The 72089-nt window shown below is 38.6% G+C and overlaps 2 protein-coding genes across 4 annotated transcripts; both read right to left on the bottom strand.

Annotated features, from left to right (window-relative positions):
* Positions 1–22987: 22987 nt before the first annotated feature.
* On the bottom strand, positions 22988–23962 carry LOC113426283 (olfactory receptor 5P76-like). The gene has a single exon (XM_026688645.1). The coding sequence runs from the start codon at positions 23960–23962 to the stop codon at positions 22988–22990; it is 975 nt and encodes a 324-aa protein (XP_026544430.1).
* Positions 23963–37534: 13572 nt separating this feature from the next.
* Positions 37535–59821, bottom strand: LOC113426287 (cytosolic phospholipase A2 gamma-like). Of its 3 annotated transcripts, XM_026688650.2 has the most exons (14): positions 59554–59821; positions 56719–56835; positions 51253–51395; positions 48804–49002; positions 47534–47642; positions 46755–46895; positions 46366–46419; positions 45501–45560; positions 45000–45125; positions 42281–42406; positions 41306–41413; positions 40529–40683; positions 39900–40068; positions 37535–38659 (listed from the first exon to the last, which is right to left on the bottom strand). In XM_026688650.2, the coding sequence occupies exons 1-14, from the start codon at positions 59575–59577 to the stop codon at positions 38502–38504; spliced, it is 1689 nt and encodes a 562-aa protein (XP_026544435.1). In that variant the 5' UTR covers positions 59578–59821; the 3' UTR covers positions 37535–38501. The 3 variants fall into 3 exon arrangements, with proteins under 3 accessions (XP_026544435.1, XP_087802940.1, XP_087802942.1); XM_087946814.1 differs by lacking the exon at positions 46366–46419; XM_087946816.1 differs by lacking the exon at positions 56719–56835.
* Between the last annotated feature and the right edge of the window lie 12268 nt (positions 59822–72089).

The raw sequence follows: 72089 nt of genomic DNA, 5'->3' as shown, positions 1-72089 counted from the left end.
TAGTCCATATGTTTTTGCAGTGTAAGAGTTGCAGATTACAGGATAGTTTTTTTCTGAAACCAAATTGTTTATTGGAGAGTAGGTTGTTTGTTTCTAAGTGGAGGATAATGGATTGGTTAATAATTGATTCCATGACTTTACAGATGACGCAGCATAAGGAGATTGGTCTGTAATTTTCAACTAGGCTGGGGTCTCCCTTTTTGAAGATGGGGATGACCGTAGCTTGTGACCATAGGTTAGGCAAGGAGCTGGTCCTGAAAGATTTTTCAAAGATTATGCTTAGAGGTTCTGCTATGGCAGTGGATAGCTTTTTTAATAAGTAGGCACATATTCCGTCCGGTCCAATGGATAGAGATGGTTTTAGATTGTGTAGTGTTTTTTCAAAATTGTCTTCTGTAAAATTGATATGTATTAGATCATTGTAGTTTTCTGTGGTTCAGCTAGGAAATACTGGGCATGATCCATTGCTGTTTACAAATACTGAGCCAAAGAATTTGTTAAAGAGGTTGGCTTTAATGGTGTCATTGTTGCAGTCTTTACCATTAGGTCCTATCAGGGGTGGGATGGACCTTGAGTCTTTTAGTTTGTTGTTTACAAAATTGTAGAAAGCGTGGGTGGAATTGGTGCGTAGAAGGTTTTCCTCTTGTTTAATGTGATAATTGGTGCATTCGGTCTTTATCTGGTGGCATAAATTTTTGTATCGGCTTTTGAAATTGGCAACGTGACCAGATTTGTTTTTCCACCAGAGTGATCTCTTTTTGGATTGAAGTTTCCTTATTGTTATGGGTAATCTCTTTTGTTGTTGTTGTTGTTGTTTTGGGAGTTGTTGTTGGTACATATAGTTTGATGACTCTTTTGACTTCAAGTAAAAATATGTTGTAATGGTCTTCAACAGTATTGCATCCAGTAATTCACACAATTATAGATTGCACACACCAAAAAAGTAAAGGTAAACACTTTTATGTTTTAAAACTACATGTTGCACATAAGCCACCAAGAGTTGCCCAGAGATGGGTGGCATAGAATTGTATTAATAAATAAAATAAAGAAAACATACAAGTATAAATGAACTTATCAAACACTGAGGGAAAGGAAAGGGAAGGGAAAGGAAAGGGAAAGGAAAGGGAAAGGAAAGAGAAAGGAAAGGGAAAGGAAAGGGAAAGGAAAGGGAAAGGAAAGGGAAAGGAAAATGAGTTTTGACAGAGTTATTATGGAAGAAATATACTTTACTGCTATGCCATTTCTACTTTTTATACAAATCATATTTTGATGCAAATGGCAATGAAGCCAAAAATAACACCGACACTATATAAGACTCTACGTGTTACAAAACAAAAAATGTCATTATAAATTATGGAAGCTTGATAAATAGATAATCAAGGTCCTATTTATCATGGACTGTTATAAGTATGGTGGCATCTAGAAATATTACCTTCAGATAAAGGATTTTAAGAATATAGAAGATAAATTAATTCATCCTGGATTGTTCAAAATAAAAAAGGAATTGTTGGATGAGGCTGAGTCATGTTATACTAGTCATGTTGTGCTAGATACACGTTTATTCACTTTTTTTTTTTTTTTGGTGCGGGGATGGGACTTCCTACCCATTCAAGCATCATCAGCATAAAACCATTGAAAAATTGATGTACCAGTTATCTCTCTGTATTAACCCACCTGAGATTATTGGTACTTTCCAGAACCAGGTAAGATATGATCCATCATTTTTTGACCCTGAAATTGAAAATATATCTATTCTGAAAGTTTGCTGGGACAAATGGTACCCACTTGAATAATTCATTTATGCTTTCCTAGAAGTCTTTATTATGAACAGAAAGATTGCTTGTGTGCCTGGAATCCTCCTTCCGCATGCTCATTGCAGTACTGAGTAAAAATGTGGAAGATATTGGGCTTTGCAATGCTACAATTCTAGGGATATAACATATATTGCAAATCCAACTTCCCATTCTTGTTTTCCATATGTAGGTGGTGATGCTTCTTATATTTGTCAGTTTCTTATTAACAGAAAGACTAAACAACATTTATGACATATATGGTTCAACTTTTCACAATATGAATGTCTCACAATCCTTGTTTGATAGAATTCTAGCAGAGCATATATAAAATACCACATCAAACATCCTGCAGTATATAATAATAAGGGCTGGAATGATTGGGTCTATTCCCACCTCTTTTACATATGACTATGCCAATTGGAAACTGTAAGAGTATTAGCTGGTTACACCAAGTTGATGCCTTCTTGATAAAGGAAAATTTAAATTTGGAGGCAACCAGAAAATTTAAATTTGGAGCAAGCCAGAACACTATAATAAACTTTCCCATTCTCCTTTTTAAGATATACCTCTGATTCAAAGCATTCCTTTATGTTTTCAGCTTTACAGCAATGAATCTGGAGCTCAGAGTAACTTAGGATTGCATAGGCAGACTCCACGTTTGAGATGTCGGGCATGATTTTTTTCAAGTTGTTTAAGAAACTTCAAGACAAACAATAATTGTTAAATTCTTTGTTGAAGTCAAGGAATCCCATAATTTCATCTTCTTGTAGATCCCAAGAACTGAGGAATACCTAATTTAATGCATATACAGAATTATTTTTTTATCTGAACTTCATATAAACTCCTAGTGGTGCAATTAGAAAGTTTTGTGGAAGAAAAGGTGAAAAGAAGATGGAAAGAAATACCTTAGGATAAATTACCATAAACATCTTAAGTTGCGTATCTGACTTTATCCTCCAAAATAATAATAATAATAGCTGGACGGAAGATAGAAGCATATATCCCAGGGAAATAAAAAATGGAAAGACAAGTTAAATGTCTTATGAAAGAAGCTGATATGGGAGGTAACTAAAAGAAACCATATACAGAAAATCATAGAATGTACTGATGAACTCCAGAGGTGTGCTGTGTTGTGTCATTTTTGATATAAAACCTTTAACAAAATATTGAATGTATTCTTACCGTTGCCTATATTTCAGCTTAGTCTTTTCATCAGCTGAACAAATGTTTTCAGGGAATCCCAGTGTATTATGTCCAAATTTATCATTTCTGAAGGGGAAAATAAGAATCTAAGCCCTTCTCGTTCTATTAAAAATGTAGATATATCAACAAAACACTGAATGATAAAGTGATTATTCTTCTAAGGGAAGTAGGAGAGCCATTTTATGGTGGTTTAAACAATTCTTTATTACAAACCATCATTATATTATAATTCTGAATCATTGTATATGTTATCTTTTATTATTTAGTATTAAATAATAAACCATATAGAATAATTTTCTGAAATACTTGCACGGCATCAAAATTGTTAGTTGATACTTGAGAGGCAAGACTAATGGTCCAATGATGGTCTTCTGTAAAGGAAGCAGTGAACAAATGTTACTCACTATTCTAGAAAGAATGATTACACTTTGTACTTTTGGTAAATTTGAAATCTAAAAATAATATAAATAAAATACTTACAAAATAACTGTGTTTTAAAATTTGATTCCTTTTTTTAATTAAATAAAAGAGAATAATAGAGGTAGTGCAATTACCAGGAACTACTTGAAGAGACCTTATGTGGTTGTCTTAGGATAAAGCAAAATGGTTTTATCATTTCCTTGTTTTCACAGGTTGATTAGATGCCTAATCGACTGTTCTGTAGCATATTTCTTAATAATCCATTATATTACCATTAATTATATATGACCCTGCTTAGGATTTCAAAATAAACAAATGTCAACAAATTCTTAAGTAGCTTTCTAGTAATTTCTTATGAGCATGTAATAAAATTTATACTATTATACCTGATTGAAGAGATGTCAGAGTCTGGGACAGAAAATGTTATGATTTGGGGCATAGAAAATATCTAGACATTCAATATCATTAGGCACATAAGTACCATTCTGGATTTATTGTCGGGAATCTCTTACCTTCTGAATATTGCTAACTGCAACGAGCAAATCCTATTTAAAAAATACAATCCTAATCATCAATCAAATTTAATTCCCTGGAAAATTCTTGGATTAAAAATCCAATTGAAAATTTAAAAGATTTATGTAAATTGAAAAGACTAGGGTATATTCTGGAAAATTCCATTGAAGGAACACACAATTTTCTGGGGGCTAAGATTTACACTGTGCTTCCAAAGTATCACTATGAATTCAGTACAAATCTGCAACATTAAATAAAGATCTGGAAAAAAAAACCACCTGCTTTTTTAAAAGAGAAAGTGAGAAACAAAAACATCATACCAGTATTCTGATATCTTCTGGGTAGGTTTTTCAATTCAGTGGCTACCACACAAAGCAAAGAAATGAAAGTTACCCACTTCATGTTTCCAAATTGTTTTGAGACTAGAATGGACAAGGTAGGTGGAGCTTTTATACTATCTCATCCTGGATCTCAGAATAATTACCACCTACTTCATGACATTACCAATGGTAGGACTAAAGAATGACTCTTGTTAATAATTACTGTAATAAAATTGTGTCCATTTCATTTTTAAAGAAATTCTTGCCTGAAGATTTTTTTTTTAAAATATGGGTAAATAGACTTTAAACTTATTGAACTTCAAAAAAAATGTTTTTCATTTCATTGAAATTTAAGGACCATTCTGATCCAAAGTCATCCAGTTGGCTTCTATGTATAACGGAGGAATAGAACCTGTATCTCCCTGCTCCCAGTACAGAACTCACTCTGTGTGTGTGTGTGTGTGTGCGTGTGTGTGCATGTGTGTGTGTGCATGTGTGTGAACTTATTATTTTTATCATTATCATCATCTTCATCATCATCATCATCTATCCCTTAAGGTAGGTAGATCAATGATTTTTAAGTTCTTAACTTAAAAAGACAGTATAATAGAGTACATATTTAATTAAATGCTTTAATCACTTGGACTGAAAGCCACTGAAAGAAAGAGGTTGGTCCAAAGTCACCCAGGTGGCTTCCATTGTGTAAAGCATTAATTTCAGTCTGACTCCACTTCCATTGCTTTCCTTCCTTTGGAAGGTTTGCAATAACATGTTGTTTCTTCCAGTCATTTGGCCTATTCTCTTCAATTTATCAGAAAAATTACACAAGGTTCAATCAAACTTTCAGAAAGTTCCTCTGGGTTCATTTGATCAAGTTCTGGATATCTAAGCACATTCAAAGTTACTAGATATGACTATCTTTCTATTGGTGTCTAAGCTTCAATCATTTTGTTCTTCATAACTGCTTGGTAGAACTAATGCTATTCATTTGAAAATGTTAAACCAAATAGGTTAAACTTAAGTACTTCTGTCTTAGGTGTATAACATGTTAGTGCAACCCATGTGCTATTTGAAATACACATAGGTTCAGACTATTTTTTACAGTGCAATCATGTATTCAATTATGATGGATGATTGGACTTGTGGCTGCCACAATCACCACTTTCTTCATTTCTCAATTAACTTTCTATGATGCCAACAACATTGATTATTTCTTTTTTGAGTGTGGAACATTACATGTTTTCATGTAATCCAATTAGGCAGACTGAAATGGCAATATTATTCTTGGGTTCTGCATGCAAATTATCACACCTATCACCCCTATATACTTTCAATGTGACCTATCACCCATCTACTCCATAAAAATAGATCATTGACAGGTAAATCAATAGCAAAGTTAAACTTCAAAACCCTCTGTTGCCAACCTATTATTGTATTTAACTTGTAGAAAGTGTGCAACAGCTTCTTATCTACTACAAAGTCATCAGCATCAGCACAAAGAGCTGAACCTGCCACCTTAGTATCCCTATTAAATTCAGCAAAGGCACTTGTCTATCATATTTGATACATCAAAAACTTCATGTTTACGGCCCACAACTCTCACTCTGCCAGATCTAACAGTTGTCCACACTGCCTTCTCCTGCTGGGCCTTTCTGATAGAGGGGGCTGATAGCAGACAGCTTGAGAAATATGGTGGTGAAGAAGATGTTATGTAGAACTTGCAATAAAGTAGTCCTTTCAGTAAAATCTCTCTCCCATCCTTCCTATTAAATTTATCATAGAAAACCATAAGTTAGAATCACCTGTCATGACTGAATTAATAGATAATCAAATATAGGATTTTAATTATTTTGTGGTTAACAGCTGGCTAAATAAAAGACTTTTTAAAAAAATTCTTGTCAGGTCAAGTCAATGTTTATTACAATCAAAGACCAGCAAGTTAAAAACATTCAAGGAACATCCAGTTAAAAATTCTAGAATAAAATAAGAACCAATAAACAGTTGACCATGAACAAAACAAGGTTAAGATTGATATTATATTATAATTAAGCCATGTTATGTTTTTTTATGTACAACTGACAGACTGGATGTCAAATTAAGATTTTAATATAGATTTTATTTCTTATTTTATTCTGGAATTTTTAACTGGACATTCCTTGAGTATTTTTAAATTGCTCTGGTATTTGACTGTAATAAACATTGACTTGGCTTGACAAAAAAAAATTAAACTTTTCTAATCACTTTAACGTGTTAGACTCTGAGGACACATACAAATACCACACTCCTGCAAAGCAGTAGAAGTGCATAAAGATAAGTCAGTTAGGGAAAACTCCTCTCTCTTTTTTAAACCTAAACTAGCAGCTTTCAAAGAAGGAAAGTATCATTTCAGATCTTTGGCTGTAGGCAGGATGACTTGAAAGAAAATGTTAATTCATTGGCCAAACTGTTTAACAAAGGATGATTACATTGTGTCCAGTTCTAATCTTTTGTGCTCACAACTTAGGACAAAAAATTCTTTCAGTCCCCCTCAATCCGTAAACATCAATCATCTTTCTTCGTTACTCTTTACTTACTTTTATGCCCTGTACAGAGTGTTAAGACAGACACAATGTACCAAGCCGTAAAAATATGATAGGAACATGATGAATACTTTTTCTTAACTATGCTTAACTATGATTTAGGCAATAATCTGATTATTTTTGCTTGTCCAAAGTAAAAGAAACATATGTTTTAGCCTAGTGCACACTATCATGTCTCTTCGGGCTTATCCTAAAACTAACTCAAGGTAACAGAGTTTTGTGAGTATCAATACCTTCATTGTATTTTATTTTCAGTAATCCAACATAAATCGGTCTCTTATAAGAATTCCTTTTAAAACTCAAAGGATTATTTTTTAAAATAGAAGGGCAAGAACAACTATGAGTATTTTTGTAAAAAGCAGGTGGCACTTTTTCTATGCACTTGGGGATGGGAAACAACAAAAAGTGAAGCAAAAGACTTGTTATTTTTTTTTTAAATCTCCATATATTATCCCAAATGCAATGATGTTTTGTCTAAGAGTGTAAGATAAAAAGTCAAATACTTTTTGATATGTGATACTTAGAACTGTTCTACCTTTCACTCTGAGAACTAGTAGCAGCCCATTTCACTATTTTATACATCACAGATCTCATTCCAGAGAAGCCCTTTTATCTGTAATCTCTCCATAACAGAGAATGGTTCCGTTTCCCTTTGTTGCAATTGAACATTAGCTAGAGCTGCTAAAATGGGATACAAATTTTGCTAAGGTATTTGCATTATTAACCATTTTACTCCTTTGTTTTTTATATAGCTATATTGTATTTCATTATACTGCACTATTTCACATCTTCATATATTATAGTGTAGATGTCCATCATTCATTTTGGAAATGTAATGGTTTTCTAAAACTGTATTAATAATTTTAAGATTTAATTTATTTATTCATACTTTATTGGCTAGATTGGTCATATTATAACCAAAAACATTCACAAAGTTTGGTGGCTTCATAAAAATGACAAAATATAAATCAGCATGTCACGTACAAGCTCTATGCTTTCTTTTTTTGAAACATTTCACACATGCACCACATGTAGTAAAGTGTTCTTTCTGTATCATAACATTTCAAACATTTATGACATCTATTTAGGCAATTACCAATGAAGATGCATACGATTTGTAAAACAATATGTACCAGCTTTTTAAAATGATAATTTGAGGTGTATTTTACTTAAGGACTATTTCCATGGTCCTCCCTACCATACAGGTAACCCCAAATCACAACTTATCTATTGAGACAATTTCCAATAAAGATGCATATGGTTTGTAAAATAGTATGTACCAGCTTCCTTTAAACTGTAACTAGGGGTGAATTTTATTAACTACTTCCCTGGTTCTTCCAACTAGATTGCAATCATTTCTTTGAAGTTTTGCATTCATTTCATTGATGCTCAAGGTTGCCTTATACAAAATTTTATTAGAAATGTATGTTTACATAAGACAGGAATATTCCCACATGTAATAAAAACTGAGCTAATGTTTTAGTCTCCAGAAATCTTTATTGTCCCTTTGGCATTTAATTATATTTTCAGCTTAATTACCTATTGGTGCCAAAGCAGATTTTTCCGATTTCTTATTCAGCTCTCTTCGTTGTCAATGTGAGGAAGGAGAGTGAAGAAAAAAAAAAACTTTCCCTTTTCACTTTCTTTTGCTGCTTCCGACTCTTCTTTGGGAGCGATGTTATCTTTTATAAAATTTACCTTAGGGTACCTTAGTTGTTGCTTTTCATCCCGGTCAGCCAAAACTTTCACTTCTTATCTTCCTCCTGCACTTTCTTTTCCGGTTGAGTGCTTCTTTGAGGTGGCCATTTCTGACCACCGCTCCTACCGCCTTCAGGAAAGGGAGTTTGACCAGCTGAGGAGGAGAGATGCAGCTCTCCTCGACCCTGCTGGTGGTCTCCCCCCTCTTCACCACCTCTACAGGGTGGCTTAGCCCCGAAGCCAGCTGGCTGGGGGCACTCCAGCGGCGAGCCCAGGCAGAAACCACGCACAATTGCGGATTCCTACTTGCCGCCGAAGCCCTGCAAACCGGAACTCCCAGAATTTTCCAGTTAATAACATTTGTTTGATGACTAAGATTGTATATTTTAAGAAAATTGTTAAGATTTGCTGGTTAGGATGTTACTTATTCTTAAGAATTTATTGACCTTGATTTATTTCAAAATTCTAAGCAGGATCATGTATAATTAATGGTAATATAATGCATTATTAAGAAATAGGCTTCAGAATGGTAGTTACATTGAGGCATCTAAAGAACCTGTGAAAAGAAGGAAAGGGTAAAACCACTTTGCTTTGTCACTAATAAGACCACGTAAGAAGTCTTCAAGTAGTTCCTGAAAACTGCATTACCTGAAACATGATTATTTTGTAATTATTTTATTTAACTCTTGTAGATTTCAAATTTACCAATGGTACTGTTAGAATAAATATCCATCTGGTTCAGTTCCAAGCTGGGAGAAAAACACTGGAAACAACATGGAGGCTGTATGGAAAGATGGTTTATTGAACAGAACCACAAAGACAGTTCTGGGTCAACTTAACAACTGGTTGAATGAGTGGGTGGATCTTTATAGATTTCTGTGACTTTGAAGTTTGACTTGTTCTGGGAATGGTGCAATGAAGGGGCTTGTGTTCTGAAAGGGTGCTGAGCAATTCCTACTGTGGCTAATGGATTTGTGTTGGATCTTGGGTGCTTTCTAATCCTCCCAAGGAGTTTAAAAATATTTTGTCTTGAATGGATTTCTGCCTGCAGTATTTGCTTTGCTTTTGAATAGAGCTATATAGATACTTTTCTTCCACTTTCAATAAGCTCTTTATATAAGTACTGGCCTCTGTTTGGCCTATTAAGAAAGACTTGGGGGCTGCTTTCTGTCTTTAAGAGCATGTTTCTCCAATTCACCTTTGGGGAAATATAATATTCTGCCTTTTTAATATTTGCCAAAGTATTTCACTCTTCTAGAAGTGGGGGCTTTCCAGAGTACAAACTGTAATCATTCTTTCTGGAATAATGAGTAATATTTGTTCACTGCTTCCTTTACAGAAAACCATCATTGGACCACTGGTCTTGCCTCTCAAGTATCAACTAACAATTTTGGTTTCATGCAAGTATTTCAGAAAATTGTTCTATATGGTTTATTATTTAAAGCTAAATAACAAAAGTATATATGGGTAATGAGTATATATGGGTAATATACAGAGAATTGTATAAAACCAATATAAATGCCCAATCTTCTTCCCTAAGAAGAATAATCACTTCATCAGTCAGCATTTTGTTAATATATCTATAATTTTAACAGATTGAGAAGCCTTTATATTCATATTTTCCCCTTCAGAAATGATAATTTCAGACTGCATATTCCTGAAAAGATTTGTTCATCTACTCAAGCAACACAATGGGGATATAAGCAACGGTAAGAAATATTCAATATTTATTGCATTCAATATTTACTGCATTCAGTTTTGGATACCACGATGTAAAAACGATGTTGAGTCTCTAGGAAGAGTGCAGAGAAGAGTAACAAAGGGACTGGAAGCTAAAACATATGAAGAACAGTTGCAGAAACTGGGTATGTCTAGTCTAATGAAAAGAAGGACTAGGGCAGACACGTAGCAATGTTCCAATATCTCAGGGGCTGCCACAAAGAAGAGGAAGTCAAGCTATTTTCCAAAACACCTGAGGCCAGGACAAGAAGCAATTGGTGAAAACTAATCAAGGAAAGAAGCAACTTAGAACTAAGGACAGTTAGAATATGATCCCATGACCCTGGGACAAATGTCAGAATTCTAATCACGTGAGCATGGAGATACTGCAACCGTCACGTGAAAAATGGTCATAAGTCACTTTTTTCCAGTGCCATTGTAACTTCAAACAGTCACTAAATGAATTGTTGTAAGCCAAGGACTAGCTGTAGTGATTTTCTGAATACAAGGAGGCAAAGAAGAAGTACTTCTAGCCAGTACTATCTGGTTCTATGCTAAGAAGATGATTTTGAGTAGAATGATTCTTTGCTGAAAAAAATTACTTTCTACAATAAGGATGTTCCGGCACATCTCTTGCTTGTAAACATGTTACTTGAGAACCCTGGAACATTTTAGAGATATGAATCTAGAATGCCCAATGCAGGCTATCACTTTCTGCCTTGCTCCTTGAGGACAGTTTTATGAAGAAGGACCAGATGACCAGAGCATTTCCAGTTATTGATGTTGGGCCCATTTACTCTTGTTCTCAACATCTACTGGTCATTTGGGAACCCAAGGCTGCAGCTCCCTTGATTTTTGTTTAAAGTTCAGCCATAGCTCCTTCACTGATAACTGTAAGAAGCCCTTATACTGCTTTACTCTTGTTTTAAAGAAATCCAAATCACACTCTGTTTAACCTTCTGGATTGGCATGTCTGAAAAAAGCATGGAGATTCTTGGAAGTTCACTTAAAACTAAAAGAGCCCTTCAGTAAAATGCAAATAAGAGCTCTTCAGTAAAATGCAAATAAGTAACAGAAGGGAATGATATGCTAAGTATGCTGAGAGGGAATGAAAATATTGAAAGATAATTTCTTGACTAGCAGGGGTGGGGATTGGAGCCAGTATGTCTCAACAAGGACTTAGATCTCTGCGTGAAATTCACCCAAGGTCATTTGTTGCCAACCAGTCTCTATGCTAGTAATATCTGATGTAGTCACATACTGAATTGTGGTCTGTATTCAACATCTCTGTGACATCTTGATTTATATCCAGAATGATAGAGAAGAATGAATCACAGATGAGAGAGAGAGGTGTGGGAGAGAGGGAGGGAGGGAAAGAGAGACAGAGAGCCTGAGAGAGACAGAGAGTGCACTCAGATGCTGGCTGTCCATAAGAATGGATCAATCTTAACTCTTGTCAGACTGAAGAAAACAAATATGGGGAACTAAAGCAGTTGTATAATCAGGAAAAGAATGCAGATCGTGCAAATAAGAAAAAAGTGATTTACCTTCCTGAAATGTAGATGTAATTTTATAGACGCTATAATTTTCCCCACTGGAGCATGTAGTTGAATGTCCGTAACAAAAGCATGGAGAAGAGCCCTCTGGATTTAAGTTATAATTATATTATAATATAATATAATATTATAACTTGCATTTAAGTTATAATAGCCCTGCTTGCATCTGTGTGAGAAGAAAAATCAAGACACCAAATTGCAGGATCTCTTAAACATTTTTGACACATTTCTGTTTTGGATTTCTCTGCTTAACTGTTGCGATATGAACATATTTCAGTATCTAGCCTGAAGAAACCTCTAACTAGCTGGAAAAAAAACCTATCTGGACTTTGAGATTGACTATCATTATCTAAGCTATCACTGGGAAGAGGCAATGTGTTTCTAGTCAAATGATCCTTTTATGGTAGAATGGCTATCATTACGTTCAAACAGAGCATATGAAAGCCACTCTCTATATTGTTCGCAATAAAATTCGGGTATGGAGCCATCTGGATTAGCAGGCAAATTATGGTCTATACTTAATTTGTATATTAATAACATAACTTTTGATATTGGATCAAGATCAAGTGCATGAGTGCTGGATTATACAAGTAGCAGAGCCCCACATTGCAGATATCAACCCATTTTCATACTCCATCAGAATTGAAATAGCCAAATAAATTACTTTGCCCCCTGTTCCAAATGGGTGGAAACTAATCAAGGACAGAAGCATCCTTGATTTTCTCCTAAAACTAAGGAGAAATTTCCTGACAGTTAGAACAATTAATCAGTGGAACAACTTGCCTCCAGAAGTTGTAAATTCTCTAACACTGGAAGTTTTTAAGAAGAGAATGGATAACTTCTTCTTCTTCTTCTTCTTTTTCTTCAGCGTTTGTCTCGCGCTCTGGCGAGGTCCGCTAATGTCCTTGAGTACTGCTTCCACGCCTCTCTGTCTGCCACGTATGTCGGGTCTGCCTTCGCGATCTCTAGATCGGCCTTGATCGTGTCCATCCAGCGTTGCTTAGGTCTACCACGCTAAGTTAATGGATATAAATAATATAAAAATAGTTAATGGATAACTATTTGTCTGAAGTGGTGTAGGGCAGGAGTGTCAAACTCAAGGCCCAGGGGCCAGATCCAGCCCACAGAGTGCTTAGATCCGGCCCATGCGGGAGCCCTGGAAATAGTGAAGGATCAGCTCATGGTGCCTCTCAAGCTCCTTTTTTGCTGGCAGAGGGTTGCAGGGGGCTGTCCCAGCCAAAAACAGAGCTTGAGAGCCCATTTTCTCTGGCAGAGTACCTGGGCCATAGGTGCCCCTGACACAAGTGGTGTCAAGCTGGCTATGCCCACCCTGACCATGACCACTTGGGCCCTTGAGGTCAAACATGTGGCCCTCAATGAAATTAAGTTTGACACTCCTGGTGTAGGAGGTTGGACTAGAAGACCTCCAAGGTCCCTTCCAACTCTGTTATTCTATCCTATCCTATCCTATCCTATCCTATCCTATCCTATCCTATCCTATCCTATCCTATCCTATCCTATTCTATTCTATTCTATTCTATTCTATTCTATTCTATTCTACTCTACTCAAAATCTATGTTTAGATTTTGTATATTTGCAGACCATAATATAAGCAGGGGTTCACACTGGTGAACTGCTATTGGTTTACACTGGTTCAGGTGAACTGGTTATTAATTTTATGGCCAGTTCAGTGAACCAGCAAATCTCACCCTTGGCTGGCCCCACCCACCCCACCCCTCCCCTCCCAGGAATCCCCACATGGCCCATTTTGGATTGTGGGTAAGTGCAGGGTCCATGCAGAGGCTCAGGGACAGCAAAAAATGGGCCTCCCAGAAGTTGCCTAGCCTGGATGTGAGTAAAGAAACGCAGAAATTCCCATGACATCACGTCACGTTGTCGAATAAAGACTATTTTTTATGATTTGATTATTTAAAAACAGTTAAAAAAACAAAAAACAATATATCCTCCTGTTATATTGCATAAAAAAAATTGGGCTGGAAAATTTGGCCGTCAGAGAAAAGAATTTGGTCGAATTTGGCCGTATTTTGACTTGAGTTTGGCCGCAGAGCCAAGCTGTGATCTGGCAACCCTGTTGGATAAAGCTGTAGTGGAAACAGTAAACTCCATAAGCTTCTTGAGAAAAAAATATCATAAATTTCTTTTCCCTATCAAAATATCATTGTATGTTTATTCAGTATATTTTAATTCAAATTTCTTAAAGCTATAGTTGAAAATGCACACATTGCAATTTCATACATGCTGCCTCTTGTTTCTGGTTGTCTTAGAATTTTAGAAAAAACTGACTATAGCACTATGAAGTGAATGAATTTCTTCAGAGCAACAAAAAATAAACAATAAAATAACTTCATGACCAGAAAGATAGTGCTGAAATTTCACTTCCATCACACAGAAATTTTGTTAATTCATAAATATACTTTTTAAAACTAATTTTCAAGTATTGTAAAATAATCCTAGGTGGAAAACCACTTTCCAGGAAATTTATTCATTCACAAAAGTAGTGTGCTTTTCAGATTCAATCTAGAATTTTTGCAAAAGCATATGCACGGTACTGCTGTATGGATGGAGAATGTGATTTTGTTAGTAAAATTGTAATTATCAATTAAAAAACTGTCTTTGTAGTTAAAGATCAAAAACACTTTCCCATTGAACTGAACAAATTCAAAACCAAACATTTGTTGAATAAAATTAAAAGATAAGTTTGGGGGAGATTCTAGTGAGGGTTCCTAAAATTCCCTCAAAACTGATCTAGATTTTACATCTGAGATTATTGAGATGGCCAAGAGTGACATAGTTTGTTTTCCATTCTTTCTAGGCCTCTCCATTATTCTGCAGTTTTTGCAGCTGTTTAAGTTTTTTCAACATTTTAAAACATTCAACTAGTAATATCTGTAAGGCACAATTGGGGGTGGGTGGGGGTAAGTTGATTTGCTTCAACAAAAGACACTGCTTATTTCATCTGAACAAAGGAAATCTGGTGCTTCAGAGAATTCTGAGGAAGAAGATTCCATAAACACACACACAGAAGCCTTTACCACTGCATTTGTGAAAGTATTTCCATGTTGGAAGACTTTGGAATTCCTAGGAAGACTTTCAGAGCTTGTTAAGAAAGCTCCATATTGCAGGCCATTGGCCAAAGGTAAGCTTTTAGTGAGAACTGTAGGAGAAGGACCTTACAGAGCTCCCACTTGCAGCTCAGCTCTATCTCAGAGGCTTCCCACAGTTCATGCTCAAGGTCGCCGCCAAAGCAAACTAGGGCTAATTTCTCCATTTCTTTGTTAAGAAACACTATATGTTAAAAAAAAAAAATAAGTTCATGACACTTCTTCAGTTTCCTTCCAAGATTGATCTTCTTCTTCTTCTTCAGGAACAAACAAGGTATGAAGCTAAGGAGTTACACTCATCATGAATGTCCAGGGCTGTCAAACTCCCAGCCTGTGGGCTGAATGCATCATGCGATGGCCATGCCCACACCCAGTTTAACAAAGGGAGGAAAAGGCCTGGTACATCACATGACACTGCCGTGACAATGTAACTTTGACACCTAGAAGGTTCTGTAAGCCCAATTGTCTAGAGCAGAGTTCCCCAATATTTCTGGCTTTGTCGATTGGTGGGGGGGGGGAGAGGAGATGGTTCCATGCACACAGCTCCATTTGCACAAGCAGCATGTATACATGCCTTCTGCTCACTTAAATGAAGTATGTGCATGTCTGCACACTGCTCATAGAAGTGAAGATGCGCACACATATGCACATGCACTTGCTGGCCATTTCTGCAGCCTGGTGGCAAACCCTTCATGGATCACTAGTGGGCAGTGGCACACAGGTTGGGAGCCCCTGGTTTAGGGACTTCTTAGTAAACTTTAGAGTTTCAAATGATTTGATTTCTGATTTGAAAGGATCCAGTTATTCCTGAAGTGGATTTCTTAAATATCTCTGCTAATCCCAATTATTTGGACATCTGAGTGATTTCCAATAAGCTCAATGGAGGTATTAAAATTATAATTAAGAAACAATATATTTTGAAATTATAATGTAGGTCTTATTTTATCATAAACCTAGCTGTTCCTTATTTGTTTCCATGACATGAAAAGTATGATAAGGTGGAATGTGGGGGAGAAAAATATTATAATGGAATATAATTATTTTCTTCTATTTAGAACTGAATATGAGCAGGGCCTAAAGAGTGATGGTAGAAATAATCAGCAATGCTAAGATTGATTTGAAATACCAGAAAAAAAATTAATGTTAGAAAATTTATGGTCACATGTAACAAATTTAGAAATATGATGTCCTTGCATATACTGTAAAAGTCTTCATATTTTAAAATCTGGGAATCTGAACTATCTATGAAAAATAATGCATATCTGCTAGTTGTTACTTGTTAATTTTTGTTTTCTTTCTTTCTTTTAGGAAACATAGCCTTAGGGATTTATTTTTTAAAATTATTGTTAAGAGACCAGCCAAAAACAGCCATTCCAAATTCTACAATTTTCTCTTGAAATCACTAAAGAATCTCCAAAAATCTTACTTAAAAAAAGAAACTTTCCATATTATCAAAATCCATTTTGTTTTCAACACAATAATTACAGAAAATCTTTTATTTGATTTTCTTATTCATCATCCAAAATTCAATGGAAGGGGAAAATGAGAAATTTAAAATAGCTTGCTAAGATGTTCCTAATTAGAACAATAATATCCATTTGTGTATTTTGTTTTGAATAAAGAATACAGCTGAAATTCTATATGCATATTTATTTTGCTTAAGGAGTTGCTTTATATAAGGGCTCTTTTAAAAGGCAGGCTATGTATATGGAACAATCAGTGTGAGCAATTCCATCATCAAAATTTTAAAGGCTGAGAATCACTTCTTTGATTTAAGGAAAATATATGGCTAAAGTATAAAGAGACAAATCTGTTATGATTTTTCTAGTAAAGACATTTTGCCAATTATTGAGATCATTCTGCCAATTATTGATATAAATAAACGCCATCTTATTTGGTCTAGAGGTCACCAATAACAATGATGACATCACAACTGTCCGAAACATCATCAAGGATTATCAAGCATCAACCATCTCCGCTGATGAAATACTTGACATTTCACGCATTGGCGAGAGCTCAATAACAGTGACGGCTCTGTGGCCCCACGCCTGTGCAGAGTCATTTGCAAAAATGAATCAAGCAAATGTAAATTCATTTATACTATAAACTCACTCGCCAAAACCAACACCAACCATAAGAACCTCCGTTGTCGCCCTGACCTAACCATACGTGCCCGCTCCTGTGTACTCCGCATTGAACTCAAAAACCGTCTAGACAATGGAGAGAAGGACCTGTACATTGACTACCATGCTGACTGTATCAAAAGTAAGTCACGCAACCCAATACTCAGCTTTTACCCTCAACCACAACCCTACCTCAACCGATCCACCATCACCCAAGACTAAACACGCACGCCCCCAACTACCTCAATTTCAACTACTGCCGGCCTTAAATGCAAACTACTCAATGCAAGAAGCCTCGTGAATAAAATACCTGAATTTCTCATCCTACTAAATATGGCTAACTTCGACATTATATTTGTCTGTGAAACATGGCTCAATGCATCTCTCCTGACTCCATTACCACAGTAAGAGACTATCATGTTTACCGATCAGATCGTGAAAATCGTCGAGGAGGTGGTGTTGCTATCTTCTATAAAAAATCCTTACATCTAAAAAATATCCAAGTTACCCAGGAGCTTGCTCTTCCTGAGACCATCATCTGTGAACTATCCTTAAATATCACAATTCGATTCTTACTATGTTACAGAGCACCTGATTATGACATCGAACATGTAAACAAGCTAAATACATTACTAACATGGGCTGCATCCTGCCCATACCCTTTATCTTTCTTGGTGATTTCAATCTACCTCATATTGACTGGACCCTAAATGATTGTACAACTTGAATCATACACACAACCTTCTACAATGCTATTACAAATCTGGGACTGGAACAACTAGTAACCAACAACACTAGACTAAACAACTGCCTCGATCTCATCTTCTGCAATAGTTTGAATTTAATTTATGGAATACAAACTAAAGAACCCTTTTCCAGTAGTGACCACAATATGATTGACTTTTGTCTCAACATACGTCCACACAAAAATCACCACAATGATGTAATCCCTAATTGTAACTTCAAAAAAGGCAACTATGATCTTATAGACAACGATCTCTCATCCCTCGATTGGCAATCTCTATTCACTGGATGCCATACTGTTGACGACCATTACAACATATTTTTACTTGAAGTCAAAAGAGTCATCAAACTATATGTACCAACAACAACTCCCAAAACAAAACAAAAAAGCAGATTACCCATAACAATAAGGAAACTTCAATCCAAAAAGAGATCACTCTGTGGAAAAACAAATCTGGTCACGTTGCCAATTTCAAAAACCGATACAAAAATTTATGCCACCAGATAAAGACCGAATGCACCAATTATCACATTAAACAAGAGGAAAACCTTCTAAGCACCAATTCCACCCGTGCTTTTTACAATTTTGTAAACAACAAACTAAAAGACTCAAGGTCCATCCCTCCCATGATAGGACCTGATGGTAAAGACTACAGCAACGACACCATTAAAGCCAACATCTTTAACACATTCTTCGGCTCAGTATTTGTAAACAGCAATGGATCATGCCCAGTATTTCCTAGCCGTACCACAGATAACAACAATGATCTAATACATATCGATTTCACAGAAGACAATCTTGAAAAAGCACTACGCAATCTAAAACCATCCCTATCTATTGGACCGGATGGAATATGTGCCTACTTCTTAAAAAAGCTATCCACTGCCATAGCCAAACCTCTAAGCATAATCTTTGAAAAATCTTTCAGGACCAGCTTCTTGCCTAACCTAGGGTCACAAGCCACAGTCATCCCCATCTTCAAAAAGGGAGACCCAAGCCTAGTTGAAAATTACAGGCCAATCTCCTTATGCTGCGTCACCTGTAAAGTCATGGAATCAATTATTAACCAATCCATCATCCTCCACTTAGAGACAAATAACCTACTCTCCAATAAACAATTTGGTTTCAGAAAAAAACTATCCTGTAATCTGCAACTCTTACACTGCAAAAACATATGGACGACACAACTCGACCAGGGCAAAGCAATAGACGCAATCTACATAGACTTCTGTAAAGCCTTTGATTCAGTGGTACACGACAAACTACTCCTAAAAATAAAATCCTATGGTATCTCTGGACAACTGAATAACTGGATAGAAGCATTCCTGTCAAACAGACAACAAATGGTCAAAATTGGGAGTGTCCTATCAAATTCTGTACCTGTCAATAGTGGTGTCCCCTGAGGCAGTGTTCTAGGACCAATTCTCTTCATACTCTACATAAATGACCTCTGTGATCATATTAAGAGCAACTGCGTTCTCTTCGCTGATGATGTAAAGCTGTTCAATACCACAGACAATACTGCTACTCTTCAAAAAGATCGTGACTATGTATCAGAATGGTCAAACAAATGGCAACTTCAAATCTCAACAAATAAATGCTCTGTCTTACATATTGGCAAAAAAAATCAGAAAATAAAATACAAGCTGAATAGTCAAGATCTTGTTGATGACCCAAGCTCTGTAAAGGACCTTGGAATACTCACCTCTAATGATCTAAGTGCTAGAGCCCACTGCAACTACATAGCCAAAAAGGCATTAAGAGTTGTTAACCTAATCCTACGTAGCTTTTTCTCTGGTAATATCACACTACTAACCAGAGCATACAAAACATTTGCTAGACCAATACTCGAATACAGTTCATCAGTCTGGAACCCACATTACGTATCTGATATTAGCACAATTGAGAAAGTCCAGAAATATTTCACAAAAAGAGTTCTCCACTCCTCTACTCGTAGAATACCTTATGCCACCAGACTTGAAATTCTAGAACTAGAAAACCTTGAATTACGCCGTCTTCGGTCTGACTTAAGCATGGTATATAAAATCATACATTGCAATGTCCTACCTGTCAATGAATACTTCAGCTTCAACCATAACAACACAAGAGCACACAATAGATACAAACTCAAAGTTAACCGCACCAAACTTGATTGCAGGAAATACGACTTCAGCAATAGAGTGGTCAATGTCTGGAATACTCTACCCGACTCTGTAGTTTCTTCCCCAAACCCCAAAAACTTTAACCTTAGACTGTCTACTATTGACCTCACCCCTTTCCTAAGAGGTCTGTAGGGGGCGTGCATAAAGCGCACCAACGTGCCTACCGTCCCTGTCCTATTGTTTCTCTTATTCTTTTATTTTTCTTATATGTACCCATTTCATGTATTCACAACTATGTATACACTTATACTTATTATCTTGTAAACAATTGGCAAATCAAATAAATAAAATAAATAAAAAATAAATAAATATTATTTTTGTACAGGACTTCAGGAGAAGTTGAGAACCACTTGAGGATATTACTTTAGCCATTAATCAGGTCTAGATATTTTGAATGTGTATGTTTAAAACTCTAAGTCAATGTTTCTCAACCTCAGCAATTTTGAGATATATGGATACCATGTCCCTGAATGCTAGCTAAAGTTTACAAACACTGCTGCAAGTTTTACTTACACATAAAATCATTCTCCTTTCATCATTACTCCCTTATTTTGTGTCTTACTTCTCAAAAATCCATTTGCTGCAGAACCACATTGATGTAGTTATATATTGTTTTATCCAAGAATAGAGGAAACATTTAATTCCTCGTTTTTGTCTATCTCAACTGGTTGTCTCCTGTAGAGTTGTAATTGCAGGAATGTTCCAATCTGATGGCAAACCTCAGAAAAGAATGTTTCCAAGAAAATACAACTCAGGCAAACAAAGTTACTCATCTAAAGGAGGATTAGAGAGAGGAAGTAAACATATGTTGGACTTTGACTAGAGATCATTAATTGTGTTAGTTACTATGCTGAACAATGACGAAAGTCAAGCAGAAACCAAAGTTAACCAATGTTGGAGGATAACTAAAAATGTGTATAAATGCAAGACTAGATTCCAATAAAGATCATCATGAATCATTTGATCATGATCAAACACCTCGACTGCCTCGTCATTACAACAGTCTCTTTATAAATTGGGATTCTGACAATATGTTTTCATACAGAATAGTATGATCAAGTGCTTCCCTAATTTAAATTCTCAATATTATTTTTGGAGAATAATATGTGGTTTATAATCAGTATAATGGTTGTAGAATTTAGAAGATTAAAATGGGCAAATGCAAAAGTTTTCAATGTGTTTTCAAATTTTATTCTGCAGGTATTGAAATGAAAGATCCTCATCTGCTCTCACAGACTTATTTCAGAATAAATATCCTCTTAATGAAGATTATCATCCTTTAGTAAAATTCATTGATAAAATAATTTTAGAAATGCAACAATTTGGACATTTCTCCAAAGGAAATTTAAACTGGAAAATTTAAGAGTCGTGAAATTAGCATTTTTAATAATAATAATTGTTTTTATATTCTATTTTATAGTTTTGTTCTATGCATCTCAGAGTTACATTTTTTAAGATGCAAAGCCATATAAATTTAATAAATACATTTATCATCAAATGTATTCTGTGTTTCCAACATCACCCACAGTTTTCATCATTACTTCCTCACTTTTTGTCTTACTTCTCAAAAATCAGTTGGCTGCATTTCACTACAGTGAAGTTCCACTGGATCAGAGCATCAAAATATTTAGAACTTTACTTTTGTACTCAATAGTATAACTAATTGCATGCCAGTAGCAAAAAAAGTGCTATGTACAAACAATGTGAGAGATAATTATTATTCTGCTAGGGGAGGTAACTGCAGAGATATTTATGAGAATGAATATTTGCTAGGCTAAATATCATATTAATTAGAATATGTGATGACTTTCTGGATACTTTCTATCTAACTGTATTTTGAGTCCTTCCTCACAATCAAATCAATTGTTTGAGGAGGAGGAGGAATAACATGGTATTATGGGATCTTTGCTGGCATGCCATCCTTAAACATAAAGCTTTAACACAGAATTTGATAAATTATGTTCCTCTTTTCATTATATACTATTCTGTCTTTTTGGGATGTTAAACTTGAAGATGGAAAATTGTTTAGTTTTTATTATTGTGTGACTATTTTGGGAGTTTTCTAAGTTGAACTTAATAAGTGAGTATGAACAATATGAACAGAAGAATGTGTATCTCTTTCAGATCTCCAAAGCCATGAATAAATAAGCTTAATAAATAAATAATAATAATATATTAGACAACCCCATGATCATTGCTTGAGAGAAACTTAATGAAATCTGATATAATTATGAATTAAATTTATGAATTAAGTCAATATTTATTTATCTAAATATATAAACAAAACAACCACTGATGAACAAAGAAAAATTGGGAACATAAGTGACTTCCAACTTCATACTGGATTCTCAGTTGATGTTGCTTGAGAGAAGCTGGCAGGAAGCATCAGAAATCATGACAATGTAACCATGGCTACAACATTATGAATTAAATTGTTCAAACATAGTGGAATTTTCAATGCCGTGGGTAATTGGTCTCAAATACTTTTTTACATTCCTTAAATTAATGTATCTTAGGCACCTTGATTCAAATATTGTTGCAGTATAATCCACTATTTGGGATAAATTGACAGCACAAATAGACAAATACCAGTTTTTAATTTCTTTATCTCGAGATATCAGAATAAATAATACATAAAAATAATTTAACAAATCTTCTAAAAAGAAGAAAGTTATAACATAAAAGATATAAATTATGACCTGCTAATAAATGTACTATAGTGTCAGTGCTTATTTTACCTCACTTACAACTCATTCCAAATTTAAGACAGAATGTCAATACTCATAAATGACAATTATAGATGAATCTCCACTGACTATTATAAAACAGGTTGATGCAAAGAGAGGTGATTTGCAGTATCCTATTCTCCCCAAAAAACCTTATACTTATCAATAGTTTATCTACATTATTTCTTATTCAACAAGTATAACAACTTACAAATGCATGTCTACAGAACCAAAATCACATCAAATATCCTGCTAAATTAATAAAATAACAGGATTTTTATGATATAATTAGAACAATCTCCATCCCTTTAAGGGAAAACAAGAGCTCTGGGAACTTGTATGCAGGTTGTATATTTACTGACTACCCTTCCCAGAGCTCCCCTCACCTCTTTGTTCCTCAGGCTATATATGAGGGGGTTGACTAGAGGTGTTACGATTGTGTAAAAAACAGAAAAGACTTTGTTCAATTCTTTCAGTTCATTACTATCTTGCAAAAGATAGACAACTGTGAGACTGCCATAGAAGATAGTCACTACAATGAGGTGAGAAGAGCAGGTAGAAAAAGCCTTTTGTCTCCCAATGATGGAAGGAATTCCAAGAATGGCAGCAATGATATAAGCATATGATACTATCGTTAAAAAAAATGGTGGTAGGGTGGAGATAGATGTTAGGATAGCTGACACAAGTTTAACCTGACTTGCATCACTACAAGCTAGATTTATCATTGGAATGAAATCACAGAAGAAGTGTTCTATCAAATTGTGACCACAGAATCTTAACTTCAAGAAAAATGTTATCAATATTGTGTCTATCACAAAGCTACCAATCCAGGATCCAACAACTAATTGGAGGCATATCTTGAAATTCATAAGTGTGGAATAATGCAGGGGTCTACATATTGCTAAGTAACAATCATAAGACATTGCAGCCAGTAGATAGCATTCTGTACAAGCTAAAAAAACAAAAGCCCATAACTGCAGAATGCAACCATTCACAGATACAGTGTAGTTTTCATTCAATAGGCTGGTTAATATTCTGGGAAGAATAGTTGAGCTGTAGCATGTCTCTAAGCAAGACAAGTTCCCTAGGAAAAAGTACATTGGAGTATGGAGGTGCTGGTCAGTCACAATTAAGGCTATAATGAGAAGATTCCCAGCCATTGTCATGATATAGATTATTAGAAACAGTATGAACAGAAGAATGTGTATCTCTTTCAAATCTCCAAAGCCATGAAGGATGAATCCCGTAATAATAGTTTCATTTCTCCATTCTAATTTCTTCATTATCACATTCTATAATTCTAATAGGAAGGATAATATCAATCAATACTCATTTCTCTGTTTAGGTATTTCACATCTGGAAAGAAATCTGAACAGAAATGCTCAATTAATTCTGAAAATCTTAAAACAAAGGTTAGATATCTAATCATCCCTAAATATTTTAATAAATTAAATTAACTTTTTCTTCAAAAGTCTTATCATACATAACAATTATGTTATGGCTGCCAACTATTATTAAGATAAATATTATTGTCTCTACTTGATGGTATGGTTAATAAAGCCTGTATAGTTAATCTCAGGATATGTTTTTTATTGTATGTAAAATGATGCGCGAGGAAATGGATGCATTATTGCAAACATTGTATTCTCAGATCACTGATATTTTTATTTATTTATTACATTTATATGCTACCCATTTCACTATCAAGCAGCCCTTTTAGAAGACCCTTGCCTCTAAGAAAATGCTCACTGAATCACTGTTATGCAATCACCTTTATGCAAAAGTAGTAAAAATAATAAATAAAATTGTGTGATTTAGCTGAGATTGCTCTAGTTGTAGAACTTCATTTTTCCTTATGGAGTAAAGGAAAGACTCAGTCTGTAACTTGTGATCATATATTGTCCTTGTGCAGAAGTCTTTGTATCTAAGCGGGGCAACTTTTCCTTTCTAGTTTTAGAAGAAGAGTATTCATCTTTTCTGAAAGGATACTTTCATCAAAGACTCTGATAAAGAGAAGTACCCCTACAACTCTTCACATCCTGAATAGTCTTGTTTCCAACATAGGCAGGTAATTCTTACCAGAAATCCAAAGGAGTGGAAAACTTAAAAATACCTACCTTTGATTTATTGTTTCAATTCTGGACTTTCTAAAATGAAAAATTATGAAGCCTATTTTCAATGACTCTTCAATTTGACTATTCAGTTATTTTTCTTAGACACCAAGTTGTTGAATCTTACATGTTGTTACATGTTGTTATCCATAATGTTGATAATGGATATATGTCTGGTTTAAGCCTGGAGCTTCTTAAGTATAGCGACTGGGGAATATTTTAAAAGCATTTATATCTTAATTGACCATAGGGGAAATGTTGAAGTTTTTAAAAATGGTATTGTAAACATCTTTTGATATTCTGTTTCCAGAAATTTGTTTTGTACTATTATAAACACAGGATTGGAAAGATCAGTTTACATTCCAATTCTAAAGAAAGGCAATGCCAAAGAATACTCAAACTATCACACCATTGCACTCATTTCATATGCTAGTAAAGTTATGCTTAAAATCCTATAAGCTAAGTTCCAGCAGTATAGCAATAGCACTTAGACTTATATACCACTTTATAGTGCTTTCCAGCCCTCTCAAAGTGGTTTACAGAGTCAGCATATTGCTCCCAACAATCTGGGTCCTCATTTTACCACCCTGGAAGGATGGAAGGCTGAGTCAACCTTGAGCCTGGTGGGATTCGATCTGTCAAATTGCAGTAGGAGTAGCTTACAGTACTGCACTCTAACCACTGCACCACCGATTATGTGGATTGAGAACTACCAGAAGTACAGACAGGATTTCAAACGAGCAGAGGAACTAGAAATCTAATTGCCAACATATGCTGGATCATGGAGAAAGCTATGGAGTTCCAAAAAAACATCTACTTCTGCTTCATTGACTATGCTAAATATCACAACAAATTGTGACAAGTTCTTAAAGATCTGGGAGTACCACACCACCTTATTTGTTTCTTGAAAAACCTATACATGGGTCAAGAAGCAACAGTGAGAACTGGACAGGGAACCACTGACTGGTTCAAAATTGGGAAAGGAATCCAGCAACACTGTATACTTTATATTGTTACTGTTAGTTGCAAAGTCATGTCCAACCCATTGTGACCCCATGGATAATGTTCCTCCAGGCCTTCCTGTCCTTCTAGCATCTTCCGTCCTCACTGTGAGTTGTGTTGGGGGGGGGCATGAAGTGAGGGTCATCCAATCTCATTGTACACATGTTGTACTCTGACAATAAAGGTAATACTAAACAACAAGGGGAAGGGGGAGTCTGCATCAACCCAGTAGCCACCTCTAGTATGACACTCCCCTATCTGGAACTCAGACTAACTGGCAGAACCAGGTCTTTAGGCTTTTGTGGAAAGATAGGAGGGTGGGGCAGATTTTACCTTAGGGGTTGAGATGAACAACAAAACATTTCAATAGATGATTCATTTGGATAGAACACATACAAAGGCAGATAAAGGAAAACATTTTTAAAAAGCTCCATATTATTTAGATTTATATGAGTTAAGATGACTTCTCAATGAAGAAGCAGACCTATTAATTAAAATAAGTCTTTAAAGATCATTAATTTTTCATTTGTGTTTTATTTTTCATTTTTGGAATGGGACCAATTGAAGTAACTGTCCTGAGATAATCAAGATAACAAAGCCTATTAGATTAATTGTCTCTCAGGTTAAATATATCCCAAAAGTTTCATTAGGAGGGAGACTTGAGGTTTTTTTAAAAAAAATTTCCTTCTTTAAATGTGAATTAGAGTTACAGAAGGAAATTTCATCTTCAATAGAATCACTCTCACTTTGAAATAAAGTAAAGTGGTCATTTCCCAATGACTTTAGAAGCAGACTAACAAGGAGATGCTTTAACAATAAATTAAAACAAAATATCCCTATAGGTATGTGCTTAAAGACCACCCCCTTTAAGGGGGGGGGGAAGAGAAAATTAAAGATGTACAGTACAGTATAACATGTCATTATAGTAATAAAACAATTTATGCTTATAATAATATTTATAGTTATATATAACTTATAGAAATAATTATACCAATAATGACATATATATGCCCCATATTTAATTATACTTATGCATATAAAGTCTATTCTTATATGCAATCCATACATAAGTTACAAGTGTAATCAGGTTTTCAATCCATTGATTAAAAATAATTGTATATTAATCTTTCTGATGTTGCATTATCAGTTTAATAGCTATAGTAAAAGTATAGAGAATCCATTGATGTTGGCCAGTTAATAATATGCCATAATTTTCTAGTTCTTGGATGCCAGCTAATGATTTTGAGGTCTGAAGTTAATAATTATGGGACATGGAATTGCTAGAAAATATTTATTTATTTTAGGTAGCTGTTAATATATGAGTGTATAATCATGAATAGTTCCACTAATACACTGGAATTTTACATTATTAGAAATCTGTTTCAGCTATAAGAAGTTAATGTAACAGTATATAACTTAAGTAAATGAGCTGCTGAAAGGATGATCGTCCCACTCCATAAAATATTATTTTTCTGCCAACAAAAAACACATAGATTTTCCCTGTCTCATTCACACTCTGCTTTCATTATTTTCTGTACACATTTATTTATGTTTATTAAAATGATATAGTAATGTTTAATTTTTAAACATTTTTTCTGGATATTATATAGTCACTTTTTTCTCCCAGCCATCTCTTTCAAGTCCTATTTATTGAGAAATACATAGTAATTCCAATCTTGCTGCATTGATCTAAAGGACAATGTAATCAGTGGAAATAATGGTCATTGAGAGCTCCAGGGCTTGAATGGAAATACATACAGTCTGATATTCAGCTGTTGACCATTGAAATCTTTTTAATATAGAAAAGTTCTAGGCATTTTGGTTGAATCTCCAATTTATTGTTTATCCCTTTCAAATCCTACCTGACAAGATTTAAGCTTTTCCTATTGAAAAGTGCACTGGAAAACATTGATGCTGGCATTAAAGAAAACAGTGTTCAGATCAATAATTTGGATATACTGATGACACGGTTCTGCTTGCATGAAGACCTTCAGTTACTCATTAAGAGAGTCACATAAATATCTGAAAAATACAGCTTGAAGTTTAACACCTCAAAAACCAAGATCATGGTCATCAGCAAACAACCCATTAATTTACCATCGATAACTTCGGAAGAAATAACACTAGAAAAAGTTGAAAGGATCATGCACCTCAGTTCTAATTTACATGAAAGATGGAACATGACCACTGAAGTAAAACCAAGGATAAAGCTTGAGCAGCATTCTTCAAAATGAAAAAAGGTCTTCTGCAGTCACAACATAAGCCTAAGATTAAAAATCAGGTTTGTCAGATGTTATATCTTTTCTATCCTGCTCTATGGAGTGGAGAGTTGGTCTCTGACAGAAAGTCACTTGAACAGACCTTGAAATGTGGATTTATAGGCAGCTGTTATGTATAAGCTGGGTTGAAAAAATCAGAAATGAGGAGGTGATCAGCTGCCTGGGAAAGCCAAGGGAAATCATCAAAACCACTAAAAAGCAAAAGTTAGAATATTTCAGACATGTGATGTGACACCCAGAAAGATACAGCATACTTCATTTAATCCTCAAGAAAAAGATTGAAGGCAAATGAGGTTCAGGCAGAAGAATAACATCATGGCTTCAAAATATAAGGGACTGGTTTGGAAAAAACTCAGCAGCACTTTTCGTATGGCTGTTGATAAAAATAGTATAGCGAACATTATCACCAATGTCCAATGACAGATATTGCACAAAAAGAAGAATGAAAAGTGCTGGTCATGTCTCTAAAGAATACCCAGCAATTTCATAATTACATTTATATGCATCTCATCTTTTCATTAATGAGCTTTAATTTAAATATATGAGGTTACCAATGCAATCTCAACTTTCTTGGAAAAAAGTAGCACTCTGTGGATGATTTTTCTGGATCTCAGAAAAGATATAATGCAATTTTAGTCTTGTTGCCCATCAAGCAATCTAGAACTCAACTGCTCAAGATTTGAAGTCAAGTATTACAAAGCACTTTTATAAAGCCTACACATGTTCTAATTGTTCAAAGCTTTCTTCTTTTCTTTGTTCTTCAGACTATAAGAGGGTTAATCAAGGGTGTCAGGATAGTATAAAAGACAAAAAACTTTGACAATTTCTCACAGTTCATTGGTATCCAGAAAAATGTACACAATGATGAGAGTGCTATAGAAGATGGCCAACACAATGAAAATGAAAAAAAAAAGAAGCAAAGATCTTTTTTTGTCCCATTATTCATTGTAATTCTGAGAAAAATTCTAATAATGCAGCTGTAAAATGATATTAATGAAAGTATTGGTGGCAAAGTACAGACAGAGGCAATCCTAACTGATGAAAGCATTATCTGAGCTCCATTACTACAAGCTAATTCCATTATTGAAATGAATTCACAGTATAAATAGAATACTATCATGGTCTTCAAATTGCCAAATAGCTATCATAGGACATTGCTATCAGGAGATAGCATTCCATTACTAAAAATAATCTAAGAACATTGAACTGAAAAATGCAGCTATGAAAGGAAACATATTTCTTCTCCATTAAAAAGATTGAGAGCATCTGAGAGATGATTAAATAGTTGTAGCAGATGTCTAGGAATGATAAATTTCATAAGAATACATTGGGGTGTGCAAATTCTGATCAGTTACAACTAATCAAATAATTAGGAGATTTCCAGTCATAATCATCATATAAACAATCAGGAAAACAACAAAAGGAAGGCATTGGAACTCCTTGAGGTCTACCAGAATAAAGAGACAGAGACAGAGGAGCCACAATACAAGTTTACTGGTAAGTAGTCAAACTCCAACAGCAAACAACCATTAATGGCTGGCGGGCTCCCTTATATAGAGTTGCCTGCTATGCCATTAGCCAATTATATTATTGTATTTTCCCACACTACTCACAGCGGGTTATTGCGTGTCTGCAGCTGCACGAACACAACACCCCAAAACCACAACACCATCCAGCTGGTACTTTAATACCTATTAGCTTTAATTATTAACTAGTATTACTGTTATTACTTAACTATTATAACTTTAAGTATTATACTATAATAATTAATTATTATTTAATTAACTACAGACATAATCCTTTAAGTAGGCTGGTCATTTCCAGGATAGATTCAACCTTCAATCCTCCAGGCTTCTGGGTTGTTTGTTACACTCATCACTGTCTCTTTGTCTAATTTCAGGGTAACTGGATGTATCCCTCAGGACTTCAGCTGGTGGGAGGTTCATGACAGGTATCACCTCGGGCACTGTGATTTCCTCCTCTATCCTCATCCTCCAGTGGTTCAGTGTCCTCTGATTCACCATTGGTCAGTCATTCCAAGTGTTTACGTAGCTGGTCGAAGTATCTGCACCACACCTCACCATTGCTGAGTTCCACACAGTATGACTGGGACCCTGTAACTTCAGGTATGTGACCAGGTATCCAAATAGATTTTCCAGCATAGTTCTTTGTGTACACCCTTTCACCTTGCTGGAAACTTCTGATTTTTCCTTTCTCTCTTTGTTGAGTGTCTGTCCCATAGTTGGGGTGTATTGTATCCAGTTGTGTTCCCAGTCTCCTTCCCATTAACAGGTCCATTGAGCTCCTACCCATAGCCATGCATGGGGTGATGTGCTGGGGTAATAAGAATGTCTCTAGCTTTTCTTGTATATTTCCTAGCCCCATTCTATTTAGGGTTTCTTTTGCTGTGTGCACCCTCCTCTCTGCTTGTCCATTTCCTGTTAGGTAAAATGGAGTGGTGAGTGCATGGTGGATACCCCTGTTCACCAAGCATAGTTCAAATAGCCTGGCCATGAACTGTGGCTCATTGGAGACCAACATGTCTGGCAGGCCATGGGTTGTGAACAATCTGTGGTGGAGTCTGTAGTAGTCGTGCTCATATCAGCCACTTCTAACCACTTGGAGTAGGTGGAGTAGGTGATGATGATTAAGAAGAATTTACAATATACAGGTCCGGCAAAGTCGACGTATAGTCTGGACCATGGGCTCCTAGGCATCTCCCATTCTCATGGCGGTGTGATGGGGACTGTTGGTCGCATCTCTTCGCAGGGTTTGCAGCAGGCCACCCACTGTTCGATGTCTTTCCATGGATGGCTACCACAGGTAACGGTGAGCCAATGCTTTCATGCAGACGATTCCGGGATGGCCTTTATGTAACATCTGCAGTAACGATTCTCATAGTTGGTGGGGTATCATTACATAGCTCCCACATAGTAGGCAACCCTTCTGTACAGATAGTTCATGTTTTCTCACTTTGAATGGGCTAAATGCTGTGTCTGTTGGATCTTTAGGCCACCCCCTCCACACCCAGTTCAATACCTATGCTATGGTAGGTCTTCTTTGGATTTTTTGCCACCTTGGTGGCAGTGATCAGACCTGTTTGAAGTGTCTCAACAAGTAGTACTGTTGCTATTGGTGCAGGGTCTTCCACTTGTTTTGCTAATGGGCATCTACTAAGTGCGTCTGCATTGCTTATGTTTGAGCCCAGGTGATGTATGAACTTATAGTGATAGACTGCTAGGAATTCAGTCCACCTAATCATGCATGGGAACAGGACTTGAGGTGTCTGCTGGTCACTTGCAAGGAGGCCTAATAACAGTTTGTGGTCTGTTGTATGCTCCAATGTCCACCTGTATTCATACTCGTGGAATCTTTTAATCCCTGCAACAGCAGTCAGCACCTCTTTATCAAGCTGGCAGTAATTTATCAAGCTGGCAGTAATCTGCCCCAGAGAACATTCTCAGAAAAAAAATGTGATGGGTGCCTTCTTTCCATCTGGGAACTTGTGGCTCAGGATGGCTCCAACTCTGTACAGTTTTCTTGTTGTGCAATCTGTGTAATGGCTCTGCAATGGATGCTTTCTCTTTAAGGAAGACACTGTAGAAGTTAAGGAGCCCTAGGAAGGCTTGGAGCTCCATTCTGTTTGTGGGCATTGGGGCTTCCTTAATGGCCTGGGTCTTTTCCTTGGTGGGGTGTAGGCTGGCCGCATCGATGAAGTATCCAAGGAATTCTACCTAGTCCATGGCTACCAGGCACTTTTCCTTTTTTTACCTTGAGCTCCACCTGTTGGAACTTTGTAAGTACAGCTCATAAATGATACATGAGTTCAGGTTTGTTTGTCTCTGAAATTAGGACGTCATCGAAATATGGGATGACTCCAAGTATTCAGTGCAGCATCCCCTCCATCAGACTCTGGAAGAATCCAGGGGCAACACTCACCCCAAACTGCAGTCGTTTGCACTGGAATGATCATCTGGGCCTCAGCTGTCACATCATCTACAGGGAGTTGCTGGTGGGCCTGGACAAGGTCAAGTTTCACAAAAATTTTGCCACCTTCCAGTGAATGTAGCAGATGTTGTGCCACTGGGATGGGATATGTGCTCTGTTGCAGCACCTTGTTTATTGTGCACTTGTAATAAGCACAAATGCATATTGACCTATTGAGCTTCATGGATGTGATGATTGGGGTCTCCCACCATGTGTAGTCTACTGGTTCTAGAACTCCTTGCTGGATCAGCTTGTCCAGCTGTTTGTCAATCTTTAGTTTCAATGCAAATGGCACCTGTCTCAATTTCAGTGGGTCTAGGCTGAAGGATATTGGCTTGCCTCTGTATTCTCCCAGTCAGTGAATTCTTTGCTCAAGTCCTTAGCCATCGTTGTAATCATTGCATGGATACCTGTAATTCCTAGCCCCAAGAATGCAAACCAGTCCAGTCCTAAAAGGCTAGGCAAGGATCCCTTGGTGATGACTACCAGTAGGTATCCAGAAAATTGGCTATACTTGATGAAATTGCCACTACCTGTGGTGGGAATATGGCTTCCTTGATAGTCCTGGAGCCTTACAGAGCTGGGCTTGAGTTTCTGCTGTTTCTTCTTGTCTATGATGTCATTGAGTGAAATGAAGGTCATAGCTGACCCTGTGTCCACCTCCATTTTGCATGGAGCCCCCTCAATATTAACAGCCACATGTATTTTCTTGTGTGGTAGGCTCCCAGATTGGTGGCTTACTGTTTCCACGGGTGGTGGGTTTGTGCGGAAGATGAAACAGTCCTCTTTCCTGTTAATTCCCTTTTACTTAGCTCTGCTTCCCACTGTGTGGACAGCTCGAGCTGCCTTTTTCTGTGTTTGTAGGCATAGCTTCTGGGAAAGCTGCACGGCAGAGGTGTTCCTTTTTCCTGCACCACCTGCAGATTGTGTTCTTATGTTGGCATGCTGCCCTCAGGTGATTTCCCCCTCAACCCATGCACTGTGCTGTCTTATGCTCCCCGTCGTGCCTTGGGGGGGCTTCCACTCTCATTTTGTTTACGCCTTCCTCACTGTCACCAGTGTCCTTATTTCCTTCTATGCATTTGGTTTCCTTGTGATGGACCATGGCAGCTCACCTGGCAGTTCTTAGGCTGTTTGTCTTCCTCATTTGGATTTCTTCTGTGATTCTGCCAGACTGCTCTGCAGAGATGGCCTCATCTAGAGCTTCCTTCAGCATTAGGATGGTCCTGGCAAGTAGGTATCTTTGTAGTCATATGTCTCTCACATTGCTCACAAACTGGTCTTGGAGGGCCTCATCCAGGATGCAGAATTCACAATACAAGGCAGAGTTGTATAGTGCAAACATATAAGGACTTATGGACTCACCCTCCACTTGGTCCCTCTGGTAAAACGAATGCCACCTTGCAATGCAGGAAGCATAGTACTGGATCAGCTTTTGAATTAGTGAGGCCCACGGAACTGTCTGCAGGGGATCTGGAGAGATGATGGTGCAAGCCATTTCGAAGACTTCCCTGCCACAGTTGCTAAGGAAGATTGCTCTCTCTTGGTTGTCTGTGATGTTGGTGAGATCATTAGCCTCTAAGTTGCAGTCAAATTGGACTAGATAAGAGTCCCAAGTTTCTAATTCAGGGTCAAAAGGGGTGAACTTCTGAGTATTTGCCATCTTTTCTGTCAGGGGCCCCCTAGGTGCTGTCCTGACTCTTTTTCCACTGGTAAGACAAGAGCACCCTTCCCTACCCTGGGCTGACCTGGGTGGACTGCTCTACTCTGCAGCGAAAGGCTGTAGGCCTGCTCTGACTCTCATGGCTTAGCCTGGCCTCCAAAGCCTCTGTGGTGATTTGATGAGCTTCTGGGTCAGCGGGCCCTTCTGTGGCACTGCGCTTCTGCTGTCTGATAGCTCTTCCAATCAGTGGCAGCAATGGGTCTGTCAGCTGGCCCTCCTGCAGCAAGGCAGCTTCTGTGACTTATCAGCCCTTCCAATCAGTGGCAGCTCTTCCTATCAATGGCAGCGAGGGGCCTGTCAGCTGGTCCTCATGTGGTGAGGTAGCTTCTGAGCTTCTGTGGCTTATCGGTTCTTCTGATCAACAGTGCTCCACTTCTCTCTCTCTCTGCAGGCTCTCCATGTGGATTGGCGTTCTGGCACAGCCCCAATCAGCTGTTTTTTGGATGATGCAGCCTGCGGAGATCCATGCTGTCTTGATCCAGGTGATCCCACCTTTGTTAGATTGCTGGAATCAAGAGGCAGAGACAGAGGATCCACAATACTAGTCTACTGGTAAATAATCAAATGCCAACTGCAAACAACAGCCACTAACAGCTGGCGGGTTCCCTTATATAGGGTTGCCTGCCATGCTGTTAGCCAATTATATTATCATATTTTCCTGCACTACTCACAGCGGGTTATTGCATATCTGTAGCTGCGTGGACACAACAGAAACGTTCAAATCTGCATTAAAACTTAGGCTCGCCAAAGAGCTTTTAATGTTTGGAGGACCAAGACGGAGGGCCACCTGATACTCTTAACTTCTCCATCCATTCATAGAAGACAACAGAGTAGAAGTTTTGAAGTCACCACAAATCAACACATAAAAGTTTCTTGTGGTACAATACATTGTCTGAGATATGTGAAAATCCCATTGGTTTCATTTAAAGTATTTTTTTTTTAAAAAAAACATACTAATAGGTCCCTTCTAGATCTCAAAAAGTCTTATGATGAATCCTTGTTTTCAACAAAGTTTGTAGCATTATTCATCTTTCTTTTGGATGGTTCCTGCTCTTTAACAGATACAAAGAAGTAATTGCTTTGTGAATGGTCATTCACATTATGTAACTGACTCTTATATCTCTTTTCACCATTTAATCTATCCCTTTTTCTTATGTATATCTCATGTATCTGTTGAAGTGAACAGAGATTTCTGAAAATGTATATGATAATAGTGTCCATTTTGAGATTCTAGGATTTATTTCTTTACAAAATACTAATATCAATATTTATATCCAACTATATGAAAAATCAAAGAAATCAAATTGCTATTATAAGAGGGGTAAGATGCACTCTTTTTTTGAGTTATACATTTATTTTCATTGCAGTGAATGTGAGGGGTTTTTTTTCCATTCCCAAAGATCCTAATCAGGATTGTGGAATTGCTTAAGAAAGCAGGGAGCTACAGACACTAATCCTAATTGATCTCTTGAGAAATATTTGAGTCAAAACAATGCAATGTATTATATATGTAGTTATAGTTTATTAGGCAAGATTTATAAAATAAAATACAAAACAATCAGTTTCTGTAATATCTTTACCAAGAATACACAGTTTATTTATGGAATACTCCACTGTCAGTAGTTGCCATGGCATTCAGATAATTGGCCTATAACCTAGTCTGTCATGCAAAAGTAATTATTATTTGAGAAATTCTGGGCTATCCAAACAGTCCAGCATGTGTTCATTTATATTGATAGGTATAGGAACATTTGTAACATCCATATTTTACCCCTACCTCATCACTAGCCTGGAAGTATATGCAATCATTGTATGTTACTTTGTTCACGTTTCAAACACTTCGTTTTATTGTTCGGATAGAACTTAGAAAAAAGAATAAATCTGAGCCAAAGTGATTAATTTTGGAAAGACTGATTCATCAAATACGGTCAAATATTTAATGTCTTACTAATTTAAGAATACAAGCAATAGTTTGTTATCAATAAATCAGTACAATGTGATTACAATTGAAAAGAAAACAAAGTCTTCCTTATCCCCTTTTCCTTTCCTTTTATTGTTAAAAATCTTCTAATCTGATTGAATAGCAGATAGCAACAGCTACAAAATTCAGCATTTCTTGAAATTGCAGGTTCCTTCTGTGATTATTAAAAATGCAACTTCCTCTTGAAAAAAAGTAGCTCAAAATGTAACATTTTTAACTTGATGAAGAGAACTGAATTTCTGTGTAGACAATTTTTAATGAGCATCTTCAGGGCTCATTGCCATTTCAAATACAAAGAAGTTTTGTTTTGCACAGTTGAACACAAACTGGGTTTTGGCAAATCATCAGCTCTATATAGCAAAGCGAGTTATACAAAAACAATCCTTGCTGCTATTCTGTTTGTGAAGAAAGTTTTATTTAGACAATAAGGCATTTCTTGATTGTTCATTAATTCCTTCCATGTGTTGTTAAGTATAACTCACTTCCTTTTCAAATTTTAAAATAAATGTTTTCCCTCTTTTCAGTACTACACTTTCTTTAGCAGTTTGAAATTCCACCAGTACAAGGGATCTTTGTCTAAGTCAATCATGTTTGCAATAAACCGTATATACAGTAATGGTAAAGTAATGTAATACATCATCTTTTAAAAAATTGGCTTCATTTTATGGATAATGCACCCCTTCTATTAGTTTCCTTGGATATTTTTATTTGTACCAGTCTGAGATCTTTATGTCCACAACATTGTTTTTCTTTGGCTACTGAACTAATTTATTTTCAGCTCAATTACAGATTGAATTGAATAATCAAGAAGACAGTTTTCTAATAGTCCTGCCAGGTCATCAATTTCTCATGATGAGAATTCTTGCTTTTTCCTCTCCCCCCACCCCATCCCCACATGTTCTTTAGTTTTCTTTGTTCCTATTGTCTCCTTGGCAGCACCTTGTTACAATTTCACTAAGTGGGACGACTGATTTATAGTTTCCTTTCAATGAGTCCAGTTGCTATGAAAACAATTTCTGAATAAGCTAAAGACAAAAAAGAAATAGTGTGAGGAAGCACTAGCCTATTGCCTCTTTTGGCATTCTCATATTTGTTAGGTCGATGGACTGTGGGTAATTCATCCTGTGATCTTTTTGTTTTGAAACAGTGATAGAAAGAACAATGGAAATTGTTTCTTCTGGAAATTGTTCAGATTAGTATCTGAAAGTTTATGGAATGGAAATTATAGCTATGAAGAAGTCACATTTATTGTTTTCCATAGTGTCCAAATTCAGACAATTGGATGTTGTTTATACCCATGCATGCATGTATGTGTGAATATATGTAAATATGGGATGACCTTGGGCTGAAAAATACACACTTTATCTCTGTACATGGAAGTAGCTCTCCAGTCCCTAGAAGCAAGAGTATACACTGGAAGTAGACTCCTCTGTACATATAAAATGTACATGTTTATTATGAATATATGAGTTTAATTAATTTAAAGTTGACAGTGGTAGATGGTGATTCCGTTTCCTTTTCTTATGTGTATTATATCAGTTTTAAATTGGATTAACATATTAGGATAAATATAATCTCTGCTTCCAGTTTATTTTCCATTTATATCCACTGCTCATGATGATAAGGTTTGTAGCACAGAAAAAGTGCATCCAATAAAACTTTACTCAATAAGTCATGATCAAACAAACCATGGTTAGGAGAATGTGTGAATCATGTTAATAAAGCAGTCTGTAGAGAAACATGAGATTATACTGTACCTTTAAGGTAAGTAATCAAATATATGTTTGGCTTTATTTTTCTGCTCCCCTTATTCTGCACTCTTAACAACAAATTTCTTGATCACATACATCTTACATATTAATATGAACATAATTCTTATTGTAAGAAAGATTAGGTGCACAGATATTTAAACAACATCCAACAATTATTTATGACAATTGGAAATACACAAAAACTGAAAGAATTATGGTGCTGGAACATATTGTAATTCTATAAACAACTGAACTAAATTAAATAAATTCCCCATCATTTTCAGGGATATAGAAATTAGAAAAATAAGTTCTTCAAATCAATGTTGCCTCTAAGTTGCTATGTTTAGAAAAAAAAAATTGTGCATCTTTCCCAAACCAAGGACAAGTTTGGACATCTAAATATGACTAAATTGTAAATGCATCTAACATGTTAAAATGGATATATATATATTATGTGTATATTTATATATATTATGTGTATATCTATATGTGTGTTTGCGCGTGTGTGTATGTGTATGTGTATGTATAAAAACTAGAATATTTAGCAGTACATAAAGAGTCATAAAACTTGTATCTCCAAGTCATTTTTAAATTCCTAATCACTACTTCTTGCAGTTGTCTAAATGGCTCACTAGATTTATATCTAAGGCAAGACTAGAATGTACAGTCACCTAGTTTTTAGTCTGATGTCTTCATTGCTATCCCAAAATAATAGCCCTCTCTCTTTAATTTTTCCTATTCTTTACTTTTCTGGATATTCTGAAGTCCGAACTTAACTATTATTAATGTAAAATTTTACTTTTTTATAATGTTAGTAGCAATCACAAATCTTGCATGATCCCAAATAGATATTAATTAAACTTCTTTCAGAGGAAGAAGAAAAACTGTATAACACTTCCTGGGTATTAATAATGTTTTCTGTTGGAGAACAAGCTTTTCATCAATCAATCAATATATTATTATAATAGGAAACATTTGCTTCAGTAGTTTATGAAGAAGAGCCTACAATGTGCTTGATTTCCTCCAGAACCTTTTGCTGAACATTTGCTACATTCTTCTTTGCTGCCATAAACAACTTTTCAATCTCTTCAGCAGAATAGTTCAACTTGAAAGTAGAGAATTGTTCTCTATATTCAGCAATTTCACCTAAAAATGAGACAGAATTTAAATTAAAAATAATCAATTAGGAGGCACAGAGTATACAGATTTTTTAAATTCTAGAAGAAAATGATATTTTACAATGAGGAATTAGTACAGACTAGCAAAATAAAAAATGCTGGTCATCACCAGATTTCAATCACCTTTAATCTTCCTTGGATAAAATAAATGTTGTTTGGAAAGTATAAAATTAAATAAAAATAATTAATGATAACAGTAGCAATTAGGGCAAAGGGGCATTACATTTCAGCAGTGGCCTTAAAAATAATCCCTTTTAAGCTGCTTCTTGTAGAATATGGTTCTTTCATATTTAAGAATAAGAAAGCATGCTCATTTGTTTTGCTTTTTAAACTTCCAGATAGTTTTAGTATGTAGAAAAAGTCTTTCAATTAGGTACTAAAAATTGCTAAAATATTTTTATATAGGGATGTTGAGATGCTTCTTCAGTCCTGTCAGGTCTCCCAGGTAAACCAGACAGGAAACATGGCAAATGAACTAATTCTATCTTATTGCAAGGCTACATTTATAGAATATTGCCAGTCTGAAGGCACAAGCTTCCTGCCTCCACTGTTAACATGTCCATTAAGGCAAGTCTTTTCTAAGTTTCTTTCTCTGATTAGGTTCCTGCTTCTCTTCCCTGTCTGCTTCCTTGTTTATAGATTAAATTGCAAGAATGTTGAATTACTAGTCATGACTTTCAGGTGAGCTGCAGTTTGTTTTAAAAAAAAACAAACATAGTATCTCTTTATCTCAAGGAGAACAATCATGTGTCAAAGCATTGCCAAACCTACTCACAGAGACCTAGCAAACTCTACAACTAATCAGATTTAAATTGGACTATTTTATAAAGTTAGGCAGATTTTGGAGCCAGGAACATTCATATTTCAAAAGATCTTTATCCAGATTTTGCCTGACCACCAATAGAACAAAAATATCTGACATTATAAAATCATGTTTTGACTTACTAAAGAGGGTTTAATTCTGTGAAACTTTTTAATAGAAAAAGTTTCTTTAACCACTCTTTAACCAAAGTTTCTTTAATCACTTGATTAAAGAAAGTTCTGTGTTTGAGATGAAAATAATTCAAAATGATAGATATAAGAATTAGAGAGAAATTGTTTTAGTTTAAGCATTAAAGGGATTCAGCAAATGTAACAAATTCTAATCCTGTTTGCCCCCAATATTTTTTTCCACATTTTTCCTCAAGTGATTCTCATTTCCAGGTTACCTGGGCAGTTGATTTTGTTGAATAATGGACAATGTATAATGGTTGGTGTGCATTCTCCTCTGAAGATATAGCAATCTGACGGAGTATCTAGATCTTGAAATGCATTCTCATCTACTTTTGGAAATGGAATGGCATGTGCTTCACAATATTCAGCAGCTTTTTTAATTGTCTAACCAAAGAGGTAAGAGAAAATTTTAATATAAAGAAATAGTGGCTGGTTAATTAGAATGAATATTTATAATTATTTATTGTGTTGTATTTAGAATCTATGTTCTCTTAAGAATTCAACCCTGGAAAGAGGAAAATAGTTTATCACATTTCCCTTTAATAGCCCAGTAATGCCAAAACTTTATCAGAACTAGGGAATACCAGAATATGAAGAAATTGTTCTAAAGGTTCTCCCATAGAGATATATAATTTTATGAAAAGAAATTATCAAAAGGTAGGAACAACACTGGCAAGCAAATATCAAGTTGAGATTTTATCTAATTTTAATTCTCTCCTATCTACATTTCTTTTCAAGTGTAATTTTAAAAACAAATAAAATATGTCTTGCTGACTCATGGAAGTATTATCCTTCAACTGAATTCTAGGCATGTAAAATGCCTTCTTTATTTTAAATAAATTACCAGAAATGGATCTCCAGCACTGAAGTCAAAAGATAGAATCAACTTGACCTGCCTCTCAGGACACAGAACTGATGGATATGCTGTATTTATAGTGAGACCAGCATCAATCAAAGATATGATGGGATTGTTTGTGAGTTCAGGAAATTCAACATCAGCTAATCATAAGAAAAGAAACAGAATGTCATGGGTTACTCTTTATACATTCACCAATAAAGTTGTTCAAGTGGCTAATCTAATGTCAGTTGAACTGTCTGACAGTAAGTGACAGAAGAACATATGTATGTAATTGGGAGGTAGAGAGAGTGCATTCCTGTAGAAGCACTGCTGTGAGTATGCAATGCTTAGAGCATTGAGAACTTAAAGATGATACTCTTGCAAAAATAGTCAATTAGATGGGAGCGTTTTTCTGCAAAAGAAATTTGTTGCACAGGTACATTTCCTATCAATTTTAAAAAGGAGGACCTTAGCCCAAAGGAAAACGTTATTATTTTTCCCATTGATACTACCTTAAGCAATCCTTGCTTCCTTCTCCTCCCTACCCTTTTCTTGTTTAATACATTGTTAGATGATATCCAGTGCAAAATTCCCCATACTGAGTATTTTCCAGTTCTTCTATAAGAACATAAGAATAAAAGGCAAATGGGCAATGATTTTGATGATGACCCTAAGATTTATATATACTATGCTTTTAATGCAAGAGTATGGTAATATTCTCCATTGTGATCTTTCAGATATACAGTATAAAAAATGAGGAGTACAATAAGGATGAAAACTTACAACAATGGTACAGGAAATTATTGATGCTCCCCCATGACCAATTGAAAAGGCATAAACATGTTTTTTTCACCATTTTAAGGTACATTTTATTGACGTCATTGGTAAAATCTAAAAGAAATGTCAGTGAGAGGTAGGGATGAAAAAAATAAAATTATAAAGAACTGAAATATGAGCTACTCCCCATTCATTTTTTTAACCTTTTAAGCCTAGATGTTACTTTTCTAACATGTGGTACTAAAGATCAAGAAATGAAGAAATGGAACATAAAATATAAAAATATATGGAATATATTTATTATTTTGCCAACCTCCCACAAAAAGCATGCTTAACAGTTGCTGATTTTATTGCAATTGTCTCAGAAGTGAAATATTTTCATTTCTCCCAATGACACAATGTGAAGTCCTATTGGAATCATTTTGAAAAAATTTAAAAGTAGATGTATCCAAATAATTGTTCACTTTGAATAGAGTAAACCATTTGTAATTAAATTGCTATGACAATGAAATATCATTGTTCTGTAAAACCTTTTAAAAGATGTTTTGTTAAAACCCAGCTTGTTCAGAAGGCCTTTAGTAAATAAATTGCTAGAGGAAGATCAACACCATTTTTATTATTGCTTACCATGTTTATAGTTTTGTTTTCCAATACTTATAAATCTAAATATGAGTTTTGTATTATGTTTCATTGTTTGTTACCTAGAACCTGTGAGGTGGTTTGTACATCTATTAAAAAAATAATATGCAAACATTAAAGAAGCCATACAGTATGGATAATCATGAAGATACCTGTTTTCCTGCCTACTCTTTCTCAGATGCTATTCTTTCTGCTACTCTGTAAGTTATAAAATATCCTAAAATTCTATCCTATTGATAGAATATGTAGCTTTTTCTATTTTTAAAAAATCCATTAAATTCTGATTGCCTTAAGAGATCCAGAGGCTTTGAAGAAGAATGAAGCAACATGACAACCACTTGCCTCCAAAATCAGCATCCAAAGTTTGGAATAATGTCATGTACTCTTCCTTTTTTCCCTGTTCATCTGCAGAATACCAAGTCTCACGCATCTCTCTGGTCAACTGATAGCTTTTGCTAGAACTATAATCTGTATGGAAATGGAAGATGAGAATTTTAGTGAATTAAACAGCTTTTATTCAATAAGCACATTCCATGTATGAAGTACCCTAAATTTACATTTGGTTTAGGCTTGCAAGGAAGCATTTTAAGATGGCAAGCCAATTTAATCTGTCTAAATCAGCAAGACTTTCATTTTGATGATTTAGTATTCAGCAGAATAGACAGAAAATAATTACAAATTATTTAAATATTTAAACCTTTTTAAGTTTAAAAGAAAACTGGGTCAACTAAAGTTGCAATCAGTAACTTTAGGTGGGGACAATTTTTAACAGATAGTAGCAGATTTTATTCAATGATCTTGGGTTGAGATACATTTATCTATTTTGACTCTGAAGGAATTACAGACTATTCAAAGCTTAAAACTGAGGGGGGGAGTTTCTGATGGGTAGTAATTTTGGTTCCTAAGACTTGAAGTTAATTTTAATTTTCTGGATTACACTATTGCAATATAAATTAACTTTAAGTCAAATGACATATGAAATATTTATATTGTATTGCATTTGATTTTGAATATTCTACTCTGGTTTATTAAAATCTTGATTGGAAGCTTTGATATGGACACATTTTCCTTAGGGATTAGGTAGATGATATAAAGTATATAACACATATTTTCACAGGGAAATTTTCCTCTTAGAAATCCCATTGTGCACTCTCATTGTTAAATTGTTGGTCTAAATTGAGAGTATTTGAGTTGTCTTCAGGGGTGGGATTCAAAAATCCCAACAACCTGTGGCCTACTGGAACTTCCGGGAGGGCTGTTTTTCACCTTCCTCAGAGTCCAGAGGCTTCCCTCAGGCTTCTGGGACGGTGAAAAAGGCCTTCCCTGGGCTTTGGAGGCCCTCCAGAAGTTGGAACAGGCCTGTGTCTGGACTTCCACAACTTCCGGAAGGGCCATTTTTCACCTTCCCCAGAGCCCAGAGGCTTCACTCGGGCCTCTGAGAGTGCAAAAACAGCCTCCAGGGTTCTGGAGGCCCTTTGGAAGCCAGAAACAGGCCCATTTCCAAATTTCCAGAATTTCTGGGAGGGCCATTTTTCATTCTTCCAGAGCTTCCATGCAGATTCTGCACTTACCTGCACCCAAAATAGGCCATGGGGAGACTCCTGGGAACAGGAGGGCAGGGTGGGCAGGGCCAGCCTGTTGGTTAAACTACTGGTTCAATGAACCAGATGTAAATTTAATATCCAGTTCACCCACACTGGCCCTAACTGGCTGAATCTCACTCCTGGTTGTCGTCCCTTTGGAATACTAAGAGCACCTGAAACAATGATTTTGACATGTACTGAAGACCTGAGTATTCAGGCAAGGTAAGTCCTTATAAGATTTTGTTTGCTTCTGCATTCCTACTCTGTCCCCACCCCTGGGATGCATATAATCTTTCTCCATGTTATTGTTTTGGCTTTTTATCCTATAAAGTGCTCAAAGTGATTACATCCATCCATAAACACACTAAATCTTTCTTACCTTTTAGTAGATAAGAAATAATATTAGTTTATTATCTTAATTTAGTAGATAAAAAATCCTTATCTGTTAGTAATATTCCAGTGCTACTTTTTAGGAATGTGCACAAAACATGACTTTTGGTTCAGAGGATTCATTTGCAAGCATGACATTACCTACCAGATGGTTTACACAACCCAGAGGAAGGATGGAATAATCTGGATATCTGTTGAACTTTCTATTTACCAATCAGTAGGTTTTGCACATATCTATTGCTTTTATTCTATTACTATTTCCTTTAATGACTAGTTATTGGCTTCCTCTCAGATTATTATTTAAAATGGAATATGTCTAGATTAATATTATCTGTTTTGGAGAGATGGACTTTGATATAATACAAATTTGTATTCTGGTCTATAAGATAGCTGAATTGTTGTGGAATCAGGCAATATTGGAATGGAATTAAATAAATAAATGGAATTGAATGAAACTATAAAAAACAAACACACATACATACAAATAAAACCTTCATCTCAGGATTAAATATGTACCTAATTCAGAGAATTCTTAAAATAAATATACAATTGAAATCAAAGGTGTTTTTTAAAAAGGTTTGCTGGCTAAAGAAAAAATGTGTGACTTTGTTTCCATTTTGGTAATTCCAGCAAAATTTTTGTATGTTCAAAGATAGGAAGATTTACAGATTCCCACACTGGAAGAATAGGTGGTGAAGTTAATAGAACTGGCTCAAGTAGAGAAATTAACTACCTTGAAAAGACTTTGTCTAACTTTGTTTCTGTGTGGAAATCACTTTTGGACTTTTTGGTAGAAACCTCAAAATGCTATATTAATTTGGTGATTTGATGATTATAATGTTTACAGAAATACTGGGTATTGTTAAATTTTAGATTAAAAAAATAATATATTTTATATATGTAACTATCAAAAACCTTGGAAACTATTTTCTTCATTTTCATTTTTATTACTCTGTATCTTGCCTTACCATATAATTTTCCTTCTTAATATTGTTTTTTATATATATTTTACGTTTTGTAGAAATTTAAGTACATTAAAAATAAATAAATAAAACCTTTATTTTTATATGGGGTTTATATTAACTTACCTTTCAAGATATTTTCTAGGTGATCAAGTTTATCTAATCCTTCTTTATCTGTAGATTCCAATAACTGCAGGTCAAGGAGTATCTGATAGCATTCATAGAGCATATTTAATTTTTTAATGTCTGTTTCTGGACAATTGAAAAGATAAGAATGACAGTTAACAGAATAATAGAATAGGGACCTTGGAGGTTACCAGTCTAATCCCCTGCTCACCCAGGAGACCCTATATTATTTCAGATAAATGGCTGTCTCTTAAAAACCTCCAGTGACGTTTAAGACACCAGGCCAGAAACCAAGAGACTTTGTGTTTAGTCCTGCTTTAAGCACAAAAATCAGCCATTCTCTCTCATCCCATGATATCAGGCTCAGGTAACAAGCCAATCCTTGAATTCTATTGCCACATATAGATCAACATTTGCTTGATCTGAAAAACAGACTGTGCAGCAGAAAATGCTAGCAGGGAGGGAAGTGAAAGAAAGGGACATATTTGTTGTAAATCTTACCTGAATCTTTTGAAATAAGGTCCTCCGATCTTACATATTTTCCAAAATCTTTTAAAGCATCTTAAATGATAAATGAATACATTCTTAGCTATAACAGTTTTCATTTTCTAGCACAATATTGCAATGTAGTTTTCAACAACCAGAAACATGTTTTAGTAAACATGTTGCCAAAATGTTGGACTCGCTCTATAACTGATTCTTTTAACCATAATATTTCCTTGGCATTTATAATACTTAGTGATATATTTGTAAAAACCTGGGAATTCTGCTACTCTGTACATTATACCCAGCACCAAAAATATGTATCGGAAACAAGAAAATAGGAGCCTAGAATCAACTAAATCAGTCTTTGACTAGAAAGGCATTCTATTAGAGCTGAAACTTGTTCACCATCTATAACTACAATAATTACAGAAAAAAGAGGGTGTAAAACATATCTGGAAAATGCGATTGTTGGGTTAGAGAATAACAATAGTCAAGTATTGAAAAATCTACCAGAAAAAAAGAAGCTCAAGGTACACCAAAGTCTCCACAATTCAACTCTGAGCTACATATATTCTCTTCTTTTGGCAACATAAGACATATCTTCCATATCTTTGACTCCTTAGGACTGAGGTAAAAGCATCTATGCTCTCCAGATATTTTGTATTTCAACATTCATAATCATAAGCATTAGCTATGTGATTACAGATAATGGAATTCATAGACTTAAAGATTTGAAAGTTACTACCATAGGTTCTAAGGTTGGGAAGCAGAGACAGTTAGGGTTGTATGCAACTGCACATGTATATGAATTCTTTGTGATCTCCCCTGACTTGCGGACTAATTCAGTATCACGCTAATTCAATCACAAAAAGAACAATACCTGATATAGTCTTTGAAATTTCTTGCTTCCCTCCAAGGGCGCTTCCCCATAAACCTAAAAATAAGGAAAATATTGCCCCCCCCCCCCATGTTACAATCTAGTGTTTGTAAAAAATCAATTTGTTTTAAAAGGACAAAATTCCACCATATAACACAGAAAAAAAGGAAAGAAATGTAGCCAAACACCATCCTTTCTTTGTACCTTGAATTATTATTCTTGGTTATGTTCTGAAACAACTTATTCCACAAAACTCTTGATGAAATTATTTGTTTGAATGACATATTTTAAATTTTCAGAGGTATGTCCCCTCTCTACATTTGACTCAAGTAAACATACAAATACAAAAAGTGTTCCTTTGTTTCAAGGGCAAAAAGTCAAATATGACATACCTTGCAAATAGCAAATATTTTTTTCTCTTTTTTCTCTGATTAGCTGACCATTTCGAAATATGCTCCCAAAGTATTTGCTCTCTACATATGCCCCTAGTCCAGGAATTCCAACCTCATGAGGGGTAAACTCAAACCAGGTACCTGAAAAGATTACAGTAAAATCATGCAAAAATTAACATTCTAATAAAATTAATAAAATTACACTTATTACACTATCCAGACTTGGATTTTACCCAAGACTACACAGGCCTACATAATCAAGATTATGATTGAGATAAGTGCCTTACAAAATATGGAACCATGGTTTATTGTAGATTTCCCTATTCTTATCATGGCATCTGGACACAGACTATTAATCCCCCCTTTTATAAGACATAGAATTGATTGTAGAAATAAATGGACTATAGAAGAAATTTAATTTAATTTATAGCATGTATAATGGTTCTGATCCAATAGTGTTCACCGTGTGCTTATAACTATTTTTTCCCATGGAAGAACTGGAATTGACATTCAGTTATAGTCACTCAATTGTGGCTAAGATATTGCCAGTGGAAAAATTATTATTGCAGAAGTTTGCTGTGCTATGTGATATATATTTCTGATCCTTAGTTAATAGGTATAATGTAAGATTATTTGCAAATGTCTCATTTAGAAGCTTTGAACAATTTTTTTTTTTTTTAGAATTTAACATTAGTGATTTTAACAAGTAAGAACTTGTGATTTGAATAGTTTTTGTCTGATAAACAGCAAAATCTGCATATATAGACAAACATACTTACCTGCATTTTGATTCTCATAAGTTTGCTTGTTCACAGCGGCATAGATAGGATAAGGATTTTTTCCACTCTCACAAGATCCAGCATGCTGAGACAATTTTTCTTCTTCAAACTAAAATAATTTTATTTTCATTTTATTACTTTTTTCTTTTCACTGTTCATTGTTAAGGGAGATATTGCTCAGAATCATATGTGGGAAGATATGGGTGTCCTATTTTTAGCTTATATTCATTATATTATACATAAGTAATGTAATGCATCATAGAATAGAATAGAATAGAATAGAATAGAATAGAATAGAATAGAATAGAATAGAATAGAATAGAATAGAATAGAATAACAGAGTTGGAAGGGACCTTGGAAGTCTTCTGCTTAGGCAGGAAACCCTACACCACTTCAGACAAATGGTTATCCAATCTCTTCTTTAAAAACTTTCAATGTTGGAGCATTTACAACTTCTGGAGGCAAGTTGTTCCACTGATTAATTGTTCTGTCAGGAAATTTCTCCTTTGTTCTAAGTTGCTTCTCTCCTTGATTAGTTTCCACCCATTGCTTCCTGTCCTACCCTTAGGTGCTTTGGAGAATAGCATGACTCCAGGGGTGGAATTCAAAAATCCCAGCAACTGTTTTGCTGCCTGGTTGCTGGGTGGGCATGGCCATGGTGGGCGTGGCCATGGTGGGTGTGGCCATGGTGGACATGGCTATGATGGACGTGGCCTTCTGGAACCTCTGGGAAGAGCATTTTTTTCACCTTCCCCAGACTCCGGAGACCCTCCAGAAGCCAGAAACAGGTCCGTTTCCAGACTTCCAGAAGGCCCATTATTCACTGTCCCAGAGCCTCTCTGCAGACCCTGCATCCAAAATGGGTCACATGGAGACTTCTGGGAGGGGAGGGGAGGGGTGGACGGGGACAGCCAGTTGGTTCAACTAGCAGTTCGGTGAACCAGATGTAAATTTAACATCTGGTTCACTCAAACCAGTCTGAACCATCTGAATCCCACACCTGCTTGACTCCCTCTTCTTTGTGGAAACCCCTGAGATGTTGGAACAATGCTATCATGTCACCCCTAGTCCTTCTTTTCACCAAGCTAGACATACACAGTTCCAGCAACCATTAAATATTGTACTATATTATATTATTTCATGAATATATTTTCATGAATATGACCAACATGAGTGTGAATTTCTAGGACATCAGGTGAGACTGGGACCCAGAATCAGAAAAAGCTGCTTATTTGTTTTAGCTATCAAAAAAAATCTGTTTTTCACCCACCTTGCTTAGCAGTTTATGCACAAGAAAATAAGACCAGAAATCAGTGAGAGAATAACATTCATCTTCTGTGGCCTCTAGAACAGCTTTCATTGCTTTATTAAAATCCCATTGGCCTTGGACAAGATTTTCAAGCTCACATTTACTCAAATTTTCTATTTCTTCTGACCAATCTTCATTTTTATATAGGGTTGGCAAGCACCTTTGAAAAGAACATGCCAAATGTCTTTAGTGCAGTGGAAAAGTGCATGGAAGTTACCCACAAGGGGTTTATTTTATTTTAAAAGCTCATGCTGTAAAATAAGGAATCTGAAATCTGATTTTCATTCTGATGAGAACAAAAGCTACATTCATGTAAAAATAATATTCTCAAAATTGTAAATATAAGAGAAAATATAGAGTTCACTTCAGGGGTGGGATTCAAATTTTTTAACAACTGTTCTGTGAGCGTGGCTAAGTTGGTGGACGTGGCTTGGTGGTCATGTTATTGGCTGGGTGTGGCCAACTCAATATCACTCACATTAAGGCACGCATCTCCTCACCTGGCCTCTCATGACTATGGGGACGCTGCAACAGTTGTAAGTATGAAAAATGGACATAAGTCACTTTTTTCAGTGCCATTGTAACTTTGAATGGTCACTCCACACAAGCAAAGTACCAGCAAAGGAGGGGAAAAAAGAACTCTAGAGAAGTTCCTGAGACAGGAAGTCTAGTCTTGCCAAGAATGTAATAAGGGTTAATGGAGAGGCAGTTTCTGTAAGCAACCCAGAATGTTTCCTTCCTGCCTTCCTTACAGGATTAGGCCAGTAATTTCTTCTAACAACCGGTTCTCTGAACTGCTTAGAATGTTAACAACTGGTTCTAGCGAATAGGTGAGAACTGGTAGAATCCTACCCCTGGTTCACTTCACTAACAACTTTAGAGGTAACTGCAAATGAAATTCTCTAGTCATATAGAAAATCGGAATAGAAATATGGTTTTCAAGAAGGCTTCAAAAGCAAGTTTTAACAAATTTTCAAAAATATATATTTGTGCGATGCATGCTTATATATGAACACTAGACAATATTTTATGCATTTAATGAAGAAGGCAGTATCCCCCAAAATTTATCCCATAATATATTAATTACTATAAATATGTCAATTACTAAATAACATGCCTAATTATTTGCAAGCCACATTACTAGGAGGTAAGAATAGCTTAAACTTTTATTTTAATCAGCAGACATGAATACAAAAATTAAAGGAATGCAGAATCAGTATGAAATTCCACTGGTACTTCTACTTAACATGGGTTATTTTAGCATAACATCATAGATGTTCCTTAGGAGTTATTTTGTTGTAGTGAAGATAACTTCAGTGTGAAATGACACTGCCCTGTGTTCCTTTTCTCCAGACAAATAAAATTAGTGTGAAGTTACAAGAATAGCTTTTTAGAAGGGGAAGAGAAAAAGTGGACAAATTAATATTGTTAATTGAAGAGCCAGAGTTTCTTTAGTTAAATTAGATTGGCTTCTAAAGGTTTCATCATCCTAGGTTTATACATTTTGTTGAGCCTCTAATATGCTTCAGCATGATTTGTTAATTAAAAAGAAACACAATTAGCTGGATTCATATACTAATCAAAACCATAAATAATTATCGATAAATCATTTCCACTAGTTTCATGTAACAATGTGAGCCATAAACATAAAATTATATATTTTGAGTCATTGTAAAAGGTTTTTTTTTTCCATGTTCAATTCTTGGAGAAGTTCCTACAGAGTATTCAGAAATCATTTACCACTGCCTCCTTTCTAGGACAGAGAGAGAGGGGGAGGGAGGGAGGGGGGGAGGAGAGAGAGAGAGAGAGAGAGAGAGAGAGAGAGAGAGAGAGAGAGAGACCAGCCTAGAGTCACTTATATTAGAGTTTCCCAACCTTTCTGGCTTTGTGGTTTCTAGCAAGATCATATGTATCTGCAACTCCATTTGCACAAGTGTGAGCAATTGGAGCATGTATGCACATACTTACCTGATGCTCACCCACTGGTCACAGGAGTGGGGATGCCACTTGTGCAAATAGAGCACGTGTGCATCTTGCTGCTCTCCCTTCTGCTCACTCAAGTGGGGATGCGCACACACATGCTCACCTGCCACTTCCACAGCTCAGTTCTGAACAGCTCATGGCCTGGTAGTGGGCCATGGCCAAGGGTTGTGGGGCCTCTGACTTAGCTAGCTTTATATCTAAGGCAGCACTAGAACTTACCATCTTCTAATTTCTAGCATGATACCTTAACTGTTACACAAAAATGGTTCTCATAGGGGTTATTGCTAACTTTCAAATCTCCTTGGATTTTTTACTTTTGCTAATGACAACAGGATGTGGTTGAGATTAAAGATGAACTGATCTAGTAATTTAAGCAGTAATTATTTGCAGTAACTATTTACTTTCATTACCAATACCATAGACTTACCAGGTAGAACCTGACACCCCACCCAAGTACATGACACAATCCAAAAGGTTATATTTCTTCAGTTCTACTAGAGTGCCATACAGTGCAATCATAGCCCTCATAGCTCCTCCTGCTCCTAGGAGAGCAATACTGGGGATGTTCTCCTAATGGAATAAAAAAGGGAAGATAAAGATCATGTCTGTTCTGAATTAAAGACCATTCTTTATTAGTATTTCATGGAACTCTCCATCCAGTTTATTGGATAACAGAATACTACAGGTTTGCTCTTGCCTTCTACCTAGATTTCTTTTTCAACCCTGATCTAGCAAATAATCCTCAGATTACTTAGTACTCTTTTATCCAAATAATACTGTGTTTCTCATATAATAAGGCCGGGTCTTTTTTTTTTTTTTTTTTTTTTGAGCCCCGAAAAAACGGCTAGGGTGTCTTTTCAGGGGTGAATTAATTTCTCCCCCCCCCCCATGCACCCTCACCTAGGGCGCCCCGCGGGCAGCTACTCCTCGCCACCAGCCACTCCTAATGGCCGATCATGGCGGAGCGTAGAGGGCTCCCTACCCCCACCAAGCACCTTTGCTGCAGACCCTGGTCAGCGGGTGGGCAGCGGTGGTGTGGATGTCCGCTGGCAGCGTTTCGACCACTTATCAGGCCTCTGTAGCTTCCACGGTTCCCACAGGTGCTGACACCTCTCTTGCCAGCGCCATCTCCAACAACAGTGTCTGAGTCACTCCTGCTCTTCCCCCATCCCCCGTCCCCGCAACAACAGGAAAAAAAAACATTTTGAGGTACCCGGGAGTGCCATGCGATGTGTTTTGTTTAATCCCGAGAGGCTGGGTGGGCGTGAGAAGAGCCGAGTGAGCGTCTCTGCTGCTGCTACCCTTGGTGCTCCAGCCTCGAGCTCAAGTTTCCAAAAGTCCTGTTGCACAGCCCATTCCTTAATTCCAAGCATGCCCAGGCTGAGCTGCAGCTGTCCCTCTCTCGCCAGCACCGTCTCCAATAACAGCGGCAGCAGCAGTGGGAACCGTGGAAGTGTTTCAGCCATTTCTCAAGTGGGGGAGCCACCTCTGTAACTTCCACAGTTCCCGCTGCTGCTGCCACTGTTATTGGAGATGGTGCTGGTGAGAGAGGGACAGCTGCAGCTCACCCTGGGTGCGCTTGGAATGCAGGAATGGGCTGTACACCAGGACTTTTGGAAACTTGCCGAGCCCAAGGCTGGAGCACCAAGGATAGCAGCAGCAGCAGAGACGCCGCTTGGCTCTTCTCACACCCAGCCAGCCACTCAGGATTAAACCAAAATGCAGTGCATGGCACTCCCAGGTACCCCAAAATGTTTTTTTCCTGTTGTTGCGGGGACGGGGGAAAAGCGGGAGTGACTCAGACACTGTTGTTAAAGATGGTGCTGGCGAGAGAGGCGCCAGCACCTGTGGGAACCTTGAAAGCTACGGAGGCCTGAGAAGCAGCTGAAACACTGCTGGTGGGCATCCATGCCGCCACCTGCCCACTGACCTGGGTCTGCAGCAAAGGCACTTGGCGGGGGTAGGGAGCCCTCCGTGCTCCGCCATGATCAGCTGTTAGGAGCGGCTGATGGCAAGGCGTAGCTGCCTGTGGGGCACTCCTAATGGCAAGTTCCCCCTGCCTTCCCCCCCAATTTTGCATGTTTTAAAATTTGGGGGGACGGGCTTAATTTCATTTTATGCCTAGAAAACATGCTGAGTCTTCCTATTGGGGGGGCATATTGTTAGAGAAACAGGGTATTCAGTCCAAATCTCTTTAGTTTTCAAAATCAGATAAGGTCAGCAAAGGGTTACAACTTGCTGAGGTTCTTATATTTAAGTAGGTACTTAAAAGGAACATACTTGAAACTTGTTTTAACAATGATTCAGAAGAAATACTTCATAATAAGCATAAGCACGAATGGAGCATTTTTCTTTTTCTTTTTTTTAATAAAGTTTTATTTGGGTTTTCACACACAAAATAGAAGTAAAATATGAAAATAGCATGGTCCCTGGTTGAACTTCTTTATACAGACACAAAACTCAATTTCATGCTCCTTTTTGTATTCTATTCCATATCTTATACTATTTTACATTTTCTATATAGTTTTTCCCCTCTTTTAATTTTCTCAATTTTATTTTGATTATATCATCTCAATTCAAATCATTATATTTATACTTTTGTCTGTTCTGTTTCAATTTCATATTATCTTTTCTCATTAAACAAATTTTCTCCTGTAGTTACTAATTGGAGTATGACACCTTTATATCTTTTAATTACATCCATTCAACTCTTATTTAAACTTCAATATATACCTTAAGTTTATGACCTTCAATATAATACATAATACATAACTTCCAATCGAATTCTGCTTGGCACATTCTTATAATACACACTATATTCTTTTTTTTAAAAAAAGAAAGATTGTAAATATATGTAATTATAAACCCTCATTCCATTCCAGTTCAGTTCTATCATTAATAATCATTAAAATCTTAACATCTTTAACACTTCTTTTCAATTAAATATCATACTTCCTTCAAAACACATATAATCTCCATAATTAATTTTTCCCTTATTTCTCTTCACATATGTTTTATAAATCATTAAATATACCTTTTGTTACATTTATTTATTGACAAGCATTCCACTGAATTACGATAGCTATTTTATCAAACATTTTAATCATACATTGTTTAATATTTTCTAAAATTATTCCCTGTTTCTAATATAACAATACTATCTTATGTACCTTTGCAGAATCCCTTTTTCCATTAAATTTTCACCCATTATCTTAAATAGGCCCTGTTTCTCTATATTTTGTTTCTGTCCTTTATAACTTCTTTTCCTTTCTTTCTTCCCTCTCATCTTCTCCCTTCCCTTTTTACCCCCTTGTCTCTCTACTTCTAATTCTCTCTTCTGCAATTCCCTCTTCTGTTGCCTTCTGATTTTATACTTATTTTTCACTCTATTTTTTTTTTTGGGGGAGTTATTTTTCCCAGTCTTAAACTTTCCATTCTCTTCCCCCCCCTTTTCCTTTTTTCCCCCATCTCAGATTACTTGTTCATTAAAGATGGCTTCTTCTTTGTCACAATCTTCTTGTTCTGCAGGCATTTCTTGTTGTTTCTCATAATTCCAAATCTCCATTTCTAAAAACTGAAATACGAAGCCAAAAGAACCTCTCCCTTCTTGTGCATCTTCTTTGTACTTTTTAAGTTCCATTTTCAGTTCTTCTAAAAGTGGAGCCATTTTAAACAGTTTTAAACAACCACCCGATTGATATTAGTCATTCAAAACAACAACCAAGAATCCAGAAATCATGAAGTCATCCAGATAGTCCCGAGTTATATCTTCTTATTTCTTTTTCAACTTTCTCTTCCTGGGGTTTTTGTTGTGATATTTCAGTTAGAATGTATCTTTTGGAAGTCTTGTTGAGATTTTGCTGTAAATTCTTTTTTAATTCCAGGCAGTCTCCTCCCTTCCAGATCCTACCCTTTTATTCTTTTTCTCTCCTTTCCTGTTTTCAAAAGCTTTTAATTATCCAGAAATCTTTATTATCCCTTTGACTTTTTATGTTCAGCATTAAATGCCTATTGATGTCAAAGTGGATTTTTTTTCAATTTCTTGCTTAAGTCTCTTAGCTGTCAGTATAGGAAAAGGAGAAAACCAAATCTTTTCCCTTTTCTCTCTCCTTCGCAGCTTAAAAAATCTTCTTAGGGAACAATGTTATTGTTTTTTAACAGTTTCAATTCCAGGGTACCTTATTTGTTGCTTTTGCTGTTTGACCCAGTCAACCAAAACTTTCTCTTCTTATCTTCCTCCTGCACATTCTTTTCCGATTGAGTTCTTTGTGGTGGCCATTTCTGACCACCGCTGCAACCGCCTTCGGGAAAGGGAGTAATGGCCAGCTGGGGAGGAGAGATGCAGCTCTCCTCAACCCTGCTGGCAGTCTCCCCACTCTTCAACACCTCTACGGGGTGGCTTAGCCCAAAAACCAGCTGGCTCAGGTTGCTCCAGCGGCGAGCACGAATCGAAGCCTCACAGAGACGAGGTTTCGGTCTGTCGCTGAAGAAGCTCAAACTGGAAGTCACGAATGGAGCATTTTTCTATTCTTTATTAAAGCAACTCATTTTTATTCCAGGATACCATAAGACCCGAAAGAGAGAAAATATATGGCTATTTTAAGAACTGTATTAAATTTAAGATGAGTTTTTAAATCAGCTTCCTTTTTTTAAAGCACAATGGAAGCTTGAAAAAATAGAGCTACTTTAAAAAACACAGAGAAGTAAATTACTTGTGCAAGACACTTCTAAACCATTGTCAATGCATCAGAGATTTGGATATACAGAAGATATTTATTGAATGTAGGGACATTGAATAAATATCTTCTGTATATCCAAATCTTTTTAAAGATATTATTTGATATTCTCATTCAAGCAGGTTGCATATTTTGATATTTACATAATTTGTTTTTAAAGCTATTTAACAAGTGACATAGATTAATGTATAATATTTTAATAGTCATAATTGAAATTCATATATGACCCGCAGTGAAAGATAGCAACAAAGCAGACATTTAGACTGGACCATACAAGCAAATCCTGAATTTCAAGGAAATAATTTGCCAATTTGCATTTTAAGAATGCAGCTATATTACCAGCTTAAAGGTAAAACCAACTAGATTCATCATACTTCTCGACTTGGAAAGTAAACTTCCACCCTCTTCCATCATTTCCACTAATGAAAGAGATGGCCTTTGCCATATTTCTGTAGCTAATGAAGTTAACTGTTATTTCAGAAAATTCTTATCCTGCCCCTCATATTTTCTTTTATTTTTGATCATTCAACTGCCTTATGATAGACAGACTAGTTCAATAGTTGCATGCAAATATCTACAGCTTGACCCAAGAATCAAAGAATTTTTTTACAATCCCTTACTTTCCCTTGCTCTCTATATAGTTGTCTTTTTATTGTTTATTGCCAAATAAATTGTAGAGGCTTTATTAAAGTGGAGGCATTCTTTGATCCCCTTGGTAAGAGGAAATGAAGGAAAAATCAAAATCTGGAGAAGTTTATGGAGAAATGGAGAAAGCTTATCATGACTACCATATCTGAACTGAAAATCTCTGGATGACCATGAGATAGTAGCAAAGAGATGAAGAAAGCAGTATCTCTCTCTTGTTACCTACCATCATAATTTTTTTCAACCTGTATGTCTATGGTTGTCTGGGAGACATATTTAACATCTTTAGCCATAAACCTAAAAAATGTAATTCTGGAAATATTCTAATATCAATTAAACATGGCTTTCAAAGATCTGGGAAACAGGAGGGCTAAAGACAAAGAAAGCCTTTTAAATTAAACAAAAAATGCTTAAATTTTGATTTCATTAAATTAAAGACCTTCAGAGATTTCGTGGCATTTATTATGGTTTGTTACTAGTCCTCTCAAATAGACATATCAATGGAAACCTACCGAATCACACTGCATCCCAAGCTTAGCAAGTGCTTTTTCCACTTTTTTCTTCCGAGCAGTTATAGCTACTTCTTCACCATCTGAGAGAGATTTTGAAATTCGTACTTTGATTTTCCCCTAACAAATACACATACAAAACAAACATAGGAAAAATATATTCAACTTTACTAGCAAGTTTGACAATAATGGGAATTAATGTCATATTTTGACTCTCAAGCAAACTGATTAGCTGGATCATTGCTGTAGAGATGATGTTGCCCAGAAATGGGATTCAAATTTTTTAACAACCGGTTGTGTAGGCATGGCTTAGGTGGTGGGCGTGGTTTGGTGGTCAGTGACTGGGTGGGCATGGCCAATTTGATATCACTCACGTTGAGGGGCGCTTCTCCTCGCCTGGCCTCTCATGACAGTGGGGATGCTGCAATGGTCGTAAGTGTGAAAAATGGTCATAAGTTACTTTTTTCAGTGCCATTGTAACTTTGAATGGTCACTAAATGAACTGTTGTAAGTCAAGGATTACCTTTACAAGAATACAAAAAGCTTCTTTGCTTGCAAAAAGCTGCCCTAAATACCAATCCTTAGATTAAAAATACCTGCAAGCCGGAGTTACAAATCAGGCAGGGTGCCAGAGCACCTTGAGGAATTAAAATAGTTAAAATGCAATGATAACTATGAGCAGCCAACTCTTGCTTATAAAGTGAAACCCTTTAGCAGAGATGTCATTTAAATTAAATTTTAAGCTCTCTAGAAAGAGCACACCCAGGAGAAGCAATTCTTAAATCCATTTGCACCACTTAAAGATACCAGTTGGTCTCACTCACCTCACAAGATATTCTAAGGAAATCATCCAGATTTAAGGAAAGATCACTTGCCTCCCAGAAATACACCCCCCAAAAATAGTGCCAAGAACCACTAAAGAAGTGAAGGAAGATCCCCCTCCCCAGATAGAAAAAAAATGAGGCAGGATAATGAGGCAGGAAAAAATTCAAACACAATATAAATAATTAAATCACAATAGTAGCTGTTGCTTGTTAAACCAATTATAAGCACAAATAGACACAGGAACTAACCAGATTTCTCAACCCAGTTTATTTTCAGGAACAGAGATTAAGCTTTTTCCTTCCAAACAAAGCTGAATAGGGAAAATTATCCCAGAGGATTAAGCGTCACCAAGGATAGAAATGGTGTAGGGCAGTGGCCTCCAACCTTTTTTGTGCCACGGCCCGGTACCGGCATCAGAAAATGATCTGCAGCCCGGTACCGGCATCAGCACGCATGGCAAGGCGAGCCGAGCGACCGGCCAGCCAGCTGTCCCCTGCTTCTCCCCGCCACCTTCAACTCCTCCTTTGTACCTTTGTCGATGGGCTTCGGGACAGCTTCGGGATGGTCGCTCGGCTCGCCCTGCCTTGGGTGCTGAAAGAATCCTCGCACCTTAGTTTTGTTCGAAGCCGTCCCCCCCCTTTGATGAAACTAAGGCGCGAGGATTCCTTCAGGACCCAAGGCAAGGTGAGCCGAGCTTTCCAACCGGAAAAGCTCACCGGAAGCACTTTCTCATCAAAACAAGATGGCGGCGCCCAGCAAACCGGCAGCCCAGTAGAAAATGTTCCACGGACCGGTGGTTGGGGACCCCTGGTGTAGGGTCTCCCGCTTGGGCGGGGGGGTTGAACTAGATGACCTACAAGGTCCCTTCCAACTCTGATTATCTGAAGGACAGAATTAAACTTCACCAAAAACCAGTTTTAGACTAAAACTCAGAAAAGATATGTGAACTCACCAGTGGTGGGATTCGTGTTTTTTTTTTTTTTACTACCGGTTCTGTGGCCATGGCTTGGTGGGGGTGTCAGGGGAAGGATACTGTAAAATTTCCAGTCAGAGGTGGTATTTGCCGGTTCTCTGAACTACTCAAAATTTCTGCTACTGGTTCTCTAGACCTGGTCAGAACCTGCTGAATACCACCTCTGGAACTCACATTTGAATGTTAATCTTTCTAACTAGCTAAGAAGCCTTGGTGAAAGTCACTCATCTTGGTTCCTTGTCATGAAAAGCTTCTTTCCGGCAGCTCTGCTTTGTTATTCAATTACTTCTTCAAAGTGCTGATCCTGGCTGGAAGAACTCCAACAGAGGAGTATTTCCTCCTCCCAGTGTAAAAAGCTTAAAACAACCCTTCCCCTTTGGAAACAGTAAGTCTAGGCAATGTAATAAGGTGGGAAAAAATAAAAGGAGATTTCTTCCAATAACCAGTTCTCCGAACTGCTTAGAAAGTTAACAACTGGTTCTAGTGAATCAGTGAGAACTGGTAGAATCCCACCCCTGATGTTGCCCCAGTCTACACATAAAATCCAAATTCAAATTCAAATAACATTGTATCAAACTTGCATTAAAGTTTCAGTTGGTCAGAATGGTATACATGGACTGGATGCCATACTTCTTATTTAGATTCCCCCCACGTACAAATGACAAATAACAGTTTATTCTTTCCAAAGCAATTCAGACCAGAGACTCATGTGCATCAATTTATCAATCATTTATATAAATGTATATTTTGTTTTTATATAAATTTCATCAATTTGGGAATAAATTATGTAAATGCAAATTGTATGAATTACATCAAAGACATAAACTTGGATTTAACAGATGTCCCTTCCCTTTAATGATAATTGTATTAAAATTTTATGATATTGGGGAGGAAGGAAATGTTTGCATTCATTAGTGCTGTTTTACTGCATCATGTAGACGAATTAGTGATTTCATCTTAATTTGCAATGTCATTTTTAATAAAATGTACAGCTGTGTTTTTAATTTTGCTAATATGTCAAATAGAGGCAGCGACATTACCTTTCCAGCCACATTTGTTTCCATGTTTTATTCCAGGCTTCTTTGTAGGGAATATGGAGTCAGTAATAACGTTCGCCTGAATCTTCAGATTTTATAAATTCTGGCAATCAATACAAATTCTTCCCAGAAGGACCACAAAATTTTGCAGCATGAATTAGTATGCTACAACTCTCCGTTCTTGGAAGCAGACAGTGCTGAATACTGTTCCAGAATAGGCTGGAAACTTCTATCAGTAATATGATTCCTTCAGCATTTCCTCTTTGTGCTCCTCCTTGCTTTCTAACTGCTGCACTTGATGACTCAATTTATTCCACAAGAGGTCAGTTAATAAAGCATTTACAAGGAAACCAAGGCATGGAATAGATAGGACTAGTTTTAGAAAGGCAAGAGTAGTTTATTGGATCATATATTCATGTAGAATTAAAAACATTACAGCCTCCCTTTCTCCTCCTCTCTCTGTCTCTCCTTTTATTTTACTGTGAAGCTTCAGATTTGGGGAAATAAAGGACTAGAGATCTGTTGGATGGGTGGTTTATTTTTAAGACAAGGTGGCTGAGTATTTTTCTGCCTAAAAAGACACCCTTCTGAATGATAGCTTTGTTGCTTCAGTAACTTGACATTTTTCTCTTTCAAATTCATGCTTTAGAGCAGGGATCCCCAACCTTTTCGACGCCGCGGCCCGGTTCCGACATCAGCTGGGCGCCGTGGCCTGGCACCGGCGTCAACTGGGCGCCGCCATCTTTTTATGACGAAAAGGGGCTTCCGGTGACGTCACCGAGCGCTGTTCGTCATAAAAGATGATGCGCGCCAGCTCTGGTGAGCTTTTCGGGTAGAAATGGCTTTCTACCCGGAAAAGCTCACCGAGCGCTGCGCCCCATCTTTTTATGACGAAACAGCGCTCCAGTGAGCTTTCTACCGGAAAAGCTCACCAGAAGCGCTTTTTACCAAAAAGATGGCGGCGCCCAGCAACCAGCGGCCCGGTAAGGGTTGTTCCAGCGTCGGTGCCGTCCGCGGACCGGCGGTTGGGGACCCCTGCTTTAGAGAAAGGAATGACAACCTGATGTTTCAAGTGTCATGTACCCATAAATCCCTACTATGTAGCACTTGGGACATTTTCATTGCACAGTTGCTGGAAAACAGTTATACTGTTTATGTAAAATAAGGGTTAAGCTAGTTGCTTGAATATTGTATTTACACAGCCACAACTTAAGAACACTAATGAATCACTTCAGACGGGATCTAGGGATGGGAAATATTTTAAGATCATGCAAGCACTCTTTATATTTTTTTGGAGACTTCATACTTCACAAGTTTCTAGCATAAACTATATCTCTTGTAGCTTCAAATAAAAGTAAATTATTTGTCTAGTTTAAGTAACCTGTAAATTAAAATGGAATGAACATTTTAAAAGGCATGCATATAGAATCATTCAGACTTTATTTAGGAGTTTCACAATATTTATTTCCCAGGTAAGAATGCAAATATATTAGTTGAGACATTCAAAATATATTTATACTTTAACTTGAGGTTTGTCTGTAAATCTTAAAATCCACAGTGGGCTGAATATGCTTCATTTTGCATCATTTTTAAAATTTGAAACTTTATAGAAATATCACTTTTAAATATTTAGAAAGGAAAGTACTATTTGTCTTGCACAACTATGCCTAACATTCACGAGCACCCTGATGTTCCAGAATATCAGTCTGAGACACCTTTTCCCCCTAAGAAAGCATTAGAGAAAATTGCAAATAAAGGGAAGAGAAAAAAGACAAAAGGCAAGCATGAATGGAAAAGGGGAAGTGACTGAAAGTGAAAGACATCAACAAGCAAAAATGTTTTCAAGGTATGTTGGATTGGACACATTCACATGAGATATGAAATAATGCCTTCAAGCCTCAATATAACAGCATATTTAAGTAATATCTTATTATTTTATCCTAATAATTTACAGCATACTACTTCAATATTGAAGTAATTAAAATATGAATTATCCTGGGGTGGGATTCAAATTTCTTAACAACCAGTTCTGTGGACGTGACCTAATTTGTGGGTGTGGCTTGGTGGTCATGTGACTGGAGTGGGGGTGGCTTGCTGACTAGGCATGGGTCATGCGACTGGGGTGGACATGGCTAGGTGGTCATGTGACTGGAGAAGCCTGGGCAGGGGCCATGTGATTGGCAAACCAAATTTAAGTGGTCCTTGCTGAATGGCCAGATCCTCGCTTAGTGGCCAGTTGCTTAGCAAATGTTTTTTGCCAGTTTCCGAGGCCTGGGGAACCCTGGGGAGGGCAGGGTGAGGCCCAGGCAGGTGGCCATGTGACTGGCAAACCAAACTTAAGTGGTCCTCCCTTAATGGCCAGGTCCTTACTTAATGGCCAGTTGCTTAGCAAGTATTTTTTGCCAATTTCCAAGGCCTGGGAAACCCTGGGGAAGGCAGGGTGAGGCCCAGGCAGGTGGCCATGTGACTGGCAAACCAAATTTAAGTGGTCTTCGCTTAACGGCCATGTCCTCGCTTAGTGGCTAGTTGCTTAGTATGTGTTTTTTGCCAGTTTCCAAGGCCAGGGGAGCTCTGGAGAGGGCAGGGCAGGTGACCATGTGAATGGCAAACCAAATTTAAGTGGTCCTCGCTTAACAGCCAGGTCCTTGCTTAGTGGCCAGTTTCTTAGCAAGTGTTTTTTGCCAGTTTCCAAGGCCTGGGGAGGGGAGGGCGAAGCCAGGGCAGGTGGCCATGTGACTGGCAAACCAAACTTAAGTGGTCCTCCCTTAATGGCCAGGTCCTCGCTTAATGGCCAGTTGCTTAGCAAGTGTTTTTTTGCCAGTTTCCAAGGCCAGGGGAGGGCAGGGTGAGGCCCAAGCAGGTGGCCGTGTGACTTGCAAACCAAATTTAAGTGGTCCTCGCTTAATGACAAGGTCCTCGCTTAGTGACCATTTGCTTAGCAAGTTTTTTTTGCCAGTTTCCAAGGCCAGGGGAGCTCTGGAGAGGGCAGAGCAGGTGGCCATGTGACTGGCAAACCAAATTTAAGTGGTCCTTGCTTAATGACAAGGTCCTCGCTTAGTGACCATTTGCTTAGCAAGTTTTTTTTGCCAGTTTCCAAGGCCAGGGGAGGGCAAGGTGAGGCCCAAGCAGGTGGCCATGTGACTTGCAAACCAAATTTAAGTGGTCCTCGCTTAATGACCAGGTCTTTGCTTAATGACCAGTTGCTCAGCAAGTGTTCTAATTTATGACTGACCTCCACAGAGCTACTTGGCCTGTTTTTGGTGTTTTGACGGACAGACACACACACACACACTTCTAACCCTGCTACTCTTTGATTCTGTAAGGATCTCCTGCTGGAGCATGGAATTGGACTAGATGACCTCTGAGATCCCTTGCAGGCCAGCCCTAGATTGCTGTGCTGCTTCAAAGTCCTCTGAAGCCAGGGTATATGTCCTTCCTTCCTCTCCTTTTTTTCTCCCTCCCTCCCTCCCTCCCCCTCTCCTTCCATGTATTTATCAATCCATCCATATATCTCATTTACTTTCTCCTCTCTCTCCCTCTCTCTCTCTCTTTCTTTCTTTCTTTCTTTCTTTCTTTCTTTCTTTCTTTCTTTCTTTCTTTCTTTCTTTCTTTCTTTCTTTCTTTCTTTCTTTTCTTTCTTTCCCTTTCTTTCTGCCCCTTCCTTCCATCCCCCTTCCTTCCTTTCACTTCCTTTCTCTCTCTCTGTTTCTTTCTTTCCTTTTTCTCTTTCTTTTCTTTCTTGTATCTTCCTTCTCTCTTTCTCTCTCACTTTCTCTCTCTCCCCTCTCTCTTCCCCCCTCTCTCTTTCTGTATCCCCCTCTCTTTCTCTCTCCCCCTCCCTCTCTCCCTCTTTTTCTCTCTTTCTTTCTGTTCCTTCCTCCTTCCCTCTCTCCTTCTAAAGCTAGGAAGCCCACCTGAAACACACACATACACACAAACACCCAGGGTGGGATTCTCCCAGTTTGGCCCTGTTCTATTGTACTCTGCCTATCAGAGAATAAGCCTGCAGGCAGGGACTGTGTTTTTTAATCTTGGTGCAGGGTCTTAAAAAAATACTTGCAATCAACAGAAAAAAATGAGGCAGCTTAGAAATAAGAGGATGCTCAGAGCAACCCCAGTTCTACAGTATCATAGAATAAGAACAGCCCAGAAGAAAGGCAATAGCAGGAAGGAAGGAAGGAAGGAAGGAAGGAAGGAAGGAAGGAAGGAAGGAAGGAAGGAAGGAAGGAAGGAAGGAAGGAAGGAAGGAAGGAAGGAAGGAAGGAAAGAAAAGAAAGAAAGAAAGAAAGAAAGAAAGAAAGAAAGAAAGAAAGAAAGAAAGAAAGAAAGAAAGAAAGAAAGAAAGAAGAAAGAAGAAAGAAAGAAAGAAAGAAAGAAAGAAAGAAAGAAAGAAAGAAAGAAAGAAAGAAAGAAAGAAAGAAAGAAAGAAAGAAAGAAACCACCCTACTGAGGGCTGCAGAATCATGCAGCCTTTAATGTTTCAGATTGGTGACTCTTCCTAGACCCTACTGATGCTTTTTATTGTACCTATAGTACATGAGTTTCAGTCCCAAAGATGCTCCTTCTCCCCAAGAGCATATTTCTCTTCATTGTGTTTCTGTATGTGGCATTGTTGCAGAGAACTTACACAAACAAAACAAACTTTACAAGAATAATAACATCTTTAGAAATGATCCTGTGCTGTATTAGCATACTCCAAACCCTCGCAACTGATTGGTCCAGACGGACAGCGACCTGATTGGTCGAAGCCCCGGCCGTGATTGGAGCACTAAGAACCTACCGCGATTGGCTGTGCCGATCGCAGGAGATTCAAAGCGCTGCCATTGGCCACCGAGCCGCGAGCCAGCCCTATATGAAGGGCTGCCGCGGCTTGTATTCTTCAGACTATTCTTACACTAAATAAAGAGCTGAACTCACTAGAATGGTCTCGCGTCTCATTCGAACCGATCCACCTCAGATCTAACACTGGCGACGAGGATGGGATTGTGAGACAAAGAGACCATCCAGCACGTGGCGAGGCGGCACACAGCAGCAAGCAGCATGGCCGGCATCACCTCACCACCCGCACCCTTCAACCCCGCTACCGAGGACTGGGAATCCTATACCGATAGGTTCCAGATGTTCCTCAAGAGTAGCAATCTTAAAGATGCCAACGGCCACAAGAAACGGGCCGTATTCCTCACACACTGCGGGCCGGCAGTGTTTAAGATGGCCAAAGCCTTGGCCAAGCTGGAGGACGTCAAGACCATGGAGTGGGCCGACCTCGAGCCCCTGCTACGAAGCCACTACGCCCCCGTCGTGCCCATCCTCATCCGGCAGCACGACTTCTACAGGCGGGACCAACGCGAGGGCGAGGGGCTTGGTGACTTCATAGCGGCACTATGAGATTTGGGCGGCCTGTGCGAGTTCGCCGACCTGGACGAGGCCCTGCGCGACCGCATCATCCTGGGACTCCGAGACCCCATTCTCCAGAGCCGCATCATGGCAAAGGGTGACATCTCCCTCGCCGATGCGCTCACAGAGGTGGCCGCGGCTGAAGCAGCCAAGAAATCAGCAGCTCGGATGCGACAATCGAGCATCACAATACGAACAGCGACGGGCGAGATGACACCGAACCCCGAAAAGTGACCCGAGATCAACCACCGGGACACAACCACGCACCACGGCGACATTGACTCCTTCTCAGAAACCGAGGACGAGGAGGAAGAAATCCACCGCCTGCAAACAGCACGAGGGCAACGGGAACCCCGAGGTCATAAATCGAGGTTCCAGTGCGCCGGCTGCGGAGGCGATCACCCCCGTTCGGACTGCCAGTTCCTCGACGCCATCTGCCGGCAGTGCGAGAAACGAGGGCACATCGCCAAGGGGTGCAGAAATAAAAAACACTACAGCCCGCGGCGACGAGATGGCAGCCCTCGGAGACAAAAAAACACCCCCACCAGATACCGAGACCGCCAGACGGAGAGCCGCTGGAGCCAAGATGGTCGGAACAGGCGGCTCAATGAGGCAAGGCAAAGGGAGGAAACACACCAGACCGTCGTCGTCGGCCATTCCTCCACAAGCGACGCCAGAAAAGTATACGTGACAGTGGGGATAGAAGACCAACCATGCGACATGGAGGTGGACTCCGGGTCCTTCCTCTCCATGGTCTCATGGCACACCATCAAGCGCCTGGTTCCCTCCATCCACCGCAAAGAACTAGAAGACCAAACACTAACCCTCAAGGACTACCAAGGAAACCGCATCCCTGTAGTTGGCAGAGGCCATTTTAAAGTCACCTTCAAGAACCACACCGAAGTACTACCCCTGACCATCGTCGACCGGGATAGGCCGAGCCTGTTGGGACTACAGTGGTTCGCACCCCTAGGCATTGAAGTAACCGGAATCCACCGCATCGCAGAGTCGGACTGGGAAGCGGCGTTCGTGGAGGACTTCCGGGAAGTTTTTGACGACAGCCTAGGCAAGTACCGGGGGTCCCCTATCTCTTTCAATATAGACCCGAGCATCGCACCAATCCGCCTTAAGCCCAGACGAGTGCCATTTGCGCTCAAGCCCAAGATAGATGAACAGCTAGATAAGCTCATCGCGCAAGGGGTACTGGAGCCAATTGATCATGAGACCCCCATAGTCACACCCATTAAACCAGATGGGTCCGTGAGAATTTGTGGGGACTATAAGGCCACCCTAAACCATGCGCTCCAGCAAAGCGCATACCCCGTCCCAGTAGTGCAGCACCTTCTACACTCGCTGGGGGGGGGCGGATCTTTGCAAAGCTTGACCTGGCGCAAGCCTACCAGCAACTGCCGGTAGACGCCGCAACCGCAGAAGCCCAGACCATCGTAACGCACCGGGGGGCTTTCCGCTGCAACCGGCTCCAGTTCGGAGTCAGCGTGGCACCCGGGGTTTTCCAAAGCCTCATGGAAAGACTCCTCCAGGGCATAGAGGGGGTGGTGCCCTACTTTGACGACGTCTTGGTGGCCGCGAAAAATGAAAAGCAACTAGAAGCCCGGCTGAGGGAGGTACTGAAGAAATTCAGAGACTTGGGACTCAAAGTCAAGAAAGGGAAATGCCAGCTACGGGCTGAAAGGGTCGAGTTCCTGGGGTACCTCCTAGACAAACAAGGGATCCACCCCACCAAAAAGAAACTGAGAGCCATAAGGGAAGCGCCACGACCCAAAGACAAAACGGAACTGCAGGCTTTCTTGGGACTGTTAAACTTTTACAATGTCTTCCTACCTCAAAAGGCAACCGTGGTGGAACCGTTGCATAGGCTGTTAGATAAAACAGCCACCTGGACCTGGGAGCACGGGAGGAGAGCGCCTTCAACAACACAAAAAACCTGCTAACATCTGACGCAGTACTGATCCACTACAGTGAGGCCCTGCCATTGACGGTAACGTGCGACGCATCGCCTTTTGGGATCGGCGCCATCCTCAGCCACCAGCTACCAGACGGGAGGGAAGCACCCATCGCTTTTTCATCAAGGACACTTTCAAAGCCGGAGCGGAACTACAGCCAGCTCGACAAAGAGGCCCTAGCAGTCGTCGCCGGCATCAAGAAATTCCACGAATACCTTTACGGTAGGACTTTTACAATCATCACAGACCACAAGCCGCTGCTAGGGATCCTGGCAGGAAATAAGGCCACACCGAACATTCTATCACCAAGAATGACAAGGTGGTCTGAATTCCTGTCAGCATACAATTACCAGCTGGTTCACCGACCCGGAAAAGACATCGCCCACGCAGACGCCCTGAGCCGCTCACCCCTGCCCGACCTAGAAGACGACCCGGCACCCACGACGAAGGTACTGCAAATAGAGACAATACCCAACCCACTAGTGACCACGCCAGACATTGCCAGAGAAACAAATAAAGACAAGCAGCTGGCGCGAGTCCTAAGCTGGGTTGGAAAAGGGTGGCCGGAAGGGGACAAGGACGAACTATTCAGACCCTTCAGAAACAGACAAACTGAACTCTTTACCGAGAAGGGCTGTATACTTTGGGGGGACAGAGTGGTAATTCCGGAAACATTGCAAGAAAGGGTATTGGGGATGCTGCATGAGGGTCACCCAGGGATGGTTAAGATGAAAAGCCTGGCCAGAAGCTATGCATGGTGGCCAGGCATGGACAAACAAATCGAAACCTGGGTAGCCAAATGCAGACAATGCCAAGAATCCAGACCCAGTCCTCCCGCAGCCCCAATACATGAGTGGGAAACACCAAGAGGACCGTGGTCTCGGATTCACATAGACTTCGCGGGGCCAACCAAGGGGCACATGTACCTCATCACAGTAGATGCTTACTCCAACTGGCTGGAGGTAAGCACCATGAAATCAACCACAACGGAGGCGGTAATAAGGAAACTGGGCAAACTCTTTGCCACACACGGCCTGCCAGATATAATAGTGTCGGACAACGGCCCCCAGTTCACCACACTAGCGTTTGAACAATTTCTGGCAGCCCAGGGTATACGTCATGCATTAACCGCGCCGGCAAATCCGGCGGCGAACGGACGGGCGGAACGCATGGTCCAATACACAAAAAAAGCCATCCAGAAAATAGAAGCAACCAACATACAAGACAAAATCAATAAAATGCTCCTCATTCAACACATCACACCTAGTGCAACCACAGATAGAAGCCCGGCAGAACTAATGATGGGCAGAAAACTACGGTCAACGCTAGATAGAATGCACCCCACATACACCCCTGACAAACCCCAGGGCTCTTCCAGCAAACACAGAGAATTCAACATAGGGGACGCAGTATACACGAAAAACCTGTCAGCGGAACCACTCTGGATACCAGCAACAATCACCCAAATAACCGGCCCCTTATCATACCGACTAGAAACAAGCGACGGGAAAAACTGGAAACGGCACATTAACCAACTGAGGTCCAGAATAGCCAACAACCATACACCCGAGCAAGAAGCTAGAAGGGTGGGGGGGGAAACGGCAAGCGTTAAAGAAAGAAGGATCCCCCTAGAGCAAGCGGAACAACCCCCACCCAGAACAAATAAACCACAAATAAACCGGTCCTACTCACCAGTAAACGCAGGACCAACAGAACAGGCAACCCCGGAATCGTCACCGGGAAGGAGCAGCCAGACCAGTTCAACCAGCCCTGAAAGATCCGGTGGGAACAACAGAAACGGCAGCTCAACCAGCCTGAGTAGACCGGGAGGGAGCTACCAAGAAAGGCCCAGCCCGACCGTCCAGGCGGTTCCAGCCCTGGGAACCGGAGCGACAGAGAAGCCCTCCGAACCGGTCGACAACCACACGGGAACTGAACTGCGCAGGTCAACTAGACAGGTACGAAGCCCCGCCTACCTGCGCGACTACGTCACGACGCACCGACAGACAAAACCAAGAGGGGAGGGGTGTGCTGTATTAGCATACTCCAAAACCTCGCAACTGATTGGTCCAGATGGACAGCGACCTGATTGGTCGAAGCCCCGGCCGTGATTGGAGCACTAAGAACCTACCGTGATTGGCTGTGCCGATCGCAGGAGATTCAAAGCGCTGCCATTGGCCGCCGAGCCGCGAGCCAGCCCTATATGAAGGGCTGCGGGGCTTGTATTCTTCAGACTATTCTTACACTAAATAAAGAGCTGAACTCACTAGAATGGTCTTGCGTCTCATTCGAACCGATCCACCTCAGATCTAACAGATCCTTTCTTCAAAAACCAGACATTAGGAACTGTGAATGGAGAAACTTTATTATTTATTTCGACTCTATTTAACCTCAAGAATTCACCTGAAGGTAATAATCAGGCAACCCAAGACTGACAAATCAAAGTTAACAACTTCCATGAATGAACACAAAAAAACATTTCAGAAATGTAACACTCAAACACCCCATGCTCTTAACAAAAATGAATTTGTAGCACAGAAGGAAAAATTCCAAATTTACAGATATTGTAAACAAAAGATTCCTAATGCAACCAGGATCGGATGACTGTATGCTGACTTTCTATAGACCCCATTATTCCTTCCTCCTCTGTCAATTGGGGGGCAGGCACCCAGGGGATTCCTTATTCCCTCTCTTTCTTTCTCTTTCTCTTTCCCTTTCTCTCCCCCTCTTTCTCTCTCTTTCTCTCTCTCTTTTCCCTCTCTCTTCCCCCTCTTTCTCTCTCCCCCTCTCTTTCCCTCTCTCTGTGTGTCTCTCTATGACTTTCTCTCCCCCCTATCTCTCTCTGTGTGTGTCTCTCTCTCTGCCCCTCTCCCTATCTTCCCCTCTCTTTGTCTCTGTCTCTCTCTCACACACACAGAGAGAGGGGGGGAGATAGGGAGAGGGAACATGCTCTTTCTTCCACTTGTGCTGCTGGATCCGACTGGGGGAACGCCTGGGTGTGCTTTCCTCTTGCTGCCTCCGGAGCTGCCCAAGCAAATTTCCCACTGCAGGCGCATTTCAAGGACACATTGCCACCTTCCCCCCCCCCCACTGTGCACATGTAGTGGAAGTGTCCCTTTGGTCAACCTTTCTCGTCCTCCTCTTGTGACTGGTGGCTGTGGTTGGGGGGGGGGTTGCATATACATGGGCAAATGCTCCTCAAAGGAACAGCTGCTTGCCCCGTGCTTGGTTTTTTTGTGCTTTGGCACTCAATTACATTTCACCTGCCTTTGCAAAACAACCACATAATTTATGAACTTCTTCCTGCTCTATTTACCTAAGCAATTCGACCTCCCAACTATCTCCTTACAAAAAAGTGAGCGATCCATTCATTCAGAGGAAAGCCTCTTTTCTTCCCCATCACTCCCACCAGGCGCGGCCAAAGCCTGAAGGTCCGAGAGGGACCCGGACTCCCCGCAGACTCCCTGGCTGCCCCTTGCTCCCTCCCTCCAGCCTCCTCTGCCTCTGCTTGGAGCCTCCCCGCAACTCCAATGCCCAGTGCAGTGCTTCTTCCCTCCTTGCCCAGCTCAGCGGTTTCGCCATCTCTGCCTCATTGCTGTCGCCCGGCTCTATGCCTCCCTCTGGAGAGGGAGATGGTCCTTGTATCCCTCTCCCTCCACCAACCTTCAACTCTTTCTTTGGTTCTGAGGGGATTCTCTCTTTCCCTCTCTTTCTTTCTCTTTCTCTCTCTGCCTCCTCTCTTCCCCCCCTCTCTCTCACTCACACACAAACACACACACACAAACCTGGTCTGGGACGAATAGCTAGTCAGCAGCGGGTAGCGGGAAAAGGAAGAAAGGGGGAGGAGGGATGGTGTGCAACGGGGCTTTGAACACCCCCTCACCCCAGCCACTAGGAGATGCTTTCAGAGGGCTGAGGCAGTGGGTACTCACGCTTAAAGTGGCAAGCAGGATTTAAAGCAGCATGCATGTTTTAAGCATGATTACCCCCTGTCTCAGCCATCCGAAAGCATCGCCGAGTGGAACGGAGACAGCTGGGGTGGGGGGTGCTCAAAGCCCCATTGCAGTTGCATGCCACCCCCTCCTCCCCCCTTTCTTCCTTTTCCCACCACCCGCTGCTGACTGGAGCTCACAGGATCACAGTTTGTCCCAGACCAGGTATGTGTATATGTGTTTGTGACGGTTGTGGTGATGGGGTGCTCATGGCCCTGCTGCTTTAAGCGTGCAGTGAGCACACCCCCAGCCCTCCAAAGTCATTTCCACAGGTGGCAGAGGCAGCGGGCCTGGCTGCCTCCCATTTTGCCCCCGGAAGAAGCAGGCAGAGGTGGCAGAGACACTGTGGTGATGACGCTGCATATGGGCGGCAGCCAGATCCACCACCCAACTGGTCTGCCACATGGTAGGGAGAGCTGGGAGAGTGCCGCATGGTGGCTTAGCCAGCCAGCTGAGACCAGGGACATTGGGAGGGGCAGCTAGTTAGGCCCCAGCCAACGGTGCTGGCAGGATGGGGCCACGCTGACAGGGAAGCCAGGCAGCCGAGCCTGGGGATGTTGGAAGGCAGCTAGGTAGGCCCCAGCCAGTGGCGCCAGCAGGAGGGGGCTGGGCTTGCGGGGAAGCCAGCCAGCTGAGCCTGGTGATGTTGGGAGGGCAGCTAGGTAGGCTGGGCAAGGCCAGGGAAGCCCCAGGGACAGTGGGGGGGAGGGCTAGCATGACTCACAGGCTTACCTGTGAGCAGGCAGATCAGGAAAGGCTCATGTCGACTCTGGGCTGCTTCTCTCACCTGCTCTTGCTGGGAGAGACACTCCCGGCAGAACAAAAACCTTGCTGTAGTGTATTCAAATATAGACTTCTAATACGACATTCCTATTGGTTAGCTAACATTGCTTAACTGCGCAGGTCAACTAGGACTCACAAAAGCCCCACCTACCTGCGCGACTATGTAATGTAACGTTGGAGCAAACCAAGAGGGGAGGGGTGTAGTGTATTCAAATATAGACTTCTTATACTACATTCCTATTGGTTAGCTAAAATTGCTTAACGATTGGTTAAAAAAGGCGGGTTCCGATTGGCCGCATAAGTGGCGGGAAGTTTAAATACATGCTATTGGTTGCGAGCCACAAGCAGCCGCTATAAAAAGGGCTGCCGTGGCCCGACTTCAGTTGAAGTTACTGGTTGTTAATAA

The sequence above is a fragment of the Notechis scutatus genome, chromosome Z (genome assembly GCF_049901735.1).
Source record: "Notechis scutatus isolate UNSWTSFEM ecotype Mainland chromosome Z, rNotScu1.2, whole genome shotgun sequence".
Taxonomy (NCBI): domain Eukaryota; kingdom Metazoa; phylum Chordata; class Lepidosauria; order Squamata; family Elapidae; genus Notechis; species Notechis scutatus.
This window is presented reverse-complemented; position numbering and strand designations above follow the sequence as displayed.

Excerpts from the sequence above, each read along its gene's own strand:
- LOC113426283 (XM_026688645.1), bottom strand. The coding sequence starts at position 23,962 with ATGAAGAAATTAGAATGGAGAAATGAAACTATTATTACGGGATTCATC.
- LOC113426287 (XM_026688650.2), bottom strand. The coding sequence starts at position 59,577 with ATGGAAACAAATGTGGCTGGAAAG. Across the intron at positions 56,836-59,553 it reads AAACAAATGTGGCTGGAAAG|GGGAAAATCAAAGTACGAAT; the intron begins GTAATGTCGCTG and ends TGTATTTGTTAG. Across the intron at positions 51,396-56,718 it reads TTGGGATGCAGTGTGATTCG|GAGAACATCCCCAGTATTGC; the intron begins GTAGGTTTCCAT and ends TTATTCCATTAG.